Below are 71909 nucleotides of genomic sequence, written 5' to 3' on the forward strand. Positions count from 1 at the left end.
GACAGTGAATGTTTCCTACTTACGGAAGGAGTGGACTTCGTTTCTTCGGGGCTCTCCGACGTATCGCTGCTGCTGATTTCACCGTTTCTTTCCTTACTCGATTTGAGTTTCGAGAATATTTTCGACATGGCCAAACCTTTCATTCTACTCACCGCCACCCTTTCGATGTCGGTTTTAGCCGTGCCATTTCTGTTTGTTTCGCCGCTTAATCTTAGAGTTGTAAGCTCCCCTTTCAAAGCCTTGATGTCCTCGGCTGTTGGCACCGAATCCCAATCCTCTTCAGTGTTGGTTGTTGTGGACCTTGAGCTACCGTGAGACCCTCCTGGGAGAAGGGCTCTAATGGACCCCGGAAGATCGGGGGTGCTACTGCCGGAGGACGTTGTGGCTCTGGCTTGCTCGAAGAAAAGAACCTGCACGACGACACGTAATGGAAGCCTCTCGTTTTGCACAGCATGCATGCAGGCCTCAGCCGATAGCTTCTTGCAGTCCATTAATCTGCATATTCTCTTTCTCTCACTTTTGCTGATTCCCGGGTGTTCCTATAAAAACGAAAAAAAGAGATTAAAGACGGATTTCCCAGCAGTAAAAACCAAAGCCGAGATGCTTAGAAATTACCTTCAGATACATGTCTATGCCACGGTAAAGTCCGTCATGACAAGGTCTCGAGACGCTTGATACAATTTCAGCAAGGTTAACGAATTTTGAAACCGGTAAATTCGGATCTCGAGCAATTTCAGCTAGGTAGCCGTCAATTAGCTTCGCTACCAACACTTTAGAAGCATCCGGTCCAAACTTGGGACTTCTAGTACTCTCCAGGAATTCTTTCTTAACAGGGTCGGTTTGAGAAATGTGGGTCATAAACGAGGCGACTAAGTTATGAACTATATCGACATCGTATATTGTTGCTTCTTCAGCTGGAGCACGAATCAAAAGATCGGTCACGGTTGCCTCGGGAAGCTGCTGACTGATTCTCCTCATCAACTCGTTTCTTTCTGTTTCTCCACAATCCAATAAAATGGCTGCTCTTAACAACCTAAGCAAGAAGCTACAAGAAACGGTTCCTTTCTCGGCTGGCAGCAGCCACACGATGGTCTCCACTAATGACCGATACTTTACTATATCATTATTTGGGATCATACCCTTGCTAAAACCCGGCAATCTTCTCATCGTGTATGCATTTAGTGCTTCTCCGATTACATCACCCGAAACTCTGCCTTTTGTTTTAATTGTCGTTATCACACGCTTGTATAAATCGATACGAAGCTCACAAAGATCTTCCACCCACCAATCCTTTGGAACGGTTTGTTGTTTTCTTACACCATTCCATTGCGGACTGTTTCCATTTTCAGACGGGAGCTTTTTCCTATTATAAGTGTATGACCATTCCACCATGGAAGTATCAATTGAAGCCTTGGAAGCTATAGAATCGAGGCTGCGGCTAACCACCTTTAATTCCTCGGACCATGGGAGTAGAGATTTTGTTGATTGAAGAACAGTGATGGAATCTTTCCAGCTCCGGAATATACTCGAATTGAGGAAAACGTCGATTTTATAGATAAGGTTTCCTTTCTCAACGGTTTCGTACATCTCAAGGTACTCCGCGGCACATCGAGCAGCAACGACATTGTACGCGTTGAGAGTGACCGTCATGCCGTAACAGAACTTAGCACATATTTCGAAAGCTCCAGGTCCGCCCGGTATGTCTTGAATGTGGAGTTCATCACCGTTCTCGTCATTCGACGTCGCGACCAGCTTTTGCAAACGTGCACTTTTAGATAACAACGGAAACTACAGAAACATTATAGATGTTAGCAATCAATACACAGAAATACAGACAAAATTAAACCGTCCCATCAGAACCACAACGTATTTGCCTACTTAACGAGTTTGGACCTTGAAATTACAAGAATGGAGTATATGATCCTTTGCGTAATGGTGGATTGATGATGGTTCATACCTTATGACAGTAGAATTTCACATCCCCAACATTAACAACTATGTCAGTTGCCAACTCGGTTGCAACATACCTGAACATTAATATTTGCAGACTTATGTCAGCATAAAATCGAAGCCCAAATATCAGCAGAATTAGGACAAAACTTCAGAAACATAACATTGTTTTGCCGCATCATAACAAACGAGGAACAACAATAAACAAGGGGTTCCACAAGGTAAAGGCAGTTAGGTCCCTATAATTATGAATAGAACCGAAGCATCCTAAAGCTATGTTACTCGGACTCAAGTGTGAGTGCCGGATTCTAAGTTATTCCATATGTTTGAAGGGATACGAGGGTTATAGTCCGAAACCATATACGGATATGCATTAGATACAAGTTTAACATATGCCTCAAAAGCACAAATGCTTGCCAAACATACTCAACCGATTTAACTTTTACCCGAAACCATTTCTGGCAAGTCCTAATGTCGGAGCTGAAAATTACAAAGGCAAGGCAAGCAACAGGAGTGCTAATCAAAGAGCATATGCATATACCATAAAAACTCACCTGATATGATCACCATCAGTCTGAAATGAATCAGGCTTGGATCCCAGTTTCATAAACTTCATCTTGATAAAGAAAAAATCGAAACTTTACTCTCTTTCGAGCACTCGAAAACTTCAGCTCTGCTTCTTCGATCTACAAATATATCCTATATGAACAAAGATACAATATCGCAAACCATGGAAAGCATATGGATCAAAAGAGAAAAATCATGTGCATTTCATAGTATGACCGAATCTTTTGACACAAAATAAGGGGTCAAAAGCTGAGAAAAGACCCCTCCAAAGAAATGGGGCTAATGTTACTTCCTCACAAAGGGGGCTAAAGAGACTTGGACAAACACATGGTTATAACATATATAAATTCTCAGAAAACCAGACACCCCCACTTGCTCAAAACTGACACCACCGCCCTCTTCCTTTTACTTGTTTATGTTTTTTTTTTTTTTTGTATTACCAAGAACATTTATGGTCCACAAAAATCCCTAAACCTCCCTCAAGAATCTAAGATTTTTAAACCCTTTCTTTTGCTCCCTAAACACAAGTGATCATCAATTCCAATAAAATTGTTCTAAAGTGATGAGAGACTGGTTAAACTTTATCAAAAACTGATAAAAAAATTGGCATCACATCAACAAAGATCATGTGTTTCATTGTGAACGATTTAAGAACAAAACAAAGCAAACCAAAGTGCTTGATTCACATTTATAAAAAAAGAAAACATGAACATGAACATGAACAAGAAGAAGATGCATACCTTGAGGGGTTCACTAGAAAAAAAAAACTTTAAAATGTCCCAAATCTTAACATTTCCCACTAATAAAAAAAACCCAAAATCTCAAACACTAATCCCTCTCATATAACAATGGCTTCCCTTTAAAAATCCAAACCTTTTTCCTTAAAAACCCAAACTTGAGAGCACTAGTTCCTTTTGGGGTTTTGCAGGAAAAATATATCAACTTTTTTTTTTTATAATTCACCTTTGTAAAGCAAGAAACTTTGAAAAAAAAAAGGAGACCCCACTAATGTGATGGATTTGAATCTTTGTTTTTTGGTATTTGGTTTCACTGTCTGCAATGTAAGAATGAAAATGCACGCCAAGTCTGACATGAATAACTTTGTTGCTCCCTTTATTGTTTACAAACTTCACTTTCACTTGGTTTTAGTGTGGTGTGAGATTAAAACAATCCACTGTTTATCAGATAACGACCCATCCATCCCCATCACGTACTTTGATAATAATGCTATCCACCTCATTTCTTTGCTCTTCCTTTTCTTTTTTACATGTATTTTTGGAGATAATTTAACATTTAATCCTTTAATTTGATGAATTTTTATTTTGGTCCTTGAATTTCTTTTATTCACATCCATCTTCGAACTTGACCACTTTTCTTAATTTAGTCCCTAAATTTGGATTCCTTTAAAGTGTGATGATGGGGTACTCTAGGATAAAGCAACCTTTAGACCCTGAACTTGGTAATTTTTTTTGGTCCATTCAATTTTGAAACTTAATAATCTTCTCAATTTGGTCCCTGAATTAGGATTACGCTAAAGTGTGATGACGTGAAACTCTAAGATTGCACCATGCCATTACTTTAATTTTTATTGTATTTCATTTTAGATTTCATATAATTTTTAAAAATTTTGAAGTCCAAGTTTAGGAAACAAATTGAAAAAAAAATCAAAGTTCGAGATTAATATGAAAAAAATTAAGGACCAAATTTAAAAAAATTATCAAATTTAAGGATTAAATGATACTTAAACTCTATATTTTTAAGTAAATTATAAAAAAACTATATAACTTATCAATATTTAATAATAAAATTAATATTTAACCATGGAAGTTAGGTGAGATAGCAATAGTCTCTCTTACCTTAACTAGTGGTCGAGGGTTCAATCCTCGCCCTAGATATGGAACAGTTTTAAAAACTCGTGACCAATATTTACCCCTTAATGCTCCTACAGAATGCAAATTAATTACTAAACCCGCTCCAATAAATACATGTAATTTTACAGGTTATTAATAAATAATGAAATATAAACCTTTATAATGAAACATGGTAGCTAACGTTTTCTCGTGAGATGTTATAAATTATCGTGATATTATGATATGGGCCTGGGCCCCGCTCTGGGTTTCACGTGGCTCTGTTATGGCCTTCTTCTTTTAAGTTTTGGACACCCTTCACTTTCATGCTTGCCTTTTTATGTCATTTTTTTCTTAATTAATCAAAACTTTTAGTACTCTATTTTTTTTAATTACGAATCCGGTCTAATTTTATTCTTTTTATAATTATTTTTAAAATTTAAAATTTAATTTCTCAATATTTAACATATTTTATAATATTATTATTAAATCTAATTTTATGATATTATTAATTGTTGCTATTAAAATAATAATATAAGCATTTGATTTTAATATATTTAATTGGATCGAATAATAATAAAATTTTACATCACCCATTTTAATGATAGTAATTAATTTGATTATATTAAAAACATTGTACAAATAAAAGATAATAAGCTAAATACAAATTTATAAGGAATAATTTATATTAATATTGTTCTAAAAATAAAATAGTGTCGGTCATTAAATTTTAAAGATAATAAAATATTTTTATACACACATTTATATTTACTGTATTCTTTAACTTAATTTAAATTTAATTAAATTACTTAAAAAATTAATTTTTAAATTATAAACAAATACCTTTTTCTTTTACAAATTTTAATCATTTTGTTTTTTTTTCATAAGTTATTTTTAGCAACAATTTTTAAAAAATTAGTAATTTTGGTGCAATTTTTTCCACGTCATTGGCACATAATTTTGATAATTTTTTTACCCAAAATTCGAACCCTGAATTTAGAGTTCGAGATTTAATGTTTAAGATTTAGGGTTTGAGGGTTTTAGGTTTTAAATCTAGGGTTTAGGATTGAAGATTCTAGGTTTGGGGTTCAGTGCGAAAAAGCTACTGAAATTATGTGTTAACGGCATAGAAAAAATTAATGAAATGTCATTAAATAATTGGAAAAGGACCATGAATGATATGGTGGGAAGGGTCCATAAAATAATTTTTCGGGAGTGAGTGTATAATAATAATTTCATGTTTTTAAATTTTGATGATGTGATAAAATTTTATCGGTGACTAAAACTTTAATTTTAGGATCATCCTCACGTAAATTATTCCTTAGTTAACAATTAAAATTCTCTTGCTAATATTTTATATAATTCTTTGTCCAATCACAATGATGAACAAACTAGGTGACCACAATATTTTTATTATTTATTTTATTTATTCCTTCACCTAACATGCATTGCTCCAATTATCTACTCAATCCAATGTCACAAATTATAAAATATAAAATATAATTGCTTAGATTTTATCATATTATTCTTTTGAACACATCCCCATAACTATGCTTAATTTTATTATTAATATTCTTACTGTTTTTGCATCAAGATTCTCATCACTTGCCCATAACTTCCTAATTTCTTTCATTCTTAATCCAATTTAATTTAATTGTGAATTTCATCCCACTAATTTACTAGAATTGACAAGTTAATTATTTTACTTTAGTTTATTACAATTTGATCCTTGCAATTTATAAAAATTGAGAAGCTAATTCAATTGTTAGTAAACACGTAAACTTCAATTATTGATTTTCGTTAATCAATAACATATAAATTGTTAAATTAAGAATTTCCAAGTAGACGATTTAATTGTAAGGTTTAACGGTGTTACCTAATTAGATTAACTTTTCAATTTTTATGAAGTATAAGGACCACATTTTATAAACTAAAATAAAAGGATTGGATTTCTAATTAGACTAGTCTTTTAATATACATGGGAGACAAATATTGTAATATATATATATATATATATATATGAAAATCTTTCGAAATATCATAACTAGTAACAAGAGTTGGCATGCATGCGATCAAGTTCGGATTTAGATATTTGTAAATATTTGATATTTTTTCGAATTTGGATAATATTTAAATTTAGATATTTTAATTATTATTCACAACGAGTTTAGATTAAATAAAGATATCAACTCGTGAACATTCATTAATCAATTTGCTCTACTTTATGATCTGTGAATAACGTATTGATTTAAATATTCAAATACCCGAATTTATTATTCATGTTTAATGATTTTAAAGATCTAATAGATAATTTAATTAATTCGAATTTAAATAGTAATTAATAATCTAGGGTATTGGAGAATATTATTATTGGCGAAAAAAAGCCATACAAGCACCACCAAATATTAGGTGATGTGCCAACTTAAAGGAGAAAGGCAAGATTGTGGGATGTCAATTGTTGTGTTTTAACCTATTTGAACCCATAGCATGTGGTATGTTCTAAATTGGAACAGTCTTTGCCCTACCATCATCTCTATATGGTACCTTTTGTGTTTCTTCTAAAAAAGACGTCTTAATTTCCAGCTCAATGGAAAATTCCAGGCTTCAAGGAGTGGACCAATTAATTCAAGGATAAATTTTCATTTTTGGTAAATGTAATGATGTAATATCTTGATATTGTGCCATGTTAGGTGATGATCACATGACAGAATATCATAGTATCATATCATCACATACACCAAAATTGGAGAAAGTTGCTAACTCAGAACACCCTTACGCTAAATTAAACAGGAAATTCTACTGTTTTTAAATTCGGGTTTTGTTTAACTGATTCATGCAACTATTCTTAATATGTGATGTATTTGCGATTAGACCTATCACTTTTTTGCTCAAATATGAAAGCCTTACTTGATAAATATAAACTCAAGCCCTAACTTAATGTAGATTTGATTATGAAAAGTTAACAACCCAAAACTCATTCAAAGTTAACGAAAATTGACCCAAATCTAAAAGAGCAACAAGCTCGAAACCAAAACGATTCGAACTTGAAATGATTATAATCTAAAATGAACTAAACCCAAACTTGATTCAAACTAAAACGACTTTAAAACTTTTCAGAACTCGAATTAATCTAATTCAAATTGACTCAATCCAACCGGTTAAATTTCAATATCTTTGTTTAAGAAATTAATGTATATATTATAGGAAATGATGGCAAGGCACATGGCCACGGATTCTCATGCTCGTTGTTAAATGCATTGGGAAGTTTATTGTTTTATTTAGCCTTAAAATTAAACTTTAGGGACAGAAGGTCGTGAACCCTAATCATGAACGTCATATGCTCTAATATTCCTTACACATTTCTTTGTAAAAGATAAGTTCGATGGGGAGGGGGTTGCTTTCTAGAATTTCACAGTTCCAATGGAAATAAAAATAAATAAATAAAACTTTGGTATTGGTGGTTCAATGAACTTGTTGATAGTGCTCTCACTTCATGCCATTGGATTCCTTTTATTATGTTTATTATAATTTCATCCTTTATGAAGATTCTATATCATATGCAAATTCAGCTTTTAGGGTTTGATTTTTTTTATGAATATCATGGTCAAGACTCCAAAATCAATTTGGAATCTTTTCCAACTTCTAAACTATGATCATAATTAGATTCATTCAACTACTTGGACTAAAGAAAAAGTTTTTCGATTTTTCAAAGTTTCAGTCCTCGCTCAAATAGTAACAATTAAATTCTGTCAGTTAAGTTTTACCATTAGGCTTGTATTATCCGTAAAGTTGCAAGCTTAATCAATGTTCTCTGATTTAATCCTTTTTAGTCTATATACTTTTCGAATTTTAAGATTTCAGTCTTAATGCTAGTAAATCCATTAATCAACTTTTTTTTATAAATCATACGTAAAAATAGCACACATTTGATAATATATTTGTCCTATAAAATTTTGTAAATAGCGAAAGTCAACTTCATGAACTTAACAACTACTATTTTGAGTTCAAATTTCGAGGAGTATGAAGATTAAATCTACGAACTTCCACATAGAATCAGAATTTAACCTATACGATCCCCCCACTAAATGATAATGTTGTTGACGTGATAATAGACCATCTATATATATCCTTTGAGCTAGGTTTTAATGGTGTGTGATCCTTGTGCAACAAGGCTATGAAAATCATCATCTATCTTTTGGTTCTTTTTTTTTTTCAACAACCAATAACATACCCACAACTCACATGAATCATGGTCTCACTAATGCATATACATATATGTATATGTGTATGTGTCTGTACGCGTGTATGCACGAGTAAGAAAAATACGTATGAGAGGATCTAGTGATGAAAGTAAGGACAAGGTGCATGAGATACAGTGACTTTGAGGTTTATTTACGATGATGATGATGAAGAAACATGAACATTGACAGATTATCAGTGTTCATGATGTTCATCACCATTTCATGACTTCGTCAGAGTTGCTGTTTTCTGGTTTTTGCAGCAGTCACGGGTGTCGTCTGCCAGTTTAAAAAGGAAGACTTTTTTGGATTAATATATTTCTTGGTACCTGAGTTTGATTTCACTGTTCAATTTAATACCCAAATATTGCTTAAATGGAGGGGAAAATGAATAATAACTTTTTAGGGGTCAAAGTATAAATTTACCATTATATTAATTTGTAATTACGTAAAGTAAAGTCAAACTCGAGTTGTAAAAACTTAGATACCCAAATATCAAATTGAACGTACTTTTTTTGTGTCTCAGTGTGCGAGATTTTTAATGTCTGTAGACCGAAACGACGTAGTCTGGAGCCAGACTGTATGGGCCAGCTGAAGCTTAAACGAGTTATGGGCCTTCATTAAAGACCTGGTTTATGGCTGTTGAAAACTTATGTTTGGGCTTTTAGAATAAAATTTTGCAACATTCGTACTACAAGTCAAATATCGTTGACCTTTGATTTTTTTTTTTTTTTTACCTTTGATGGGTGTTATTAGAGAATATCGTGTTGATAATGTAAAAGTATTATCATTTTTTATGTTATTAAAAAGCAACGCATTTTCGAAGTTTTGTTCCCAATTCTGAAGAGAGCTTAGGGACATCTCTTAAAAGCAAAATTATAAATTAAATTAAAAATTAAATATGTCAAATTAAAATTTTGTTGCAACATAACTAATTTCATATTTGAGCACATAAATTTGAAAACTTTTCAAAGCAAAATAATAATAAAATATAAGATATTTTAGCATGATAAACTTGAATCATTAACTAATTTATTTAGATCCTCAAAATTACTATTTTAGAAAAAATTTAAAATTCTAACTTTCTTTATATATATTTTAGATATTTTTAAATTTATTATATTTTTAAAATATAAATTTTGAAATTTTATAAATATTTTAAATTTTATAAATATTTTTATTTTATTTTATAATTTTGTTAAGAGATAGATCAATTTGGTCATTTTCAAAATTGACAGGACAAAAGGGATATTTACACCTATTTGTTATTCAAATTATTCGAGTTATTCAAATTGTAAAATTCAACTTAATTCCAACTCAAAACTCGAATTACTTATTTGAGTTGACTCCATTAACTCGATTCAATTAACTCAAAATTAAAAAAATTAATTTTTTGAATCGAATCTTCCATCAATTAATTTTGTCATTTTTAATAACCATCCTTTTTAAATGAAGTAGCTTTTAGGGTTGCTTTTCTAAGTAATGGTTTAAATTGTCTTATTTTAAATATAATATATAGGTAAAGGTATTATGGAGGTCCCTATATTAAGATTTAGATTGTATTTTGACTCATTTATTGAAAATAGGTAGATTAGTCCTTATATGTTAGATCAAAGAGCAAATTGGTCATTCTATTAAAAATTTCATCTATTTCTATCGTTAAAAATTGGTCCATATACGTCAGCATGAGGTACACATGACACGCCAAGTGTCAATGTCTGGTTATTCTATCAACTATACAAATTTTTAATGGTACAAAGGGATGGAATTTTTAATAGAAACGACCGATTTGCTATTTGATTTTATGTATAAGGACTAATTTATCTAATATTTAGATAGAGAAGACAAAATACAATATCACTTTAATACAACAGTCTCTATAGTACTTTTACTTTATAAATAAAACATTTAAAAGTTAAACATATCCTTAAAATGTTTGTTAAACTTAAAAAAAAAAAAATTCTCGTGAATTCAATAAATTTTTTTTATAATAATAGAGATATATTTGGTCTAAACTATTTTCTGATTAAATCGAGTTGAATTGTGTTTGAATTTAAATCAATTGAGTTGAATTGAGTGCGTGTCAAATTGAAAGAACAATAAAGTCCAATTTTTTCATGAGATTTATTTTGCCCACAACACGAAGACACTCTTTTATCATGAGTGAAATTACATTATTTAAGCCCAGAACAAGATGTTGTATTATGAAGGTTAAATTCTGCTATTAGTTTTTATATTTTTTGTGAATGTTTTCAATTTAGTCTTTATATTTTAATTTGATCATATTTAGTTTTGTATTTTTCAATTGGTCAATTTTAGTTTATGTATTTAAAAAAAATTGAAATTCTAGTTTTAACCCAAACAGTAACAGTTAAATTTATTTGGATCATTCTAAGTCCCTATACTTTTTTTATTTTTAAAATTTCAGTCTTGACGGAAATGATAGTCGTTAATCTATTCTTGAAATTTTTTAGTGAGTAATGTATGAAAATAACAAACTAACATGGATAATATATATATATATGAAAATATGTTTACCACATCAGAATTTAGAAATATCATAACTTAATTTAATAAAATTTAACAATTATAGTTTGGTAAGTACTGAAATTTTAAAATTTGAAAAGCATAGGGATTAAATCTTCAACTTTCGTAAAAGTACAGGGACAAATAGCAGAATTAAACCTATTATGAAATAAGAACCCGTCCCTTAGATAAAGGAACCGCGCGTTGCCGCCATACTCTGCGACTGCGAAAGGTAGGCGGACGGGAATTTGTGTTCTTGATCGTTTTTTGGCGAAAAAATAATTAATTGAAGTGTTTTTGAACCTTCAATTTCGTGTATGGATCCACGATACACCGCCGAAATATTCAAGTAAGTTTCAACCCTAATTTATTTATTTTTTTTCACGAAAATTAGGCTTACTTTTTTTCTTCAATTTATATTTTTTTAGGCATTTGGAGATGCAGAATGAGCTGCTTTTAGAATCTCATTCATCAGTTTCTCATCAATTGCATAAGCTTCAGGTTATTTTCTTTTCTTTTTCTATTTTTTCATGGTTTAATTTTGTCTTGCCAGTCCAAGTGATTATCAAAATAAGAATCGTTAAGTAGAGACACTAATAAAGCCAAGGTGTTCGATGAAATGCTTAACACAAATTATAATGAGATGGGGATGTCCGGGGTTAATGATGAAACCGAGATTATTGCTAATTTTGACGACGTGATCAATATTGAAGGAACCAAAGATTTGATTCCAATACCCAGCTCGACTTTCAAGTCTACAGGTAACAACAAGATAATGAGTATTTGGATCCAAAACATTGTTTGGTTCAGTTGAGGAGTCTAAGAGATTTGCAAGGGTATTAACTAAGGCTTTTGATAGTGAAGTATCTCCTAGCGTAGGCTGTGATAACCTTTTGTTGTTTGATCAGTACTGTCAAATGACTACCGTTAGGACAAAGGTTTCGCAGTTTGTGTGTGATTATAGTTGTAAGGGTCATTATGTTTTTACAAGAACGAGGGAGTTCGTGAGGCCATTTGTCAGTTCGATTTTACAGAATAGGTGGGAGTGTTTGTCAGTTTGATTTTACAGAATAGATTTAATGGTTCTACTATTCAGAGGTGGTCATTTATCTCCTGCTTTGATGACAATTCTGGTATTGTTGTTGTTTATGACATGGGTATAGAGAAGCAAATTACTGCAAGAGCAGTCTCTTCAATATTAGTAGTGAAGATGCGTGAAAGTGCTAATGCCCACCTAAGCTCTACAGTTGGGATTGCCTTGATCTTTCGTTTTGGTGATGAAACTTCTCGTGTCTCTCTTTCTACCATTAAAGAGGGTATATTCAAGGTAAAGATCGTTGCTGGACATATTAACCTTGGAGGTAAAGATTCCGATTATAAAATTTTGAAGCACTTGGTGGCTCTGGATTTTATCTATTCGGGAAATTCTATTGTTGATTATGGAGCTTTTATTGGATAATCAGTAGGTATTAGTGAACGATTTAACAACTGAAATGGTGCATCTACCCTCGGGCAAACAATTCACCAAGTTGTTTGAAGTAGTTAGGAGGGGGTATGAAGTTAGTAATGGGTTTAGACTTCTGGTAATGGGTAGGATGAATTGCAGTGTTGGTGTAAAGAGGACAATGCATATTAGGGATCTCATCGAAAATGTTGTTAAAATTTGTAGCAGATTCTCTGTGGTAGGGTTTTTATTTATTTATTTTGAGTCGGAAGTAGGGTTTTTCAAAAAAAAAATAATAATAATGTTAGTATTTTAACAAGAATAGTTAATGATTTAAAGTGTATTAAATGATATTATAAAAGTAGAGGAATTAAATTATGCCAAATTAAAGTATAATAATTAAATCCCGAATTTGAGTATAGTCTAGAGATCAAGACCATAATTCAACCAAAAAATACCCGGAATAACACCTTAGTTTCCTATTTGTAGGTAGAAGAAGAGATGTTGATGCGTAAATTTCATGAACTTATGAAGGCTCAAGCTGTAAACAAAAAGGTATGCCTTTCATTCTCCTTTTGGTACAATGGACTCGGAAAGCTTTTGTAGATGCTGGTATTCTTGTTCAATGTCGCCTTTTTAAGTGACTGTATGAACCAATTGATTAAACCGTGTGTTGTATGTTTTCGATATTTAGACCTTGTTAATAGAATTACATACCAAGGAGATGTTAAATGTATAATCTTTTATCTCATTGAATTTTGAAGTATATTTTGGTTATACTTATAACCAGAGTACTGGATATGATTTGTCTAATACTATTGTTTTTTTTTTAACTTGAACAGAATGAAAACAATGGTAACATTTCCACTGCTTTAGTTGATCCAGCCTGCATTGAAGGTGATGAAACAGGTAATTCCGCTCCTTCAGTTCTTGTAAAGAGCAAGGAACAATTGTGAAAAAAGCTTTGTTCAAGTTTAAATCTCAATCAAGAACTCTGGTAACTTTTTAATGTAGTGTTAAAAGTTTTCTCTCCATCCTTTGAATTTCAATGATTGCTGTATATTTTGGAAGCGATTTCAGTCTTTTCTTTTTCTTATTTTGTTGGTTCTTTAAGATCACTATAGGTCTTTTCCTATTGTAGACAACAACTTTGACGTTGAATGTGAATGTGGTTAACTTCGTGAATCAAGCTGGTTACTGCAGGAGGACGTTTCTCTGTATGCTAACACGATAATTTGTGAATGTACAAAGTATCAACAGAAATGATAGCTTAAAATTATAGTATACCATTGGTTCTTTAAGGTTGGTGGCTTTAGTGAATTGAGAATCTATCTATATATATATGCAGCTCAGTTCACAGGCAGGTAACTTGATAGCTGGAACCTTTGTCTTGCATATGCTCTGAATTTGGATGTTTTGAACTGTTGTTATAGGATGGTTTCCCTTAGGGTTAAATCACTTTTCGGGGTTTGAATTTGGCAATTATTCCAACATTGGGGTTTGAAACTTTTTTGGGTCCAAGTTAGGCCTTGAAATTGGTAATTATTCCCCATTGAGGTCTGAACTTTTTTGTCCAAGATTCTGAACTTGGCAATTTTTCCCACATTGAGGCTTGAATTTTTTTTGTCCAAGTTAGTCCCTGATATTTCCTTGAAAACCCTAAAATTCAGGCTCCAATGTGAGAACAATTGTCAAGTTTAGACCCCAAATAGTGATTTAACCCTTTCCCTTAGAATCATGAATTTCAATGTTGAATTTTGATTTTTTCAGTTTTATTGGCTGTGGGATTTTCGATTTAGGACACCATTGTTGGCTGAATTATGTCATTAATTGTCCAGTTATGAAATAATAACCAAAGAACTCTCCATAAAGGGTAAAAAGCAGCATTCACTAGGCTGCCCATTTAAGTGACCCTATTTGCAAGTTATTTCCCCAGTATAGACTTGATGTGCATGTTTATACCCATAAAAAATAACTTAGACATGACTTCAGTATTAATAGTTTGAAAAACTTTTAGATGAGTGAATAACTTGTCCTTGGAAGTACAAAAACCTCTTAATGAGCTCCATTCGTGTTATAGATTTGATCACATTGATGAAAAGACTGAAGAATTTCAAGAGTTATCTCTAGAATTATTTATTTGATGATGGCCAACAAAAATAATAAATTATTGAACTTCACTCAACTTTTTAGGCATATTGACCAGCGTGTTCATATTGAAGAAAACGAGTGAAATTCGTTAAATCAAATTTTGCTATTAGTCTTTTAATATGCATAAATTATGGATTTAGTCATGTTTTCTAATTTGATTATTTTTAGTTCTTATACTTTTCAAATTTTGAAATTTTGATTTTGATTCAAAAGGTAGTCGTTAAATCTATTAACTAAAATGGCATAATTTTGTCGAGTATTACGTGGAAATAGCAAGTTGACATAACATCACATATTTAATAATATGTTTATCACATAAGGTTTTGAAAATGGTAGAATTTAACTTAATGTACTTTTATTGCGTAAGTTTTTTCTTTTGGTTATGATTAATGTATGTTTCATTTTTGTTTTACGATCTATGAAGACTAGTCCTTTCAAGATTGATAGTTGTCTCTCTCTACACTGTCATCTCTAAGGCTTAAGTTTGGATGGATGGAGGTTTTTTAATTTTACAAACAATTTTCTTAATTTTTATTTTTAACGGTCAAGAGGAGTCTTCAAATTATTGTTTAGAAATTGGTTTTAAAATTTTAAAATATTTTAATTTAATCCTCAAAGTAGTAATATTGTATTAATTAGGTCCATTTGTCAATCTAGCTGTTAGTTTAACGTTAAATGTTAGATTGAATTTGATATTAAGTATATTTAGAACACCTTAACTGAAATTTTAACACATGTACTTATAACGTGAATAACTTGGATATGATGTGTTAAAAAAATAAATTTTAGCAATAATGTTTTTTTTAAGAAAAATATGCTAATCAAACTTTAAGCACGTATGTTTCAAACATAATTCACATCGTATCCAAGCAAGAATTTAATGCCTAAGATGACGACCAAGTTAACAAAAGGACTTGATTAATATGAGTCTAATAGTTTAATACTTCGAGGGCAAAATTAAAATATTTTGAGGTTTAAGGACTAATTTAAATTTTAGAACATTGTTTAAGGACATCTTTTGCAATTAATTTTTTTAAAAAATAAAACATAAGGATATGTATTATGTATACACTTTTTAACTTCACTTGCGGAATTAAAAAACAACACCATCAACATACATGTTAATTATTTATTGGAATGAATTATTATTTGGCAGCCAGTGCATGGTTTTTCGTATTATTAACATCCATTTCAGGGCTTATTTTCGGTATCTATGATTGTCCTTCCTAAAAATGTTATCTCTAATGTTTGAATATGCAGGTTTTTTTTAAAGTGTTATATGTCTTACTATTACAATCAACATTTACTAGCTATTGAAATTTTTTTGCTATTTATTTAAATTTTATTTTTAGAATTTACGTGGTTATAAATTAAAAAATTTAACTACCAATGCACGTGATAATTAGTCATTGAAATAAATTATTATTTATTGCCTTACCAGCAAAAATTGTTGAAGCAAGATAGGGACCAAAATTACTGTACCAAGATATTTGAAGCAAATTTCAAATAAATAAATAGATTATTTTATAAATGAACTGTATATGATATTTTCCTTTGGCATTATCTCACCTGCATAATTAGTCATAAGTTGTATGTAAGAAAAAGCCAAAAAAAAGTGCTTGATTACAAAAGTTGACATCTTTGATGAAAACTCTTGTGACATATAGCAATCTTTTTAGGTGTCCATTTGCCCCCACAATAATAATTGGTTTTGATTGGTTTGAAAGGGAATTTTTCATGCTTTTTTTTTTCAGGAATAATATAGAAAAATGGAACAATAAAGAAAAATTTTTTAATTACCCAAATAATATGGATTGTTTATGGAAACTTTAAATCGGCATGGCTGTTGACGATTTTAGATGACATCGAGGTAATAATTGTGTTAAAAAGAGACATGAAATCTTCATAATCTCAAATCGGTAGGCGATGTACTATTTGGGTTCTCGATGGTTTGTCATGTTAAAATTTTAGATTTTTTTATATTTTTAAAGTCATTTCCATTTTTTGAATTTTAAAGAACTTATTTTTTATTTACTTTTACTTTAAATAAATATCATTTTTTAAATTTTATTAAAAAATTATGTACTTTTAAAGGGTGAAGACCAAATTGACAAAATTGTGGTCTGTAGGCTAAAAAACTATTTTATATTTGCCATCATTAACTTTAATGGCAAAAAAATGAAGGGATCAAGATTTTAAATTAAAAAGCATAAGAACTTAGTGCCTCAAAATTAAAAATATAATAACTAAATTTTAAAAGAGTGTAAATTTTTTAACATATTTAAACTTATAAATTATACCAGTAGATGATGCATCAAATACAAATCTAAATAATAAAAGATCGTATCAAATAGCATAAAATAAATTAAAATGACATATAAATGCTTCAAAAATCGTAAAGATAAAAAAGCAAGTAGTGATTCTTCGAACAATTGGTATAGGGTTTAGTGAATAAAGATTAGAGGATATGAAATGGAAGTGCAACCATATCAAATGGCATTCAAGCTTTAAATTACTATTTGCACAATGTGAAAGTCTAAGCTCATTTAATTTTTTTCCATTTTAAATGGATATTATCTATACAATTTTGTCAACTTGGAATTTACCCTTTAAAATACATAATTTTTTAAATAAATTTTAAAAATTAATTTTTCATAATTTAAATAAAAATATAAAACTTTAAAATTATAATTTTTAATAAAAATTATAAAAATGAAATCTTTAAAATTCAAAAAATAAAAAATAATTTTTGGCAAAAATATCTCGTCTAAGATTTGACAATTTGCAAACTAGAAGAAACCAAGCTTATTAGGAAGGGAATGACTCATTGCTGTTTTGCATATCAAAAGGTATAAAAGTGGAAACTAAACCATTTAAGTAGCTGTGGTTTGGATTTCTTTTTTCTTTTCTAATTTCCTTATTCAAGCTTCACCCGAATGTGTCCCATAATCCATTTTACTATTAAAAACAAAAATATACTTTTTAAACATTAATATTTATATAACTTTTTATTTAATACATATTTTCGTAATTAATACATGTTTTTATTTTCATATTTAAGTATTACATATAATAGTTCAAGTTGAACGAATCCAAACTTAAAAAAAACTTAGTTTGGAGCCGATCTATACGTGACCCTTAAATAGATCTATAACTTTATTTTAATATGAAGAGATGGACTTGGAGGACAGAAAATACGGTTCACCTCCAATTCTCTTTGTGCTCAAGATTTTTTTAGCTAGTGCTTTCCATTTCATCTCATCCTTCTTGAATTGTTTCTTGATTTTATCCTTGAAATTCCTAAAAAAAATAAATTGAAAAAGTTAGGGTTCCAATAAGTCATTAGAATAAATAAGATTGGATAAATGAATGGCTTTGGTAAAAAGATGTCTCTAATCTCTTTTAATTTTGATATTTAATAAATTGATCCCTTTTAAAAGTTTAGAATAATTAATCATTTATTAATTTCAAAAGTGAATAACTAAGGACAATTAATCACAACGTTACTGTTTTTGTCAATGGTACATTTTTTTATTGGTATAATAACAAATTTAGCTCATAACATCTACATATTATGTCGTTTTGGTCTTTGATTTAATAATTTTAGCTTGCAACATTTACATAAAATATAAAAATTGAGGGCTAAATTTGTTATTATACCAATCAAAATTATGTACTATTAACGAAAACATCAACAACATGAGTCCTTAGTTGCTCACTTTTGAAATTAATACGGATTAAATTACTTCAAGTTTTTAAGAGGGATCAATTTGCTTAATATCGAAATTGAGAAGGACTGGAGAAGTGTTTTTACCTAACTTTTGCGGATTAGATTAGTTATTTTAGTGAACAAAATTGACATCAAGCATGTTGCTTGGTTTTTAATTACCTGCACAAAGGAACTCTGCATGAACCTGAATCCGCACAGAGACGGGAGTGTAACTCGAGGAGCTGCCACATTCTTTTGCAATGGATGCAGCCGCCGGGGACTCTCAACTTGCAACCGGCGAAATGGCGAACAAGCAATTCGATCCCTTTGCAGGCCTCGTAAGTGCAAGGTTTTTGGTCGTCTTTTAAATCCTTATCGCATGGACCAATTGTCCTGCATCCTTCTCTGCATATGTGAACAAGGGCCTCCATTGCTTCGTATAATTGAAGGTAAATCTTCCGCTCGTTCAATTTTCTGATTCTCTCCTTCTCCATCTAGGAAAATCACATTTACCAGTTTAAGATTAAAGTGATAATAACAATGGAAAACAGCCTTAAAGACATATCCTTACTTGTTCTTCATAGATCATGGATTCCAAAATTTCCTTTTCCAGTGCTGGATGGCTCCTCTTCATGGCAATCCATCCTTCGGTTGCGGAAACAGCCTTGATGTTCCTTAGGATCATACGGTGAGTAAGCAGCACGAGCCGAGGTGCGTCACAAAGTAAAGAGAGCTGGAAGACATCGACGACATTGTCTAGCGTAAGCAAGCTGTTCTCGAGTTGCTGTTCACAAATTCGCTTCAACTGAGGAACAACAAATGCATGTGACAATACCAACAATGGCAGGACAAGTTCCTTCATTTCTTCTTGCTCATAACTACAGATGAAAACCAATTACATTTAGCAAATTAGTAGCATGATGCAGCCAACAGGATATCAATGGCTCTAATTTCTACATTTAATGGCCTTAAAATTGAACAAGTAAAGACCAGTTTGGCAGTTTCCTAACTTGTCAATCTTTTGAACAAATGTTAACTGATTTCCAATTATTATATTGGTTTACGAACTATATTCGAAAAAATCTCTACCAGGGAAAGGGTAGTTACCAGGAAGAGTACAAGAACCGGATGAAAACCCGAACTGCGTCATGCTGAACACCGTGGATTGAAATCAATCTCTTATGGCCAACACCCTTTGCTTGTTTCAGCATGCCTCTTAAGACGGGAGAAGCCATGCCCTGTAGGAAAATATCCAGTCAATGGATTGAATCAATGATAAGAACGAAATCATGCAAATCAGCAATGTCACAACCCCACCGTTTCAATGCCTATAACTATTTACTTACACAGAGGATTGATCATTGTCTATGGTCTAAAACTTGCATATACTATCAAACTGTGTAAGAAACCAAAAAGAGCTTATCTAACTCATCAATGTTTGGACTTGAGAGTGTTTTAATTAGTTTAAATTAAGAAAGAATGAGCCAAACAAGAAAGAAAGAAAAAAAATCACAATTTGGGGTTAGTTCATGACATTAAACAGGCTTTTTACAATCATTAAAATCTGAGATGGAAATACAAGGAGGGGGCTTACAAGAACACCGGCATGTGCATAGATGATTCCACCATCATTAGTTCTAATTGTAACATCGGCCCTATAGCCCCTATCAAAGAGGTTATCCCACAAATCTCTCGTGGCTGTTGACGCACAGCTGTTTCCTTTTGTTGCCGATCCCTTCCGCCGACAGTTCATAGCTGGGCCTGGTAATGGAGGTGGCGTTGGACAAATATTATTGCAACCTTGAGGTGATTGCTTTGTAATAGTTTCCATCCGTTCAATTTACTTCCCTTTTGGAAGGATTTAATAATTTTTTTCTCCTTGGATCTGAAAATGATTGAAAAAAGCATAGATTTGATCAGCGATTTCACAAATTGCAATGCAAAATCAAACAGAAGATTAAGTTAAAAAAAGGAGCAAAAGCAATGAGCATGATTATCAAAAACGTATAAACTACTAATAGTCCCTTGAATATCCACATACGGATCCAAAAACTATCTAAAAATTCACGAAATTGAAACATTAAAAAAAATTAAAATTAAAACAAATCTTCACATTTTCTAATCAAATCAAATCAAAACTAAACGAAATACGGAAACGCAAAATTCAATAATACGGAAACGCAAAATTCAATAATGACTAAATTAACATGATTTACTCCAAAAAAAAATCTCAAAAAGATCAAAATCTCACAGAAAAACTGAAATTAATTGAGGTAAATGAATAACATACATTTTCTTTTTCCTTTTTTTGCTTCTCTTCTTAACGTAATTTGTTTAACAGCAAAAATAAAATAAGGAAACGGCGACGACCGATTGCTTCCTTTTCCGGCTGAAAAAAATCTTCAAAGTATAAATAAGAGTCAAATTAAAAGTTAAAACACCGCCGGAATCTGATATTCCTAGCACTCAAAATTGCCGACGCCTATCTCAAGCGCCACCGCTATTGCCTACAAGCTTTGGTGCAGAGGCTAAAGATAGATAAAATGAAAATGAACAAATAAACAAATAAACAAACTAGAAATTAGAAAATTTTAATTAAAAGGAAATTAAATAAATTTTGGGGAAAAAAAATCAGTTACTATTCAAATTCCACTCTGCTCTTCTACGTTTCTTTTCCAACTGTTTTTCACGTGCTTATTTCGGTCACGCGCTTCCACGTCCTCCAACTGTTTTTCACGTGCTTGATTTCCCCCGTTTTAATCTCCGCTATGCAAAAAATAAATAAAATAATTCTAACAGTTTGTTTTCAACTGTCTTTGACTTCCCAGTAAATTTTTACTAAATTATTGCAAAAAAGTCATGAATTACTCTCTTTTTTTCCATTTTTTATTGCAAAAAAGCTAATGCGAAATTTTTATTTAAATTTTAAAATATATATTAATTAAAAATTTATGTGGAAATGAAATAAAGTTTTTGTTGAAATTATAAATTTAAAGGTCTAAAATCATAATATAAGGGTATACTTACAAATAATTCGAGTTTAATTGAACTCGATTAAATGATTATCAAGCCGAGTTCAAATTTGAACTATCAATCGAGCTGAATTTGATATTAGCAACACTTAACTCAAGCACTCGTGAGCCTTATTCAGTTGAGCTCGAACTTGAAAACGTACGAGCTAAATTAAGCTTGATTTCGAGCTTGTGTACAAAAATTAATAAATGAACTTAATCAAGCTCAAGCTCAAGCTCAAGTAGTTCAATTATATTTCGGATTGAGAATGTTCGATCGAGTTTGAGCTTCGAATTTCGAGTTGAGCTCGAGCTTTCCAATATTCGAGCTCAACTTGACTTCAATATACCATATCATAAAAGTGTTTTTATTTTATTATTATTATTTTATATAAAATTAATAAAAACTCAACCATGATAAAACATAATTTATTTTTTATAAATTTTTTTAACCATTTCAACTACTTCAGTATATGATTAATTAGTGATATTAACTCATAAAAATATTCTCGAAATATAATAGTTTACTCGTCACATCAATTTAATTAAGATTTTTAGTATATTGTAATTATAAATTAAAATTTGAAAAATAAATGCAGAATCTATTTTTGATGAAAAAATTATTTAATTGAAATAATTTTAGCTGTGTTTGTCTACAGCTAATTGTTTGCTGTATAGAGGCAGCCGACGGTCGGGCAGAGCCAATTTTGTTTTGGTTCGGTTAATGAGCTGGACCGGTACGGTGTAGCAGTCAAAGATGCTTCTCCCATTATTCTTTTTTGCACATGTGCGTTATTCTTTTTAGTATATATTTTTTATATTTTATTAATTTTTTTTGAAAGATATATTATTTTATCATACTTTTATATTATAATATTAAAATTAAAAAATTAATAAAAACTCGATAAGGTAATCTAGAGGAAGGTTGATGATGATCCACCCTATACTATCAAATTATTAGGGGTTTGGTGCATGAAATGTTTAATATGATCGAATTTTAATATTATTAATTATATGATATTATAGATTTAAAAATAATGTTCCGTGCAATCAATTCACATACTCCTGCATTAATAATAATGTTCATGTCAGTCGAATTAAGACTCAATCGACAAATTAATTTTATTACCAATATTACTATATTTATATAATTTTTGGATTATTCTAGAATATTTTTTTATTTTTTAATATAAAATTATGCATCAATAATTGAATCAAGTGTGTGAACGCTTTCATTAGTTTTTAAAGCATGTAACCCTATCGACATGTTGACATACTTTTATTAGTTTTGGGGTTATTGATACTTGCTAAATTATAAATAGAAAACACAACTACTACTTTTCCATAAGATCACAGCTCAATAAGGAAAATTCGAGTTGGATTTTGATTCCTAATGAGTTATAGTATGGAATTAAACTTAATCTTTTGAGAAGAGATTCAATGTATTGTTGCTTGAGAGATAAGTAAATCAAAGGTTCTAAAAGCAACAAAATTTAGTTTATGAAGTCTTACTATTGTTGGTAGATATTGAAGCTTTGGGTTTTTAAGTACTTATTTAGGGGGTTTAGTTTTTTAAAAGAAGATTTCGAAGGTTGTTTGTCGGACAACTGGTTGAACTACCAGGTATTGTTCTTTGAAGAGAGTTTTGTCCTGAGCCTTTACGAAAAACCAATATATCATGAGAATCTAGTTCAAGAAGAGAGGCGTCTCAGTTGATAATATTTATAAAACTCGAGAAATGTGTCCGTATAAAGTGTGAATAATAATAGAGGTATCCAAGCATAAGGCGACTCAAACCATCAAATTGAAACTTATAAAACCCTTACGTGCGACCCTTTAATAATACCTAAATTCGAATCCCACCCTCCACCATATTTAATTGTTATGAATAAAAATTGCGTGGTTGTTTTTCGATTTTTCATCTGAATTGATTGTGATATAAACAATTACTACTAGAATGAAGACCCAATGTGACAAAAAGGCTTGCTTGAAAACCCCCGTAGTGACTGAAGCTGTAATTGTGAACATGCCGTATGGACTTGAACCATATCATAGCAGCCTGGCCCAAATAAGTGGCTCGTGGAGAAACCCCAAAAAGAAGGAAAATAAACTAAAACATTGGCGTCGCCCGGACTCGAACGGGAGACCTTCAGTGTGTTAGACTGACGTGATAACCAACTACACCACGACACCATTGTTGAAATCTTCACATTGCAGATGTTTACTTATCAATTCTGAGTATTAGTATTCAACGTCGCTATTCAAGTGCTTTCATTTAAGTCATTATGCTGTTAAAATCATTGTTGTATGGGCTTCTCTATTTATACCACCTTCATCAATCAAAAGCTCTTCTTCCCCTTCTCTTCTACAAATTTTTTTTTTCTTCATGAAATAACTTTGAACATCACGACTCTACGAACCAAAATCCAAACCGCTTTCTTCTTTGATCTACAACACTAACCATTCGATCAACTTGGATCTAAAGTATGTTCTTCTACTCGTTGATGGGTACTGATCCACTGTATTGATTATTTAATTGTCGCTTGAAACTTGCTAGTTGAACACTTTTTTGAAATAAAAAAAATTAACAATTCAATGACTTAAATGAAAGCTTTCAAATAGTTCCTTGGCTTAAATGAAAACTTTTGAATAATTCAGTTATCATTTTATAACTTTTTGAAGTTGCTTACTAATATTTTAGTGACATTAGGGTCTGTTTGATTGCCAGTAAAATATTTTCCGTAAAATGTTTTACTTTTCTGGAAAATGATTTACTGGAAAATATTTTCTGGTGTTTGATTGAATCTGTGTAAAATATTTTCTGCATTGTTTGCGATTTTTTGAAAATATTTTTGAAAAAGTTGTTTTACATATATTAATATATATTAATAAATTTTTATATTTTAAATTATTTTTACATATATTGCAATGATTTATTTATAATAATACTCAATTATTAAGCTACAATATTAATCGTTATAAATTGAAAAAACTAATATCAAATAAATTATTTGTAATTGTGTTAAAAATAAGTATTGAATAATTAAAAAACAAGTTCTTGGAAAATCGATAAACATAAGCGCTTTTCTACGGAAATGAAGGAAGGAATGAAGGAGGCGATAGAGAGGAGAGCACGAAAAATGTCTTACGGAAATTGAAAGGCTAAGACATTTTCCCTAAAATGTAACCCATTTTCCCTTGTTTTGGAGTTTATTTTCCAAATGAAAAATGTTTTCCGCCAATCAAACGCTGGAAAAGTTAGAAATAATTTTCCGGAAAATCAATTCCGTCAATCAAACAGACCCTAAATATAATATTTAGAGCTTTTCGCTTGATTTTATTATCATTAATTTAATTAAAAACCATTCCAATAAGATGAAAAATAAGGGATATTTAATTTCTTTTTTAATTTTTATTTTAGAAAAAAAATCAATGTTATATACTTAACAAACAAGGATTCAATTAAAAGACATCAAAATTGATTTAACTAGCTTTGTATAAATTATTGATTCATAGGTAATTATTAAGGATTCTCGATTCAGTCAAAAAAAATTTTGAAGTGTCGTCAACCCAACTCTATCATAACGAAGTCCACAAAATGTAATCTACATCCAAAATAAAACACAAAATCGAAACACAAAACTTCTTTGTAAACAATATTTTCACGTTATCGACGTCAAAATTACCATAAAAGCCATTGTAGTAGGAGTTAGATTGCAATTTACACATTCTACTAAAACATGACAAATTACTCCTTGTACAATAGAGTAAAGAGCAAACTGATCATTTTGTTAAAAAATTCATCTATTTTTATTGTTAAAAACTGGTCTTTTTACGTCAACTTAAGGTACACATGGCACACCACATATAACTGTCTGGTTATTTCGTTAGTCATACTAATATTTTATAATAGAACTAGATGAAAATATTAATTTACTTAGTTTTATAATAAACGATACAAAATACAATCTAACTTGTAATGCAGAAACCTTCGTAATATTTTACGTATTCACACAACTCTCTGTCATATATCTCAAGTAACAATCCATATATATATATATATATAAACATATTGAACTTTTTGTTGTTGTCTTATAGTGTGACCATAATAATTAGCAGTAAGATATAGAAGAATTAAACAAGTGTCTAAATGTCTTGAAAAATGTTGAAACTAACTCGCAATTTAATGAGTGAAAGCAACTGAAAACAGGACAATATGGCATTGGAACCATGATTTTCCCTCCCAACACACACTCACTTGAGAAATGAAATATTATATCAATTGTTGGTCAGTAACTAAATCCGACATTAAAAAAATAACATTTACAGATCATCAGTCAAAGGTTGTTGTTTGACCATCTTGGACTTTCCCTTCCCCCAAGGTTTCAGTCAAAGGTAATTTAGTCCCAAGCACCAAAACCTAAGCAAAAACAACCCACCCCCCCCCCCTTCCAAATCCAATGTAGCACCACCACTCCAACTAATTACATAAAACTATTTTTATGATAAAATTAGTCATATATGTTAAAAATAATTATTAATTAATTAAATAAGTTGTTTTCTTTTTAATTTAGAGAAATATGTCGTTTTTAAAGAGAGTGTGTAAAAGCATGTAGAAAGCGCACTGTCACACACTCTTTCCAAAAACAGTTTATTTTCCTTAACTTTCAAAATATCGGCCTATACGGCTAATTAACAAACTATTTTGGCATATATAGCTAATTCAGCTGAGGTCCTTATACTATAAGTTAAATTGTATTTTGTCTTATTGTGTGTCTGTACGGTAGGTTAAAGAGCAAATTAGTCATTATATGTTAGAATAAAGTACACATGGCACTCCACGTGTAACTATCTGATTATTCTGTTAGTCATATGGGTTTTTAATAGTAAAAATGGATGAAATTTTCAACAAAAAGTTCCAGTTTACTCTTTAATTTAATATACATGGACTAATTTGTCTATTTTTGAAGTAAAGAGGGTAAAATGTAATTTGACTCATAGTACGAGACCTTTATAGTACTTTTACCTCTTTTTTATATGTATTAGATTATGAGACGTTAATGATGTGAATGAAAAATGAATATTTATAAAAAATTTACGAAAATAAATAAGATTTTAATCGAAATGATGAAGTTGAAATTGTAGAAATCAAGATATCTTAAATTCAAGTTTTACCATTTGTGGATACGTTCGAGTTTTAGATAAGATTTTGATCCTAAAATTGAAAATTTTTGTTTTAGACCTTCTAAATTTTGTATAGCAAAATTATAAACTGACCTTCCAAAAATAATAAAATTTTAATTTAGTTCTAAAAGCTATAAAATATAAGTCAATCCAATGATAAAATAATATTTTAACTCTTATAAAATATATAACATAATCTCGACTTCCCTCCCCTAGAAAAAAATTCTGACTTTTCCCCATATTCGAACTTAATTTCTTTCCTTATAACTACAACACTAACATTATATATATGGATGTATATAGTGATTATAGCATTGGATGATAGTTTGAGTATAAAAACCAGAGTGGGGGGGAGTGGTCCAGCCTTTTGGCACGTGAAGACGCTCCTCCATCAGCTAACTTTCACTGCATCAGTCCCTGCATTTTTCAACTTTCAGTGCTGTTATCATATCTAACTATCAATGTTTTTCTTGGCATCTCTCCCTCTTTTCTTTAACCAACCCCTGCAACTGCTGGCACCTTATTTTTATAATATACACACTTCTGGTTTTGCATTAATTCATAAGGCTAGATTTCTCACTACGACCATTGTTTTTAGTCTTATTCTAAGTAAACAGACTGCCCATCCAAAACACTCTTAATCACCTTATTTAGTTGATTTTCTTTTATTGTTATTCGACTATTCAGTCAATGACATTTGAAAATTCAATGAATCATGTTTGATTAATAAAGAGTTTACACGTCAACCGAGTGCTTAACATTAGTTTAAAAAAGATTTCGCATCATTATTTTAAAGTCAATAATAAACGGTGTTATTAATTTGAATTTACTAATAATATCATAAAAGTAAATTATTAAATTATGTCAAATTAAAGTAAAATGATTAAATCTCAAGTTTTAATAAGTAGAGGAGCAAAACTATAATTGAACCCTTTAGAAAATAATGTAGTCCCTCCTCATAAAAAAACAAGCATGGTAAAAGATTTGTAAACTATAGAGACAATTTTCCTTTTTATTTTTTATTTCTTTCATTTTTTTTTAGTTGAGATTTGAAAATATAAAATTGTTGTATATAAATACCTCGTCAAATAAATCATCAGAAAGAAAGAATACCATTGCAGGGTTATATTAAGGGTGGGTTTAGATGGACAGTGCATTTAGATGGATAGTGCGTTTATTTGCGATTAGTGTAAAAACAAAGGTGACGGTAAAATTAGATATTATAGTGTGGGATAAAAAGTAAACTAAATGCACTGCACCGCGCCGTCCATCCAAATCCATGTTAGAATTCCTTTAAAAATATCTTTTATCACATTTTAACATATCCACAATAAAATCCTTTATAACTTTGTAATCATTTTATCATAAAATGGTTAAGTAAATGGTTAAGTAATTTCCTAATAAAGTTCTCTACGACCCTTCCATTAACTCTAAGATATGGAATATCAATTGAGGGATACCCCTATTAATTTTCTGATCTAATAAACCTTACCCATCGCTAGAAATATTCCAGTGACGAATCCAGGGGCTGGCAGGTGCCCTGACCCCCTTAAAATAGAAAATTTTCTATTTAGGTTTCTTTATAATTTATAAAATTTTAAATTAGTAATGATAAAATTACACATTAACCCTCAAAATTGATAAAAATTTGATTTAATCTTTTAAAAATTATAAATATATAGACTATTAAAATAATAAAATTGCATTGTTACTATCGAAAAATATACAATTTAATTCCGACCTCTCAAAATTTTTTTTTTGCCTTCGCCCCTCAAATACTCCAAGATACTATTTACATGCTAACACTCAATCAAAATTCTCGTAGAACTATCTATTTTCTACTCTCTCTAATAAGGGTGTTCATTGTTCGATTAAAACCGAATTTACCGGCAGAACCGATCTAATTCGGTTAATCGGTTGGTGACTGAATTTAGTTCGGTTGGAAGTCGGTTAATGATTTTTTTGAAATTTTGGTTATCCATTAATTCGATTCGAAATCAGGTAATTAACTGAAATATATATAATATATTTTTTATATTAGCAATGTATTTATTGAACTATTATTTTTTATATTAATTAAAACAAATAATATATTATATATAATATTTTTTGAACTATAGAAAAAAAGAAGAAAATGAACATTACCAATGTAATTTTTTATATGTTTTGTACTTATTTTAATCAAAAGACAAAAACATATAAATCTGGGTTAATCGATCGAAGTTCTTACATTTCGGGTAATTCGATTAATAATCAAACCGACCATTTGAACACCCCTACTCTCTAGGATCACCACTAATATCTTTTAGTACGTCGTGTGAACTATTTTTAGTATCGATAAAAATGTTTTTTTAATATATTTTTTTTAAATGTTGATATATCCATCTTAAAAGTTTATAGAGTATGCTACTTGTGCTAGATATGGGCTTTTTTTTTTTGTCTAAAGAAATGAAGAATTATATAACATTAAATTATTTTTTCAAAGTTGAAAATTAATATTCATATTATTTTTCTTCAACCATTTCCACTTCAATTAGTTGTAATAGCTCTTTGCCTCCATATGATAGTTTATGTAAATGTATTTATACCCAATTTATGCAGTAAAATCTCAATTACATTTGTGGAGTTAAAATTTCTACTGTCATACACCAATTACGCTTATAGATGTATACTTTTTCTTATTCTACAAGTTACATTAAAATTGTCACGTATCTCTTTTTAAATATTATAAGACACTTGTCAACTCCTGATCTTATTTGCGGAGTCTAAAAACTCCACTGACAGTATATTAAATAAGTATATACACGTTAAAAATAAATAAAATAAAAATTGAGGATATTTTAACCAATTAGATTAATAATATTTGACAAAATATGCAGTTTTTGGATCTTGTGTATACCCTCTTACTTTGAATTTTTTATGTTCACATTTTTATTCCACTTCACTGATTTTGTTCAATAAAATAAAACTCAAAGGGCCAGAACCACCTGCTTCCCACTTTTAAGAATTCTCATTTAAAACGAATTAAAATTTAAATTTAAATTTAATCCCTGATTAATTATTTGATATTTAATCTCAAAATGTCACGTCATCATACTTTAACATAATCTAAATTTAAGGACTAAATTGAGAGCAGTTACCAAATTTCGAGACCAAATTTAATGATTGGTTGTTACTTTTTCTCTAAAATAAAAATAATTCAATTAAAACATAGATCAAACCAATTAATCTAACATCTAATAATCATTTCAAACCATCTTACACGGGGTTTGGTTCATGGAATATAGAAGTACTATTGTCAATCTTATATTTCGGAATTACATTTCTATATTCAATAGTGCCAAAATTTCGTAATATAAGAGGTAATCTCAATCTGTATTGCTTAAACATCTAAGCATCTATGTTCAAATCGGTTCTCGATTTCTTGATTTATTCTGCTCAACCCTAATTTTATTCCAACCTGGACCGAACTACGTTATTAATTAATAGTATAAATTGGATTATAAATTAATTTTATTTTAAATAATAAAACGTTCTAGGTTTATACCTTGGTTATTAGGGTAACTAATTTTAATTTATTTTATGCTACACTTATATGTATAATAATTATTATGAAATAATGCAAAATTTGAACATTAAAAATTTCTTCATAAGCCTATTCTATAAAGTTGATTGCATTATACCATTGCCTCCCTAAGTACCAGGAACCCTTTTTAAGTTAGTTCAGCCAAATTTAATGTTTGTTTTGTAATTACAGTGACACTATTAAGTCCTAATTCGATTGGTATCGACATTGTTATTAATATAGGAGGACGTGAGTTCGAATGCGTTGAAGTAAAAAATAACATTGTTATCAATGTTTGTAAAAGAATAAATTTTAATCATTTCGTAACTATTGTGTTGATGTTCAACCAACTCGTGACCAATAAAATAAAAAATTTCGTAAACTTGAATATCGCCGAGAATCCTTTATTATTTATTATTTTACTATAGTCTAAAGAAAAATGACATCATTCTACACGGTAAGATCTACTTGCGGAACAGATTGAAAACTAAAATATATTAAGACCTAAATCATAATAAATTTGGATAAAGTCTATATATAATTATACTTAAATTTAGAATAATGTAGAAGAAAACTGATACATGATATTTGTGCATAGGTGAACTCGAATCTGGGCAATCAAGGTCCTAAGGCCTCAACTTTGCCAACAAAGTCGATGCATTTTTTTTAAGTATTATTTATGTCTATTTCGATTGTACCTTCTAATAATGTCATCTCTAAAATTAGAATTTACGATGAGTAAACCATTGGTTATAAAACTTTTTTACTCTAATGACAATGGACAAGACCATATTTATATAAAAAATTATATAAAATACAAATGGTTTTAAGTAAAAATTTTAATTATGTCTAATTTGTGACCAAATTTTTATAACCGAATTGATGGTCAAATCAGTTAGACAAATGATTGTCGATCCAACCAATTCAATTAAACAAATTATTAAAAAACTTATTAAAATAAAAAAATATATTAAAAAATCTATTTAACCGCTCGGTTCAACAGGTTTTTTTTATTCTACTTCAATCAATCCTTACTCGTGACACCGATTCAATCATATAAATATATATATATATATATATATATATATATATATATATGATACATATATCGTAAGACTAAGGTACAAATCTTGATTCTAGTTACCTAAATAACGCCTCTATATCAGAGCCGCTACTTTTGGCGGCACCAAAACCGCAAACTCTCATCTCAATCACCATCTTCCCCCTCCTTTCACATCTCCTCGTTCAACTCTTACATACACATTCATACATACATATGCAATAAAACGACCAAACCCCCATGCTTTGTTTTCCCCCTGTTCTTCCATAATCCCAGTTCCTTTTTCCTTTCATTTCTGATCGATGAACAGAGACTTAAACACTTCGTTTTCCAGTTCTAATCTCTTATGCCAAGAAACCCAACAAGAGCAAGAAGCTTGTTTTTCTGAAACAGCAAAAGAATCCCATCATTACAAATCACCATGTTCAGACAATGAAGACGATGATGAATACATTGAGAACTTGGTTCAAAGAGAAACAACTACCGATGATCTATTCACCACTAAAACTTGGCTGAAATCTGCTCGTTTTGATGCTATTCAATGGATTTTCAATGTTCGTTTTCTCTTTCTTTTTTTTTTATAATCTCTATTTACATCTTTTTCATCTATTGTTTTTTTTTTCCAATAAATTTTTACTGTTTTTTTGTTTGTTTTGTTGTGGATTCAGACAAGAGAAACCTTCGGATTCCAAGTTCATACAGCGTATTTATCTGTTACTTACTTTGATCGGTTCATTGCAACAAGATCCATTGATGTAAGGGTTTTTTTTTTCTCTGAAATAAATTTACGGGACTAGAATTGAATTTTAAGTTTTTATAGGGGTTAAAAGAAAATTTACTATTATATGTTTATATTTTTATAATTTTTATGGGACCTTAAAAAGAAATTTGACCTTTTTTGGACTAAGCCCTGTGCGCGTTCACCACCTTTGGAGGTGAAGCTCAGCGAGGCAAAGAGCTCTTGGACCCTTAGTTAAATAAGAAAAATATCATTTTTAGTCTTCCGAAAATGAAAAATTTTATTTTTGGTCCCTCCTGTTGAGAATGCTCCTCCTAAAATATAATAATTCATTTAAGATTTTTTTAACACTAATTTTTTTTGCTTTGACACCAAATTTTATAATCCAAAATTTTTAGAAATTTTCATTAGCACCTTGAAATTTTTGAAAAAATTAATTAAATCCCCTAAAATTTTTGAAAATGCTAATTAAGCCTTTTCAAAAATTTTCAAAAATCCAATTAAACCCTCAAAACTTTTAAAAGTTTCAATTAAACCCCCAAGAACTTTTAATTAAACCCTTAAAACTTAATCCCAAAACGTTTGTTACAGGAAGGGAAGATGTGGGCTATTCCATTGTTGTCAATTGCATGTTTATCATTAGCAGCCAAAATGGAAGAACCCAAAGTACCATTTTTATCAGAGTTTCATACAAAAGATTATCAATTCGAAAACAAAGTGATTCAAAGGATGGAATTAATGGTGCTCACCACATTGGGATGGAAGATGAGTTCTGCAACACCTTTCTGCTATTTGCATTACTTCATCAGAAAATTTCATGGTGAATTTGAGACTAAAGGATTAATTTGCAAAGCTATTGAATTTATTATAGCTATCATCAAAGGTAATTAAAAATTTTCAAAAAAAATGATTTTTGAATGAAATTATGAACTGGAAATTTGGGTTTTTAATTCATAGGATTTAATGTTTTTTTTTTTTATGTAGAAATGAGTTTGGTGGATTGTAGACCGTCGATTATTGCTGCAGCTGCAGTGTTAGCTGCTTTGAACGGTGGTTTAACAAGGAAAGCAATGGAGGACAAGATTGGTTGCATTTCATTGTGGGGATCTTTACAAAGTGTGAGTTTTTTTCCGTTTAATTATAGTTTTAGTCCCTCTACTATGTTAAAAATTTATATTTAATTCATCTATTTTTCTTTAATACAATGCAATCTCAAACTTACACACGCACACATTACACTACCATACAGACGAACCTATAAATTGAACCCTAATCTCAATCAAAGGTGAACTCCCTTTTAGCCAATGGACCTACTTCTGGAGTTCAATTCATCTAGTTTAATTTGTCATAGCTTAGTCTTATATACTTTTATAACATTAGTCTTGGAATTTAGTCCCTAAACTTTTTTTAATCCACATCAGTCTCGTAGCTCAAGCAAATTTTCCCAATTTTATCATTGAACTTGGATTTGATGTTATGCCACATCATCATTTGAAAATTTTAAAAATATATAAAATCTAAAAAATACTAAAATACATTTAAAATATAAAGAAGTTATAAAATTTTATTTTCTCATAAAATTTTCAAGTAATAATTTGATACAATCTCAAAGAAACACGACATCATAAGTTAATGGAATCAAGTTCAAGGATCAAATTGAAAAAAAACTATCAAATTCCGGGATGAATGTGGACAACAAAAGGTTTAAAAATCAATATAAGAAAATTTATTAAATTTAAGAATTAAAATTTTTTATCCCATAATGTTATTAATAGTAACATATTCACGAAAATCCACTTCATCACTTTAAAGGCAACAATTAACTATTTTCAGAGTGTTAACATTATTAAATGTTAATACTTCAAACGTGACGATTAACATTATTATCAAATTAGACACGATAATAAAGTTATAAAAGTATGATTCAAAATATTTCAAATTAAAATCCTAAATTTCATCATAAGAGAGGGACTAAAATCACAATTAATCCTTTGTCTCAAAGGCTAACAAATCTTTGTGCAACTTTTAAGTATATATTTTTATATTGGATGGAACAGGAACATATATTTTCATGCTATAATATGGTGGTGGAAATAGAGATGAGAAAATGTAAGACCCCAAAGTTTGCAATTTCCCCAAAATATTGGTCAGTTGGTGATGTAATTGGTGAAGTTTTTTGTTCAGATGCCAGTGATGGAGGAGGTGGTGGTGACATTAAGAGGAAACTTACATTCAATCACTCCTCTGATCAAAATAGCCTGTCAAAGAAAATATGTCGGCCATAATGGAAATTGGGTAGTTTTATTTTTATTTTTAGTGATAAGATTTAGGGTTTGTACAATTCGATTGATTTGTTTCAATTAGATTTCCCATATCATGATTTGGTGTCCTTTTTAGTGTGTGTTTGGGAAATTACCAATTTCCAATTACAAAAAAAGTAAAATATAAATATATAGGATAGTTTTAGGAGGTTTTTTCTTTAAATAAGATTTTGAGTTGTGAATGGATAAAGCGGTGTTAGAAAAAATTTGTGTTTTATTTTGAACTCTAATCTGATTCAATTTCGGTATTTAATTGACTAGATGTCGAAAGACTGATTTGTTTGTACTTTATAATATCTACTGTTTTTAATAAGATGCTTAAAATTGTCCATAGTCCCTCCCTAGTCTTTAAATAAGAGGATAATGCGCTTTAGTGTACTCAAACTCACGTTCTCTTACACTGACAATAATGACAATACCAATCGAGTTAAGATTTAATCGACGTTTATATTTTCTTAATCACGTTGTTAAGAAAAAAATAAATGATTACATATATATTATATTATATTTCACTTGTAATATTTAACCCTACTTTAAAAAAAACATTATAAAGTTTAAATGGGGATTGGATTTGCTTGGAAAACTGCAAATGCAGGGGTGAATTTGAATAGACGGGAATTAATTCGTATAATTAATTTATAGTTAAAATGTAAATTCATTGTTTTAATAATTTATATTTTTATTATATTTGGGAGTTAAAATATAATTTTACCATTTAATAATTTAAAATTTCATAAATTTTAAAGGATCAAAACTTAAAATTTCAATTTTGGGGAGATCGAGCAAAGGGGTTATAAATATGGGATTCGAATTAAGATCTATTAAATGTCATTTTTCGCCACAGTGCTAAATTAGGACACAAAAATAAAAAAATAAACTTTATTTTCTTGAAGTTGCAAAGAAGGTGAGGTCTTATTATAACGGGATATTGTGGGATTCTTTTTAAATCAATGACTATAGTTAAAATATAGAAATCAGAATACTGCAACCATTTGATCAAGCCATATCAAAAATTAAGAAATTGTGTCGGTGACTTGAAACTCATTAAATCAATTAGTAGAATACATCGTTTTTCTCCGAAAAATCAATTTCTTTCCTTCATTTAATGTCTAATGTTGAAACGGATTGAATTGATTAAAAAAATAAATTCACGTTTTTCGATACAAATATTATGCGACATAATCCACAATGGATTAATATTTTTTAAAAAAAGATCCCTATATATTTAGATGTTTAAATAGCTTAATTTTGAAGCAATCTTTAGAAATGATAAATGTATTTGAGAGGTCCTTCTATTATAGGATTTGATCAAATTAGCCCTTTACTATTAAATGGATCGACTTAAATAAAATTAACATCTACTGTATAAAAAATATCATTTACTATTTAATAGAGCTAATATTGTTTGAAATTTTTACAGTTATGTAAATAATATCTGTTCTTTGAAATTTAATTACAATTGAAAAAAACTCGAATCATTTTTTATAGATAAATATTAATTTTATGCGGATTTTTGATTTTTTTAATAATATAAAAACTAAATTTAACCCAATTAAACGCAGAGGAATCATAGGGCATTACCCTTTAGAAACATTCGTTTATGGGGATTGAAATTTGGGGGTGTCAGAGGCTCCACACTTGAACAGTGCTCCACATGCATTCATGGGGTTCTTAGGATTTATTCAGTCTGGCATTATTAAGTATTTGTATTTTAGTTTCCATTAATTACTATGTAATATGGCCTCTGAACATATACCTGCAGGCTGCAATTTAAAGTGAGATCATATTTGCCTGCCATTGCCACTGAATTATTTAACTTTAGGACTGTACATGTTTTTTTATTTTTGTTCCTAATGTCTCTCTCTCATCCCAACAATTGCCATGCTGTCTAAGGTCTAGTTTAAGAAGGTATTTTAAAAGTATTTTTTTGGGAAAAAAACATTTTTTAGGAGAAATTAAAATTTTTAGTTTTTGAAAAAAAAAAGGTAATTTTGAGTCAATTTTTAACTTGAGAGAAGCATTTTTTCTCTCAAAAAAACAGTTTGTTAAGGAGTGTTTTTGTCCCAAAAGTGTTTTTTAGAAGCAATGCTAAACAGACCCTAAATAAAATCAATGGTCTTCTCAAAAAGAAGGAAAAGTTGTTTGTTTAAATTATAAATTTAAGAGTTTTGTTGATACAATGTTGAGATTACGTGGTTTATAGTGATCTATTCAATCGTTGGAAAGTCATAAATCGTTACGAGTGATTGAAGTTTGTAAAATTTTAATCGAAATTTTTGTAAGAAGAGTTTAGATTATATTTTGCCTCATCTATTTAAAAAATGAGTAAAGTAGTCTTTGTATAGTGTATCAAAGAGCAAATTGATTCGTTCTATTAAATTTTTCACCCATTTGTACGGTTAAAAACTGGTGTAGCTGATAGAATAAGATGACAGTGACACGTGGCGTGCCACATGTACCTTATGTTGATGTATAATGACAAGTTTTTAACAGTAGAAATGGATGAAATTTTTAACAGAATGATTAATTTACTTTTTGATCTAAGGTATAGGAACTAATTTACCTATTTTATGAGTAGAAGGGGGCAAAATTCAATTCGGTTCCTAATATAATAGCCTACATGGTATTTTTACCTTTGAAGTTTAGATTCTTAGGAGAGTTGACGGAGGAAGAAAAAATTTGTTGTGCAAAGAGAGAGAGAGAGAGAGAGTCCTTGTTTTTTTGCTATTTGTCGGTTTTAAAATGGGTGCCTTTGTTCATGCCCCTAACATAATATGTCTACTTGATATTAGTCCTCTACTCCCTAGAATCCAATTGACCTATTGATGTCATGTCCTCGTAGGTATGTATTGTCATGTTAAGACAATAGATAAATGTGATGTTCTTCGATACAGAAATTCTAGCAGCAAGTAGTCTGCTCCACTGCACTGAATTAAATCTAGTGGAGTAGAAGACTTCTTTTCACAACTTTTTACTCTATACTTTAAAGGCATAATTGCAAAAAAAAAAAAAACAACCCTCAACGGTTGGGGGCTTTTGGTTTTGTGCCATTGGCCTTTTTTTTTATTGACATCCTCAACATTATGATTTTTCCATAAATTAACTCAATTTTAACAGTAAACATGAGTTGACAATTAGTCGAACGCCGGTCAACGAAATAAGCCTATGTGACGTTATAGATGACATCATCTTTTTCTTTTTCATTTTGTTTCCATCTTCTTTCTTCTTCTCCCTTCCTCTCTTTCCCTGCTATTACAGTAAAAAAATAAAATTTGTAGTTCCCTTTCAATTTCAACTCAACCATTTAACACCTCACTCTTCCACAAGCTTCACTTACACCGGGATTCAACACCACTTTGTGTAACACCCCTAACTCATATCCATCGCCAGAATAGGGTTATAGGGCATTACCAGAGTTTACAAATTAATTTACAAACATTTCATTATTTCATCAAACATTCATATTTATAACCAATCAAAATCAAAACATTAATGAGCTAACGTTGGCCAATTTAACTTATTCATGCCATTATAACCAGAATCAAATCATCCAAAATTACTGATAAAACCAATGGATAGTGTGATATATCTCCAATAAGCTTCTAATCCAATCGAGCTTCCGATAATCATTTCAATGCATCTAATAATTATACATATTACCAATAATAATTCAATTCCAATAATAAAATACATATTTATATAATATTCATCACCAAATAACATTCACTTTAATTAAAATTATACAAAATATAGTTCATACGAACTTACAAAGCTAAATTGCGAAATACCAAAATTTAGGGACATTTTGGTAATTTTCAATTTTCATCAAATTTTCACCCAATCTTGATCTAAATTAATATTTCATTCAATTTATTAATTTAAATAATAAAACAATTCATTTCATGAAATTTGGTCACTTTTGACATTTTTGCAAATTTACCCTTAAAGTTTCACATTTGTTCAATTCAGTCCTAAACTTAAAACATGTAAATTAGCTATTTTAAAATAATCTCATATTAGCTGAATATTCACATATATTTTTCTCCTCCTCTCCATTCCACATCCTTGGTATATACATAATACCACTATTTACTTATTTACTCATAACAAGCTATTCACTTAAGTCATGGTGACTAAATTAATCATATCTTAATCTACAGAACTCTAAATTGAGATCCACTAATTTTATCTGCAACTAGACTCACATATATTCTTACCACAAAATTTTCAGAATTTTTGGTTCAGCCAATAAATACAGTTTATTTTTTAAAGTCATCCCTGTTCTGCTGTCTTACAGTTTTGACTCTTCTTCACTAAAAATTAATTATCTTCTCATACGTAATTCAGATGATGTTACCATTTAATTATATTGAAAATAGACTCATTAAGGGTTTAAACATTTAAATTTAAGCCCCTAATTTGTTTTCTCCAATTTTTTATGATTTTCCAAAGTCAGAATAGGGAACCGGAATTCATTCTGACCTTGTCTCACAAAATTTATTATATCTCATAATTTACAATTCCATTGATTACACTGTTTCTTCTATGAGAAACTAGACTCAATAAGATTTAATTTCATATGTTTTTCATCCTCTAATTCAATTTCCATGATTTATGGTGATTTTTCAAAGTTAACCTACTATTTATGTCCAAAACTGTTTTAGTGCAAAATGTTGATTACTAAATTTATAACACCCTTATTCCCTTTCTCTATAGTATTTCCCATCACTTTCTCTTATTTTTCTTCACTAACATATCAAGAATATAGAACCTTATACAATAAAACCCTACATTAATATCAATTTCATACTTTTTCAATAATATCAAACTCAAAAATATATTGAAATCTTGATGTTCTTACCTTGCTCTATTGATTTCAATCTTTAACTTGATTTTCTCTCTCCTCCAGCCTCTATTTCTCGAATCTAACTTGATATTCTAGCTCCCCTTAGTCTCCTTATCAATTTTCTCTCTTGGTGGCTATGGAAATTTCTTTGAATTCTAAGTGAAAATGGTGAATTTTTGGTGTGATGATCAAATTGTAAAGAAAGAAAAACTTTCTTTCTTTCTCTCTTCTTCTCACGTTGATGCATGGAAAAATAGTGGGATGATGGCTTTTTTCTTTCTTTCTTTCTACATATATATACTAAATAAAATAATAAAATATCATTAAAAAAATCAAATAAAATATTATAAACTAATATTTATTTATTTATCTAAAATATCTCCAACATCATCATTGCCTTCTAGATTTCTCTCTCCTTCTAATTGACCATTTTTCCCTTCATGATCTTTTAAAATTCCATCCTTCAGTCATCACTCAATTTGGTAAAATTATGATTTAGTCCCTCATAATTCTTCACTTATTCAATTTGGTCCTAATTCATCCATTTTCCTTAATTTCTAGATCATTTCACCCTTAAAATATTTGCACAATTAATCCTTCAACTTTTTCATATTTAACCCCTCAAATTTTAAATATTTACTCTTGGGCAACAAAAATTTTCTCACTTTTGCGAATTAGTCCTTTCTTGCATTAATATGTCATAATATACTTCCCAATGTTAACATAAATCAAAATTTTGCTTTTTGTCACTTTATTTCCTTATTTTACTATATCAAGTATACCTACTTTCTTACTGTAGTAATTTTCAGGATACTACATTTTTCTCCCCCTTAAAATAAATTTCGTCTTCGAAATTTCCTTGTTCTGTTTTGATCATGAACTTCATCATTTCTATATTCTTTCAGTTATAATTTTCTATCCATTCTTATCACTAACATATCAATATAATGTTTTCTTCATGCTGAGGATACAGCTCAAACACACAATCTTTCAACATTCTTTTAGCATGTAAACCAAAAATCCTTTAAACCGTATTAGTTCAAGGAAACAAATATTCTGATTGAACTCATTAAATTTAATCAAATTTACCTGAGGAAAAATTCCATCATATAAATTTTAAGTTCATGCTCTCATTATTTTTTACTTTTGCTTATGACAATTCCTTACACGAAAATCAGAAAAGTCCAGATACCAAAATCACCACATTTCAGCTCTGAAATTTCATCGTAGCAAAACAATACACTTTTTAAATATGCATGCAAAACAGAATAATAACTGGTCATAAACCAACCAAACCAACAGGGTTTTCGTCTAACATCATAATTAGCTAACATTCTCATAACATAAGAACTCCATTAAAAACTGAACAATTATACACATATCTCTGAGGATAAAAGAATATATAGAATATCCAGAAAAGATCATCGTGTTCATTTTGATTGTAATCGTCACACACAGACATCTTTACCACTTAATTATCATTTCTCTGACTAATTTTGTTATCACGAACCTCACATTATTCCATTCACTGAAAAAATCAATTCAGAAGAACTTCCAGTAAATACATACGTTCTTTAGGTATCATACCTAAATATTTTGTCTCATCAAATTTAACTTCTTATTTAATCGTGACATTACATAATCCATAAAATCTTTAAAATAATCTAATATTTCTTTTAAAACTGAGCTCATTTGTTACACTATACTTAACTCTGTTTGCATTACTAATTATTTGACCACTGAACTCTTTTTAGTTCACATTTATGAGCTTATTCAACATGATTCTCGTAAAAATTTTGTCAAAAAGTAATACTGATAAGGGGGTGATGGTGAGGTCGTAAAGCCTCTAACTTACTCTCACAAATACCTATATATATGACTTAGCATTCATCATCAATGTAATACCATCATAATCACATAGTTCATTCCAAGCAAATTAACACATCTATTTATTATGAGTGTCTTCTGTCACCCACAATTTCACACAATGGATTTACTTACTCGAGCTCTATATTAATATCTAATTAAATTCCAATACTTTGCTTCCATTTTACTTACCAACATTTGTCAAATTAGAAAACGTCTTACGGTATTTTCTCGATGCCATAGTCCAACTTTGGTCTTACACGGAATCACATATCACACCAATATCATATCCCAGATATGGTCTTACACAGTAGCACATATCACATCGATGTCATATCCCAGATATGGTCTTACACGGAAATCACATATCACATATTGCCATGGTCCAACCATCGTCTTTTCCGTCAATTTGTCTTTTATCACTGAACGAAAGTACTCAACCCTTCGTTCTACTCAATTTGATCTTCCAATTCAATTTTCATGTTATTATAATGTTTATATTTCAATAATAAAGACATAAAACAAAACATCATATTATTTCTAATTTAACAGTTAAACATAAGATTCTACCATATAAATATACTGATTACACTTATTCAAGCAAGTGTACATAAACTGTACTTATTGGCTAACCAAAAATTTTGAAAATTTTGTGGTAAGAAGATATGTGAGTCTAGTTTCAGATAAAATTAACGGATCTCAGTTCGGAGTTCTGTAGCTTAAGATATAATTAATTTAGTGACCATGACTCAAGTGAAAAGCTTGTTATGAGTAAATAAGTAAATAGTGGTATTATGTATATACCAAGGATGTGGAATGGAGAGGAGGAGGAAAAATATATGTGAATATTCAGCTAATATGAGATTATTTTAAAAATAGCTAATTTACATGTTTTAAGTTTAGGGACTAAATTGAATAAATGTGAAACTTTAAGGGTAAATTTATAAAATGTCAAAAGTGACCAAATTTCATGAAATGAATTGTTTTATTATTTAAATTAATAAATTGAATAAAATATTAATTTAGATCAAGATTGGGTGAAAATTTGAGGAAAATAGAAAATTACCAAAATGTCCCTAAATTTTGGTATTTCTGCAATTTAGCCTGGTAAGTTTGTATGAACTATATTTTGTATAATTTTAATTAAAGTGAATGTTGTTTGGTGATGAATATTATATAAATATGTATTTTATTATTGGAATTGAATTATTATTGGTAATATGTATAATTATTAGATGCATTGAAATGATTATCGGAAGCTCGATTGGATTGGAAGCTTGTCGGAAATATATCACACTATCCATTGGTTTTATCAGTAATTTTGGATGATTTGATTCTAGTTATAATGGCATGAATAAGTTAAATTGGCCAACGTTAGCTCATTAATGTTTTGATTTTGATTGGTTATAAATATGAATGCTTGATGAAATAATGAAATGTTTGTAAATTAATTTGTAAACTCTGGTAATGCCCTATAACCCTATTCTGGCGATGGATATGAGTTAGGGGTGTTACACTTTGATCTTTATATTATAGGGCATTCAAACAAAACATGCAGATCAGGATAGAACTCATACTAATATCATAATCAAATCAAAGGTTTACTTAGTAGCTAAAACAACTCCATCAATCAATAAACAATAAAAAAATGAGTTTTGGTTTCTCAAATGCTCAAGGCACACACACACACATATAGCAAAAGGGTCACTAACCAATTCATCATTGCAGTAAACCTTGAAAGCACCGGAGCTTTGCAGAAAAGACTGCATTACATTCCTAAGAAGCCAAGTAGTTACAATGGACCCAAACCTGTTTGCAGCAAAGAATAATACCACAGCGATGGTGTCATATGGATTATGACATAATAATCTCTATAACTCCAATTTAGAAAACTGGAACCACTTTTGAAAGCAAACGTTTCGACAACAATGGTGGATAGTTATCAAGGATTACATCAATTCCAGGATACTAGGCTTCTAACATCTTCTTCATTGTCACAACGACTCCCCTGCAAATTTTCATCAATTACGTGCTCAATTGTCACTTGAAGAAAAATATCAACTATAATATCCAAAGAAAAGGAAAGCATCAAAAGAAAAAAAAAATCAAATAGAACCTGTAAGAGCATGAAGCGCAGAAATAGATATTTACCGTGCAGCCATAGCCGATTCCTCCAATAACGCTAGGTTTTTTCAAAGGAAAAAAAGAAGAGGAGATAAATTGAATAAGAAATTCAGTTAAAATAATATAAGAATGATTAAAGTTACCTATAAAGAAATATCTAGGTTTCAGGATTTAGCGGAGGTTTTGGTAGGTGGGGATGATGATGGTGATGGTGTAAATGAAGCTTTTGGAAAAGTGAGGTGCTAAATGGTGGAGTTGAAACTGAAAGGGAACTGCAATTTTTTTTCATACATTTACAGTTAAAATTAGGTTGATTTCTGAAAAAATTATAATGTTGGAGGTGTCAATAAAAAAAAAAGGTTAATAACCAAAAACCTCCAAATATTAAGTTTTTTCTTTTTATTTGCAAGTATGCCTACTTTAAATTTTCCATTCTTCATTACTTTAAATTTTCCATTCTTCATAAGAGACATATAATATAGATGATAAAATGGAACAAAATTCATATAAAATCTATACTACTATATATAAAAGGAAGGCCCTAAGGGCTTTCCTTATTTGACACGTGTTTTTTACATTATTAATAATAATGGCTAAATTGTATAAAATGTTCAATTTTAATTTTGGTCCTTATGTTATGCTCAAATTTGTGATTTAATATTTATACTTTAATTTTTATATAATTTGGTACCTCAACATTTATAATACCATTAGTTACTTTAAATATTTTATTTTAATTAAAATGTTGACATAAACTTAAAAATTGTTAGCATCATTAAAATTTTATCAAATTCAAGTCTATAACAATATCATTTTTTCACATGATTATCGAGTAAGTACCTTTTAAAATTTTTAATGTCACACCAACAAAGTTAACGAAGAATTTTAACAATGTTAACAATCGCCCGTATGCACTTTTTTTTTCAAAAGGGTTAAATTTTAGTTTTGATCTCTTTAATATGTCTAAATTTAAGATTTAATCTCCACAATTTAATTTTAGCATCAACTGGTTCCTATATTTTTATAATGTTATTAATTAGTCCAAATAGTTAATATCGTTAACTTTTCGGTTAAAACATTACATGGTTATATATAATTTGAATACCCTAAGAGTCCTAGAGACTAACACGTGGTTTCTTTTAGGTTTGCACCAGTCTTACCCCTTTTTTTTTAGTTTTAGAAAAAAATTATTAAATTTTAAATTTGGTCCGTCTATTATGCCTAAATTTGAGATTTAACTGCTACGCTTTAATTTTTAATATAATTTGGCTCCTGTATTTTTATAATATTATTAATTAGTCCAAATAGTTAATATCATTAATTTTTCGATTAAAATATTACGTAGTTATATATAATTTGAATCCCTAAAGGACTTAAAGATAGATAAGTAGCTTTTTATTTCTTTTAGGTTTGCCTTGCTCTTCTTCTTCTTCTTCTTTGACATTATAAGATAATAATCAAACTTCACTTTTTAATGGATAAATTAGCCCCTGTCCATTAAATCAAAGAGCAAATTGGTTCACCTATTAAAAGTTCCATCTATTTTTAATATTAAAAATTGGTCCATGTAAGCATGAGGGATACGTGGCACACCATGTATCACTATTTGGTTATTCCATCAACCACACCAATTTTTAACAGTACAAATGAATGAAATTTTAATAGAAAAGAACGATTTATATTTTGACATGACATATAAAGAGTGATTTACCTATTTTTTAAGTGGAGGAAGCAAAATACAATTTGACTAATTGTACATTTAACCATTTCTATATTCATTCTTTCACGTTATTTTCATTTCCATATATATATATTTGCATGTTCATATCTATATCTATATATCGAGTCTCTTGATACAGTGACAAGAAATAGAATGGCATATATTCATGTCAATGAAGACAAAACTTAGAGATAGGCTAAAATTTGCAAAGCCAAAACAGGGTGCATAAATTTCGATTACTAGAAAGCGTGAAAACAAAATACTTACATGCCTTGCATGTCAATTAGAAAATGAAATTAACTAGAGTTTAACAACCTAGAGCTTCACCTATAAACAAAAGAATTTCAATCCACAAAATGTTTCAAAATGTTTGTTTTTATGGTGATCCTTAGTCCCGAAATCTCTATTTATGATCCGATAGCAATCACTCGTCGTAAATAAAGCAGAGAAAACTTTCTTGCTATTCACTCGGAAGACAGCATCGTGAGTATAGTGGCTCATACAGGTATCGTCTTCAAGGCAGCAGCGACCGGCATGCCTAAGAATCCTATGAACACGCTTACGAACCATTGCAAGCAAGTGAGAGGAGTTGTACTAGCAAAAGTGCCCAAGAATTCGATGATGATGACTTGGAACACGGCGGTGCAACCAAGGACGGCGACAAAGACGTAGTTATTCAATATGCCTTTGAAAACGTTGATTTCCTCCATGTTACGTGAGCTGATCTCGTTGAAAACCTGCGGAAAATTACGGAGCATTGTTTTGTAAGGTAATTTCATGGAAATGACAATGTATGCCTTTCCAGCAGTATCAAGATGCTCGTAATAAAAGGTTACCTGACAGAAGACGAATGAGTTGAAAATAATTGTGTTCAATGTCAGGTCGGAATCGGGACCCTCGAGACTGAACATTCCTTTTCCTTTCACCTGAAGGTACCATATAACCATAAACTGATAAAAGGATTGTCCTAATATATTCCTCCACATCACGTTACTGATAAAGTTTCCTTTCTTTCCAACCGGTGCACGCTTCATTAGTTCATCAGTTGGAGGCTCAGTTGCAAGCGCAAGTGCTCCCAGTGTATCCATAATCATATTGACCCACAATAGCTGAACGGCGGTGAGAGGAGCAGTCCCTGCAGAACGATTTGGTGCAAAAGGCATAAGCAAATATGACCAACATTATATCCATTTGCAAAAAAAGCTAGAACATAAGTTTAAAATAGATGTAAACGAAATTTATCGCTTTCATACCTGTCAAACATGCTGAGGAGAAGTTAACGATCAATGCGACAATGTTGACTGTCAGTTGAAACTGTACAAATTTTTGAATGTTTATGTATACCGAACGACCCCATTTGGCTACTGTCACAATTGTTGAGAAATTGTCATCCAGAATTATGACATCGGCACTCTCCTTGGCCACCTGAAATCGAGAAATCTCGATACAGTTAATTTCAGGCATTTGTTCGTATACTCAGGTAAAATATTTTACTAGCATGTAGAAAGGACTATCATTACTACAACACTCTAGTATCAGGTGCATGAAAGGTGGTAGTATTCTTTCATGATTAAGCGGCATATATTGTATCAAAACTCGAGCTAAAATATCATTTATAGTAATAAAATTAATGCAAACATGCATAAGCATAACTATCTGACTCATTCCCATGCCATTGATCAGTGCAAGATGCATGCACAATACGAAGATATTGATTGCATCAAATACCTCGGTTCCAGAAATGCCCATTGCTAGTCCAATATCTGCTTCATGCAGGGCAGGAGCATCGTTTGTTCCATCACCGGTCACAGCAACGACTTCATCGATACTTCGCAATTGCCTTACAAGAGTATGCTTGTCCATAGGAGAAGAACGAGCCATCACCTGCAAAAGAGATGAAAATCGAGGTATGAGTTAGATGAATTATCCTTGTTTAAAAGTAACTAACTGGGTGAATTTCGAATCAAAGAATAAAAATGTGGTGAGTACCTGAATCTTAGGAATTAAAGCAAGCATTTCCTCCTGACTCTTCTCTCTGAAATCCGGACCTTCAATGGCTATGCCATCATCTGTAAGAATTCCACATTCCCTGGCTATAGCCTTTGCAGTGTTTATGTTGTCTCCTGTAACCATTCGTACAGTAATCCCAGCAGAACGACAAATTGCAACAGATTCTTTGACACCAGGGCGAACAGGATCTTTAATACCCACAATTCCTATACAAGTATAGCCAGAAAGTGGAATGGCATTGTCAGGGGAGAAATCATTTTCCAACTCCATATATGCAAGACACAAGGTTCGAAGAGCCTCGTTAGCGAACTGATTAATTGTAGCGTTGAGGTGGTTAATGGATTCTACATCCAGGGGAACAACTTCCCCATTGGAATTAATCACCTTATCACATCCAGCCAAAACTATCTCTGAAGCACCTTTAGTGTGTGCACGTAGCCCTCCTTCAGGAAGTTCCAGGATGACTCCCATTCGTTTCTTTGTCGAGTTGAATGGCTCAACCTTAACAAGTTTTGACGCCAGCCGTTCTGCTCGGGAATCTCCACCTAGAGACAAGCCAAACTCTAACAAAGCAGTTTCTGTTGGTGTTCCCAATATCTCACGTTTTCCATCTTTGTTAATAACAATTTCACCCCCAGTGTTGGTAAAAATCGATTGTAGCAGAAGTTTCACAGCAGATTCTGGGATCTCAGAGCAGAGAGAAGCTTTATTGTTGTTACCTACTTCCCTGACATCCATGCAAATGCATGATTTCACGACTGTCATGTGATTAGTGGTTAATGTCCCGGTTTTATCGCTACAAATATTTGTTGCTGACCCCATAGTCTCACAAGCTGCAAGGTGTCGAACTAGTGCTTTATCATTCATCATCTTCTTCATGGCAAAAGCAAGGCTCAGAGTTACCGCCAATGGTAGACCCTCAGGGACTGCAACAACAACAATTGTAACAGCGACAGCAAAGAACTCCAGCAGTTTCAACGCCTCATCGCCGGACCAACTCCAAATCGTCCCTTCTTGCAGTTTACTCATAAACAGTCCTTGTACCATTACAGCAAACGTCACTACAGCGAAAAACAGGCCTACCTTCCCAATAATGGTTGCTACTCCATTCAATTTCACCTGCAATGGGGTCTCATCATCTCCCCCTTCACTAAGTGTTGCCATTAATTTACCCCATTGTGTTCTCATCCCAACAGAAGTAACCATCATCTTACATGATCCATCTTGAAGCTTAGTACCGGATAGCATAAAAGGATTGTCAGCATTCACCATGACCGGCTCACTCTCCCCTGTTAAACTCGACCCATCGATTAGCACAGAAAACCCCGAGACAAAAAGACCGTCAGCAGGGACTTGGTCACCAATATTGAGATGTACAATATCACCAGGAAGCAAATCATATATAGACATTTTCTGCCTACATGCATTTCTTGTTACCTGAATGGTGATTTTCTTTTTCTCCTTGTCCAAATCCTTGAACTGTAATGATTGGCGATAATCACTAGTCGCCGTGACAAACACGACCAACAAGATACTTGCGACAATCCCAAGTCCATCATGAGCTCCCTTTGGCCATCCTTCCATTGCTATCCCAACTATCAATGACACCAAAGCGCACACACCAAGGATCATAAGAGTCATATCTTGAAGAGCTTCCCAAACAAATACCAAGAATCCCTTAGCTTCAGCCTCAGCAAACTTATTGATTCCATACACCTCTTGTCTTTTATTCAACAGAACGGAATCGGAACTTAGCCCATCGGTGGTCGAAGTGGAGAGCTTTTCAGCTATACCATCCACTCCACCATGAATCTTTAGTTTCTTTACATCCTGACCTTCCACAATGGATCCTAACTCCTCAGCACAAAGTTCAAAACCAGCAGCTTTGACTTCTTCAGGAACAACATAATCACTTTCACTTGGTTTTACACCTGAAAAAAGAAAAGAAATTCAATTAAGTTTAAAGGCAGCTTTCAATTAAATAAAATAGAATACAACAACAAACTTGATTTTACTGCAAAATTCTCACCTGAGATAAATTGAAGAGCAGCTTTAGAAACCAGTACTGCAATTCTCAACTTTTCCTGCAATGTTACAAATAAAAAATATTAACTCTACATTTCAATTTTTCAACCGCGTAACCAATTAATAAAGCTAAAAATTGTAAAAAAAATCAGATTAATTTTTTAGAAAATAGAATCATATTTCGACAGTACAAAAAGGAAAGTATTAGAGTTATAAGACCTACTATTTAATGATAGTAATTAAAATAAAATTATATATTAGAAGTTAGAACATGATATTTCAGCTAATTTTTTCTAAAGATCAAACATAATTAGCAATTTACTAATTTTAGAACATGATATTTACAGCAGTATGATCTTAAATCAGAAACTAGATTTAAAAATTTTAAAAAAAAATTCAACGCACATGATTGGATCGTCGCATAGCGGCGGCTTCGTAGCGTTTGGACAGGTTGGCGGTGAATCGGAACCGGCGTTTCGGATTCTTGACGAAACCGACAACTTTCCTCCATTTTTCCAACGCTTCCTCAGACGAGTGTTTCGGCTTCAGATCAAAGCTTTCATTCCAAAAAGTTTCCATCACTTTGCCTTTTTTTTTCAGTGCGTTTCAAATCGCTATCGTTCCTAAAACTTCTACATCTGCTCCATTGAGATATATAATGAGAAGAAACTACGAAGAACGAAGAAGTGTTCAACCGAGTAAAAGGAAATTCCGAGTCAAAAAAGGAATCCTGCATACACCAATAACGCGGAAGTTTCAGCTCCGGACACCATTTCCTAGCACTTAATTAATGTCTTTACAAATTAAGAATTTAGTCCCTGTATTTTTAACTTTCTATGAATTTAGTCTTTTTATTTTTCAGATTTTAAATTTTAAATCTAATACTTTTATTTTTAAAATTTTTGGTGTGATATTTTAAAATAAAAAACTTAAATTAAAAATAATTTTAACAGTGTTAAAAATATAGAGACTAAATTTTAAATTTATAAAGAGTACATAGACTTGTGACTAATCCTCCATTCAGTCCTTACACTTTTGAAATTTTGAAATCTACTCCTATTTTTTATTACAGGAAATTTATATCCTCTATTTGTCTGATTTAAAATTAAATTTCAATTTATATGAATTCCAATTAAATTTTAATATTTTAATAAATTAAAATTACTGATGCATTCCATGTTTATGTTTGGAATAAGTTAAATTCTAAAATTTTAAATAAAATATCAATTTATTTTAATTATTTAACTCATAAAAATTAATTTAATTATTTTTTAATTAAATTTTTTTTTAAAAATCTAATTTTTAATACGAGTACTTGATTTGAAAATTTAACTTTACTGCATGAAATTAATATGAAATTTGAATGAAAGTGGCTTTTTTTGTTTAATGCCCTGGAGAGTGGACCCCGCGGCTCTGGTCCTTTTTTACGCGGTAACTTCTGGGGTTAATTTCATCAAATGTCCCCAAACTATTTCTTAAGTTCTACATTGATTCTTAAACTTTAAAACGTTCTAATTTAATCTTCAAAGTATCAATATTATATTAATAGGATCTGTCAGCCTAGCTGTCTATTTAGAAGTTAAATAGCAATTTGGATTTGAAATGAAACATATTTAAAATAAATTTACGATTATCACGGTGACAACTTAAACAGGGGTACAATCAGAAACTTGCTTTAGAGAAATAAAAAATGAATCATAAACTTTGAAGGGTCAAAATACAAATTTATCATAATACGAACTTGTAATTTTTAAAATTTTGAAAAGACAATTACCATTTTGAGGGGAGGCAATGCTATTGCTGCCCTTGTTTAACTCGGACATGAAAATGATTTTCGAACTAAAAACGAAACAAACAAAAAGTGACTCGATCGAGAAAATCTAATTAACATACTTAAATGATTCAAACTTAAAATGACTCAAAATTTTAAAACTCATATTAACCTGATTTGGATTAATTTAATACAAAACCAATGATGTCCTTCCAATTAAATCAAACTAGAATGTTTTGCCCGCTTCTAATTAAAGTAGCGAGATCAATATTAAAATTTTATCGATATCTTATAGGACAAATGAAAAAAAAAAGGCACATCTTATGTAAACATTAAGGTACCAAATTATGTATATCGAACATATATCTAGCATGGAAATCACAATTAGCCCAAACTAGACAAAAATGATTATTTTTAACTTCTCGTATTTGGAAGCTACAAGGTTATTCAAAATTGAGTCAAGTCAAATTTCGTTTTGGGAGTTAAGTTTTCTCAACGCTATTTTTATTTATAATGCCTAAATCTAGAAGTTTATTTAAAAAAATCGAACTCCTCATTCCTCAACTCAATAGTTATAAGTGAAATGGTTAAATCATAATTTGGGGCATGTGCTTAACAACAATTCTCACATCGAGGTTTGAATTCTTTTGGGGTCCAAGTTAGGCCATGAACTTGGTAATTGTTCCCACATTGGGACTTGAATTTTTTTTATATCCAAATTAGTCATTGAACTTGGCTATTGTTCTCATATTAGGACTTGAACTTGACAATATTCTCATATCGAGACATGAACTTTAGGATTTTTATGGACTAATTTGAGCAAAAAAAGTTTAAACCCCAATGTGGGAACAATTTCAAGTTCAGGGCATAACTTGAATAGTAAAAAAAGCTCAAGTCTCAATATGAAAATAATTATCAAGTTCAAGGTAAAACTTGGAAAAAAATTTCAAATCCCAATATGAAGAGATATTTATTTCCTTTTTTGGTGAGGACATTTTGTCATTCGAGTATCTAATAGATTATTGTTTTCTTTAAGATAAAACAACATTTAATCATTGAAGTTGACGATTTTTTTAATTTAGTCTATGAATTAGTCTTCGATCCACATTAGTCTTTAAAATTTCTATCAAACATTATAAATTCCTTTAACCCTATCAAGAGGTGTTAATAATATAACATAATTTTAGAGTGACGTATCATCGCTTTTTAATGGTATAAAAAAGATCGAACTATTTGACAAAATCCAAATTATATGACTGATGTGGACAAAAAATATCAGGGACTAAATTAAAATTTTTGCTAAGTTTGGAGACTAAATGTTGCTTTATTCCATTTATTTATGTTGTGTTTTTTTGTCTCGGTTACCTGCCCTTTTTTGGGTAAACCAAACACATCAGCCCATTGGCCATTTTGCACTCCATGTTCTAACAGGAGCTCAGAAACTATATATTATATAATTACAATGGGTGGTTGTAAAAAGTTTACGTGATAACTCACAGGACAGTTCATGTATATTTTATTACGACATAATATTATTTATTTTATAAGTATCATTAAATAATTTAAAATTTATAAAAATATTTTAAAATTTTGAAAAAAAACACACAATATACGTGAATTGTTATGTAATATATCATATTTAAATTTTAATGTTTCAAACATTATTTTTACGAAATAATAATAATTTAACTCTTTTTCAAAAATTTAAAAGCCGAATTTAATTAAAAGGAAAAAAAGTAAAAGCCAAAATAATAAAAAAAACTAAACCCTTTGAGCCGTCCATAAAGAGACATTGCTTTGGAACCATTTCCTTTATATCGTTGAAACCGCCAAGAAATTTCAATGTCAATGCATGCGGGCCACAAACAAATGAAAGTAATTATACCATAACAACGTGGTGTACTATCAACTATGAGTATTCATAGTTGGATTAAAATTAAATTAATCGATCCAATCGATTTAATTTGATGATTAAATTTAGTTCGGTCAGAGATTAATTAATGATTTTTAAAAAAATTTATTATTAATTAATTCAGTTTGAAAACGGATAATTAACCGAATTAATTAATTAACCGAATATTTGTTATTTTCTAAATTTATGTGGTGTTTGATCGTTAACTTTCAAGATTTATTTAGTGATTCGATGTCTTATTTGTTATTTTCACATTCATTTAAAGTTTTATTAAATAAAAGAAAAGAACGTTAACAATGCATTTTTATACTTATTTTAACCAAAAGATAAAAACATATAAATTTTGGTTAACCGGTTGAATTAACCGAAACATTTCAATTCGGTTAACGTATTTAAAAAAAACATTGATTCGATTAATGGTTAAATTTTTTTACATTTCGGGTAATTCGATTAATAGTAATTCGGTTCAAATATTAACCGATCCGACCGTTTGAACGACCCTACCATCAACTTAATCACATTCTTCTTCTTAACCCCTTAAATACCAAAAGCTACTGTCAGTGCATGTGTATTTATACATTTTTATGAACTAAATTAATATCATTTTATTGCTTATATTATAAATTAAATTTATTGATTACATAAAGTCAAATATAAATTTAAGCTTCAACAATCATTTTTAAGATTGCAAACTTCCCATCTAATAATTATTCTTAAAGCATATTGGATTAAGTATTTTATAACTTATTTGTTATTGAAATAAAATATTTTAAAGAATATTCTTTTTGTTAGATTTTATTTTTTTTCAAATCATAAAAAATCAATATTAAGTGGTATTATGCTCACACTTCGTCGGTTCAGTACTTTACAAGTGAACACGTTTGATTAAGGAGAGACCTCGCGAGCTTAAATTGAGGGGATCACACACCTAACGCAAATAAAATAATTATCACACGTCATTCCTCAAACATGACAACTCATACTTAGTACTAATCCTTTAAAGGGTTTAGTAGTAGCAAAAAAGGGTACTCTTTTCTCTTTAATCATAACAAACCTCCATAAACTCTTTGCATTAATGAGAGACCAATTTTAATTAAATCAATCAAATTTGAGAATATATTTAATAAAATTTAATTGAATAGTAAATTTATCAAATTTCTCGAAATGTAATGGCAATAACCAAGTAAATGAGCAACCTTGGCGTTTTCGTGTTGGATTCCAATACAAAAAGACACACCGTCCTTGGACTCTGTTTCACCTCAATTTCTTAGATATTTCCCAGTATTTATTAGCAGAATTGAAGCCATAAGTAAAGGACCAACTTCGTATTTCCTTCTTTGCGTTCAACAAATGAAATCTCTTTAAAATCGTGTGGAGCATTTTAGAGTGTCTTAAATTATATATTTATATGATATAATTACTGTTTATGGATGTGACGTAAATAGATTCTCCTACATGCCTTAATCTGGGGTTAATACGTATTTTCTAGATGTGAGCTCGCCTACATAACAGTGCGAACCCACATCTGCTTGCACACCTTGTGGTCCCATAGAATGGTACAAACTCCTCACGTGCGAACCACTTGAAATGCAAGTCAAGACCCAGTCAAATAATCAGATTGCGGATCGGTAATAACGAATACCTTAATGAGTAGATTTTCAATTTTTCTTGAATACTTAATGTACATATAATCTAAGTAACAATTACCAACTTGCACGGGAGCTGGAGAAGTTCGAGTTGCATTCCAGACCCGTGAAAGTAATTGTTACTTAGATTTATATGCAAGTTTTAAACATTTTGTTGTTGTTGTTCTCATTACTCAAAGAACATTTCTCACAAGGTTATTTGAAACGGATCAAAATACTGGTTCGAAGGACATTAAATCAATTGACCCAAAAATTAAGACTGGTTGAACCAAAATTTTAATATTTTTTATAATTTTTTAATGATTTATTTAATCAAATCAATCGAGACCGATATCGACCATCACTTACATACCCTACAATCGGGTCACATCAATACTGACCTAAATAACAGCCCGTTAACCAAGGGAAGACATTTAGCCTACATGCGTGTCTAAAGTCAATGGAGAAAGGACACAACCACCATTCCAACTACTAGCTTCCTCTCCTGGCAAAACCAACCTCCTCCATACCCCGTCTCTCTCTTGACCGACCACATAAACTGCCTCTTCGACGTCCTCCACCTTATCACCAAGGCATGCATTTGTATGATATTCATATTATGTGAGCATATCTCAACGACTCTTTCATTCACTGGGATTCTTCCATTCACATAAACTATAACAACATTCAAATTGCCTTTCTCCTACGCTGCAATGTTCTTTCACGATGATGGTTTTTAATATGTTTAAAAGTCCACTTCTGCTATTTGTTTTGCAGTTGGGAGATTCAATATTTCCAAGACCATGCAACGTTTACAACACAATTGGTTTCAAACCGGACACCAGGCATAGATGTCACAGTAACCATTGGCAAATTTACAAAAGTATGTTGGCTTCTATTTTTTTACCCTAAACCCTCCAAACCCCTTAACAATTATACTTGGCTGCTTAAGGACATTAAGTTCTTAAGTTGACTCGATCACGTAATCTTTAGGAGACTGCAACAACGTCAATGCCAACTAAACTAACACTCAATCAGCAACCTTAATTGATTCTAAAAATGGATGGAACTAAGAACTTTCTAATATGATCACAGAGACTGCGTCACAGCATCATATGTGCACCATCTAGACTGTGCAAAGAAGAGCACCGCAGCAAGACATTAACCATTGGAGGAGCTTATGATGATGATCATCTCGTGCTGATCAAAGCTAAGACCAACAATCATGGGAGGCTTAAGAGCATTGTTACAACATGAAGAGGTAACAAACTCCTTGCTTACAATCTCAAATCCTATTTAATTTTTAAGCTATTCAATGTTACTTTTAGGCTCATACCTTTATATTCTTTTTTGGGTAACCCTAAAAGTACGTCAATAACTAGTTCCATAGATGATTAATATTAATTACTCAAAAATCCACAATAAAAACCCACAATTAAAAAAAAACCCATAACAAGAATTGCAATATAGAGCATTTAAGTTTTAAAAAATCCCAGATTCATCCATGTCATAAAACTAAAGCTCAAAAGCAGCAAAATCCCTAATTGATAACATAACAAAAAACATTTAGATTAATATTATAAAAGGGGATAACCTTAATCGACACTCTGCATGATATCCTCAGCCGAAAACTTAGTACCCTTATCCTTATCAGCGGCAGCGCGTCCTTTAGCCTTACGATCCAGCAATGACTTCCGATCCTTGTCGAGTCTCAGCTTGGTGATGACAACCTTCGATGCGTTGATACCGACGTTGACGGTCGATCCGTTCACTTTCTCCCGCGTGATACGCTCAATGTGGATCACCCACTTGCGACGGTACACTTGCACGACTTTCCCTTCGCGGCCTTTGTAGGTACCGCGAACGACTTGGACCTCGTCGTCCTTGCGGACAGGCATGGACCGGACGTTGTATTTGGACCTCAGATCGGTCGAGAGTGGAGCGCTCATCAAAACACGGCGGACGGACGAAGGTGCCGTGAAATGGGCCTTGCGGCTCTTACGGCGAGAGGAGGAGACGCGTGGGTTGTACTTCATTTCTGCTGCCGGTGGTGGAGGGGGAGGGGGTTGGGTTTAGGGTTTCCTCTTCTACTCGGCGACGGCTAATGGAGAAAGTGGAGGATTAGGGTTTTGGGCGTATATATATGGTGTTAATAGTGGCCTAGAGAGCTAGGGTTAATTTCAGAATGTTGTCTATTGGGCTTTTTGGGCCTAAATAGTTTTTTGAAGTGGGCCTCAATATTTAGGCCCAACTTCATTTTGGGCTTCACCTCTTTTCCAATTTGATTTTTCCCTAATACACTAATAATTGAATCTATATCAATATTAAAATAATTTAGTCCTCAATTTTACATATTCTGTCAATTTAGTCTTTGACCCAACTTAAAACATCAATCCTAACTCTTTTCGACTTGGGACTAAGTTAACAGAATGTGTAAAGTTAAAGGCTAATTTTGGTAATTTTTTTAGACTTAGGACTAAATTGATAGAATTTATAAATATTGTAATATTAAATTTATTATTATGCCAATAAATAAGAGACCACGGTTAATGATTTAACGGAGAAATGATTAAAATATTAAATTTCAGATAATTTTTTTTTAAATTTAGGTAACCAAAATATAAGCAAGTGATTAGGTCACTGTTTTTATAATTTACCCAAACAATTATAAGAAATTAAGAATTTGGATTGGGATGAGTGGCCATTACAATGTTGAACACATGGTACTCCAAATTGACGACCATAAAATATAGATTCCTGTCGCTGTCAACAAAGACCGCCTGTATGTGTCATGTGTGTGTCGAGTGGCCTACACTGTACCCTCGTCATGCCAGCAATAGCTGCCGACTTTTTACTCTTTCTATTTGGCTTAAATACAAAAATTTTCAAATTATAACGTGGGTATTGTTACTAGTGTAAAAAGACGCGGGTTCGAATGTGTCAAAGCACATTAGCCTTCCATTTAAGGGTTGATGAAGGATTATAGTTAGTCCTAAGCATTTATCAAAAAGAGCAAATATGACAAGAACTTATAACGAGATTAATGTCAAAAAAATTATTATAATGAGATCTCGTAAGATTTTTTTTTTAAATTAATAAGTATGGTTTAAAAACAGAAATGAAAATATTGTAATTATTTGATTAAGCCACGTCAGTAAGTATGGAATTGGATACCAAATACTTGGCTTTTTCTTTGGGAATTAGTTTCTCCCTTTATTTAATGTTAAAAGTGATTGAATTAATTGAAAATAAATTCACGTTTCTTTATGCAAATCCTACGTGACATAATTAATGGTGAATTGATATTTCTTTTTATTCCTTTTTTATTTCAGCCTTTGTTTTAAAGGATCCCACGGGATTCTACTATGATTGGGCCTTTAAATAGATATTAAACATTTAAGTAGTGTTCGAAAAGTCATCTATTAATTGGATTTAAGTGCGATTGCTTATAATTACAGAGTGATGACATGTTTGGATGACTATTGTAATTGGTGGGTTCCGTCGAATTGAGTATAATTGGAGTATCCCAATTACACTTTCCAATTCTTAAGAGAATTGCGAAAATGGGAGTTGATTACACAGGTAATTTACACCAATATCTAATTTTAAAAATTTATTTTTATACAAGTTGTAAAATTATATTATAAGCATGACATGTATGAGCGTTTGGGATAGTCATGACAAAAAAATTTCTTATATTGTGAATCCTAAAAATATATATTATAAAATAATTTGTGTATTTGATAAAGTTATAACAAAAATATATATTTTAAATCTTAAAAGATTTCTAAATTTATGGTCGAAATTACATGTTATAAAAGTTTTATAATATATTTATTTATAAAATTTATGGTCAAGTATGAACATAACTTATTTATATGTTCATGCTATATATAATAATATACATATTTATAAAAAAATGTTATAAATTTTATCATGATTTATTTATAAAAATAACTCGCAACTCTTTAATTTGACGCATTCAATGTTTCAAAATATGGTTGAAAATACTCTTTTTTTATTTTAAAAAAATATTTATGATGTTAACAACATCACATTAATATATCATAAAAAATAGGTGGACCATACTAGCATGTTGCATGTTTTATAACATCAATCTTAGGTGGAATTGAGATGATTCATGTACTTCGAATATTACATGGAAGAAAGAGATGTTCATAATTTTAATGATGCAAATTCAAATTCAAATGACGATGAACTCGGCCAATGATTAATAAATGATATAAGAAGCATGTGTTAAATATTAAAGATAGAACAACCCGACAAATATGAACTAGAACAATTAAATAAAATTGCATACGATGTTTATTTTTCTTGCTATTTTTATTCTTAATCGTATTATCATATACTTTTTTAGACTAACATGATACATGTGATGATTTGGTTTTAATTTTTGTTGCTTGTTTAGAAATTATTTTTATCATACTAATAATTTTTATAGAAATTAATATTTTAATAATATAAATGGTGTAATTATGTAATTATAATTTATATTACCAAACATGACATAGGAAATTACGATGTAATTACACATTGTCAGCAACCAAATACGTCTAGAGAAATATAATTTTTTGTAACTGCAAGAAAATATAATTACTACCTTAATAATTACACTTTCATTCGATTACTCTATGTTGTCCAAATAGATCTTTAGCCTTTGTTTGATAGGGTGGAAAAAAAATTGGAAGGATGAAAATATAAAGGAGAAGAAAACCAAAGTTGTTTGAATTGGACCAGTTGAACCGGGAACCAACTGGGATACTTGTATGGAGAAAGGCATTTAATTGGTTGACCCAGGAATCAAAACGAACTAGTTGAACAAAGCAAATAAATTGATTGAATCGGGCAGTTTAACTAGTTGAACAAGATTTTTAATATATATATTTTTTATTTTTATGATTTATTTAATTGAACTAAGCGGATTGATAAAACCGGTTGGATTAACAAACCAATGGCATGATTAGTTTGATCATAGATCCGATTTTGAAAACTTTAAAGAAAACTAGAGAAATAGAAAACATAATTTTTTCACCGTTTAAAAATTACATTTATCCAACAGTCTAATCATATTCTGTATTTAATTTCAAGAAATATATCAAACATATGACTATATTCTGTATTTAATTTTTAAAATATACCAAATATATTTTACAAATTAAATTCAGTATTTAATTTTTTAGTTTATCAAACAGCACCATAATCTATAATGTTTCAAATTTTCTATAGCAAATTAGAGGTAATTTTATAATTTATCCTTTAAAGTAACATGGCTTCAAGTTTTCTTCCCTCTCTTCCATCCAAATTTATTTTCCATCGTACCAAACAGTAATTAGATTCATTTTTCTTGTCCCTCTTTCCTTCCTTCATGTTTTCTGCAGAATCGAGTACGCCTTAATGTTGTTTTTGGTAAAACATTTTACCTAAATTACTAATACCAACCAATAAAAACGTGACACGAGATAAGTTTTTATTAGATATCATATTTCTCGAGTAAAATAAGATGAAATTGATAGTTTAGGATTATGTACTCTTTCGACTAAGAGAAGCTTTAGGCACCTAAGTGGGAATATTTAAAATTTAATCCCTTTGTCCTTTAATTTTAATTTCAAGAATTTTATCTCTTTATTTTTTTCAGTTTTAGTAATTTGGTCTCTCTATATTTAAAATTCACTAGTGTGACAATTTGAAATAAAAAAAATACACTTGATGACCATATTAAAAAAATGACATTAATGGACCTAAAATAACAAAAAGAATTTTAATAGTGTTAATAATTAAAACTTGTGCTGATTGAGTTTTAGCTCGATTGGCATGAGTATTGTTGCCAATACAGGAGGACTTGGGTTCAAGTCAAAAACTACACCCAATGTCATTAAATTATTATTAAGATTATATTTTGGTCACTTAGCTTCAGAAAATTACAAACTGGTCACTGAACTATTTTAATGTTTTCATTTAAGTCATTAAGCTGTTAAAGTTGTTGTATGACTTTCTCTGTTTGCACCAATCGTAGGCTATTTTTTTCTCTTCTAAAGTTCAATTTTTTTATTGACAAAAAAATGTTCAATTTTTTTTTTCATAAAACAATTTTGAACATTATAGATTTGCGAATCAAAATCCAAACAATTTTCTTCTCCAATCTCCGGCACTGACTGTCAGATCAGCATGAATCTAAGATACATTTTTCTACTCATTAATGGGGTACTTATTCATCATACCGGTCATCGAACCGTTGCTTAGAACTTGCTAACCAGACTTTAAAAAAAAAAACTTAGTAATCCAATAACTTAAATAAAAACTTTCGAATAATTTAATGACTTAAATGAGAACTTTTAAATAATTTACTGATCATTTTATAACTTTTTGAAATTAAATAATCAAAACAGAAATTTACTAATAATTTAATGATCTCCGACGTTAAAAGAATTTTTTTTAGCTGATAAATGAAATGAAATGTTTTGTTTTTCTTTTAAGAAAATAATGTTGAGTGGGGATAAAAAGGTCGGCATGCATGAAATGTCATAAGTGGCATGCGGAAGATAAAAAAGAAAAAGGCAGAAACGTTTGTAGCAGCATTGGGGTGAAATTAAAATGTGCATGGAATGGGACGATAAGGCAAACCTAACCACGCATTTCACCTACTCACAATTCACACTAGACCTGTCCATGGGCCGGGTAGCCCGGCCTGACCCGACGGCCCGTCCGAAATATGGGAGGATTCGGGTAAAAATATAGGCCCGAAATATGGGCTTGGGCAAAAAAATAAGGCCCGTTTAAAAAACGGGCCGGGCCTCGGGTACCACTTTTTTGGCCCGGGCCTGGCCCGAATATAATAAAAATATATTTTTATTTTTATTTTTTAATTTTAAAATAATTTTTTTATTTTTAAAATAATTTTTTAATGTTTATTTTAAAAATGGGCCGGGCTGGGCCAGGCTCGGGCTTATGATATTTTTCCGGGCCGGGCCTGGGCAAAATTTTAGGCCCATATTTTGGGCTGGGCCCGGGCCTAGGAGGCGAGCCGAAAATTTTTTCCGGCATGGACAGGTCTAGTTCACACCCACACACCCTATTTTCTTTTAGGTAAAAGCCCTCCAATGGCCACATGCCTATCTAAAATCGATGATTTAATCGGTTTAATTTATATCATAAAATTAGAGAATGATTAAAGTAATATAAAAATTGGATTTAAGCTAATTTAAATTTGTTGCTGATTGAGTCTTAGTTCAATTGGCATGAGTATTGTTGCTAATATAGGAAGACGTAGTTCAAGTGCGTTGAAGCGCATTATCTTCTTATTTATGGGTCGGAAATGGGCTATGGGTAGTTCTAGGCATTGTGTTAAAAAAAATATTATCAGAACTATAATGAGATTGTTCCAAATATATATATATAATTTTGTTGTTATAATTTATAATTTTAATGGTTGTTTGAAAAGGGTAAAATTGATTGATTGAATTTAAAATCAGTGAATGATTGAGTCGATGTAAGATTTATGATTGAGATTCAATCAATTGAAACGAAAAATGATAATCTAATCAATTTCACCATAAATTTATTTTATGATTCACATTAAAATTTGATTTATATATATTTTAAAATTAATTCATGTTTTTTTTCATTAATTTGGATCGATTCCGTTTTTAGTGTTCTACTCAATAATTGCATTTTTTATTATTTAGGCTTTGAATTTATTGAAACCTACCATTGCTTTTGCTTTATTATTTTATTTAATAAATAAATAAACAAAAATCGAGGGTGATCAGATCGAATCTCCAATTTATAGAAAAACATAAGTAGCACATTTTCACAAAATACTAAAATAAAGTGATAATGATTTTTTACCTCCAACTTTATAAGAAAAGTCATTTGAACCTCTATTTATTTATTTATTTTTTGTCTTTTTAGTCTTTAAAATTGTATTTTTATCAAACCATCCCAAAATGAAAGGAAAAATTAACATTTTTAACTTTGCTAACATTGTGTATACGTGGATGACATGTCAACATTTAATTAATTTTAAAATTTTAAAAATTCAAAAAATTATAAAATTATTTTAAAAATTAAACATCTTTAAAATTATAAAAAAAATATATATATTTTTTAAAATAATTAAATGTTGATGTACCATTTACGTGGCCATCCACATGTATGTCATGTCAGTAAAGTTAACAAATGTTAACTTCTCCGTCCATTTTGGGTGATTTGACAAAAATTGCAAGTTTAAGGGCTAAAAGAGGCGGAAAAATAAATGGAGGGTTAAAATAATTTTTTTATATAGTTAGAGGGCTGAAAAAGTCATTATGCCAAAAATAAAATAAAATGTAGGGTAAAGTGTCACGGGGCTAGATCTTTCGTCTCGCAATCCGTGCGGTCTTAGGCGATCCGTTCGTCTAAACTCGCCTAAGTCAACCTTAACTCAAGTGAGGATTCTTTTAGAACTCCTCCAAGGCACCAAATTGAAGAGCGGAAGAGATTTATGCCAAAAGAAGCTAACCAAAGAACAACAGAAAGAGCGCTCGCAAAGTGTTTGAGTAAATGCTCTCAGAATTCTATTACTCTTAAGAATTCATAATACAATGGAATGGAGTGAGTACAACTGAGGGGGAGGCTCTCTAACTATAGTTGAGCTCCCCCAAAAACCGACGGTCAAGATACAATTACATCGACGGACGAGATTAATCATATCCCTTTATTTTAGGGATTTACAAGATATGCCATATCAAATCTAATCTAATCTTTACAAGATATGATTCCCTCTATCTTCTAAGATTAGTTACCATATTAGCCTAAGTTGTCATTTCTTCCTTACAGCCCAACCAGGCTTCAATCTGACAGGCTTCTCCAATAACTCTTTGAATCGGGCCAGTTCTCGTAGGCCAGATGATCCCCATCTGAGCAATAGACCTCTATTGGATGCATTTGGTGCGATGGTCACGGGCTTTAAACTGCGGCTTGTGACAAAAGTACCTAGTCGGTCACTCAACTTTTAGGGCGCTTTCATTTTCGTCACCCAACCGTTAATCTCTAACTACAGTTAACTTGTACACGCCACATCATGTTTACACTTTCATTTTGGTCACCCAACTTCTAAGTTACTTCCATTTTGGTCATCCAAAATATACTATTTATTTTTTTAATATTGATCAGGGTAAAAACATTAAGGATTTAAGTGAAAAAGCTATAGAAACTAATATAATGCTTTAAAAATGGTCAAATTATACTTGTTTACCCCTTACCGAAAGTTCTAAATTTCTTTTTTTTTCTAATATTGAATTTTAATTTTAAAACATCCAAATCAATTAAATAAGTTATTGAAATTTTTTATCCTTTAATAGTGTCAATCGATTTGTTACTATAATATTAAAATTTTATTTTATATTTCCAAATTAAAATCACCTCAAGTAAATCATTTTAATAATTGTATCTGAAACTCAAAATTTCTTTTGATTATATGATCTCTAGTCTTTCCATGCTAAAAAAACTCATAAATTTTTCATCACTTCTTTACCCAAACGAAAAACAAACAATTAATTTAATTAACGCAATGATTTTTCTTTGCTTTTAGCATAGTATGAAAGATTCAAGATTATATAATCAAAATAATTTATGTTTGCCGACAATTATTAAATATGAGTTATCGAGTTGATTCATTAAGAATAATATGAAAACATAAAATAAAATTTTAAAATTTAGAAAGAGAGTAATTTAATTAATTTCAATATTACAATAACAAATTGTTAATTCATTTTTAAATATTGTTTCGATTTATTAAGATTTACAAGTACAATTGTTGATATAGTTTCTGGTTGGGTGAAATAAGGAGGATGAAGATGTTCTGGTGAACAGGAAGATGAAAAATAACCGTTGGAAAGAATGTAATTTTTGGAAACATTAAGATAGATTCTCAATTGGTAAAGACGGAGAGTTGAATCATAAAATTATAGTTTTATATTCTATTCCATGAGACATTTACAATGGTATATCATATCCTCAGAATTGTTGAGTAATGAATGAAAAATTAATACTCAGAGTAAGTCACTTGTGAATATTTGTTGAGAAAAAGAAAAGTTTAGATCCCACATTGATTAAATATAAAGTGTGAAATATGAATATATACGAGAACTTGCTTAAAATTATTGAATAAACTCCAGATTGAGTGAAGATATATTCTATCAAGCCTTGTTTCCTTATTATAAGGATCACTTAACAACAATTATTATTTTATCAAGCCTTGTTTTCATCGTTTTAATAAAATAAGTTATTATTATTTATTATTTATTTATTTTATAATTTCCTTTGAGGAATTTTATAAATTATTTATATTTGCGAATCTATCCGAAAGTGGGATTCCTTTTAAAAACATATATATTGGATTACAGGTGGAATCAAGTCAAAATTTTTTATTAAATTTCATAAATACAATAAAACATGAAATTACAAAATAAAATTAATATAGCTTCAAATAACACCAAACAACTTTGCTTAATAAAAAAAATTTAAGGTTTAAAAGTTTTATATTCTTTTAAAATTTAAAATTTAAAATGGATTTGGATAGACGACACGTTTAACTGCGGTTTGTGTTAAAAATAATAGTGGCGGTGAAATTAGATATTATAGCGATACTATAATGTAAGACAAAAAGTAAGATAAAAGTACTGCACGGCACCCAATTGCCCTTCCAAACCCATCCTTAATCAACTTTGTATTTGTTTTTTTTTTATATCTTGATCCTTTACTCTTCTTTTGCTAACTTCCCTCTATTTTTGACTATGCTCGTAGAAATTATAAAAAATGATAAAATAGTTTTTGTAACCCTTAACATTTACAATATTTATTAATTTAACCCTACTCTTTAAAAATATTTAAATATTCTTAAAAGATTAAAAAATAAAGAATGTTTTCATATTTTAATAAAAAATTCAAAATTACGATTTCTTTTAAAATTTCAAATTCAAAAATAGAATTTAAAATCTCATTTTAAAATTTAAATATAAATAAATAATTCTAAAATTTTGGAATTTTCTTATAACTTTGGAAGGAAATAACATATTTATTATAATAATTGAGGTGTAAAAATAAAATAAAAATCTAAAAATTTAAACTTTTACAAGTATAATCCTCACGTAAGCCATCTTAATGCAAGCCCTAAAGTTGTTAATAATAAAATTCAAGGACTTGAGTAGATAATTGATTATAGATTTTTTCCTCTTTTTATTTTATTTTTTTAAATATAAGTAAACATACCTTGAAAAATAAAATAAACATAAACCCAGCCAAACAACAATGGACATTGCTTATTAATATTGCGTCACATTTGTTTAGAGTTAATTGCATTACACTATGACCCTCGTACAATTAAACCCGAAAATAAACTTCACACCCCATTCAAACTCACCATTACATCTTCAAATTGACCCGAAAATTAACTCTAAAAATAAGATTGAAATTATGATATATTATTTTTAATATCTTATAAAAACACGTGTCAGTGTTTTTTTATAATTTTTTATTATAATAAAAAAATATAATTATTTTTTAATATCTAAAATTGTACTTATTTATTTGTTGTAATTAAGTCCCTTTGGCGTTTGCGTTCATGGATCTTGGTTTGTTATATAAATCAAGAAACAAAATCCAACCATTTTCGTAATTACTGCTTTTGCATTTCGAACTTCTTCTCTTTCAATAAATTTTTACAACGGAGATGGTCCCAATCAATACGGTCCGACCGTCGATTTCTTGTTCTTCTTCTTCCGGTTTCGATACCGGACCGTCGGCACCGGTTCCCAAAGTTGGATTCGTTAAGTTACCAAGGTCGAACGGCGGTAACCATGCCAGGTTGAGCTTAGTTCAGGCGACGGAGGAATCCACTGTTGCGACGACGAATGGTCGTGTTGCTGCAGTTTCCGGTACCTTCTTTATATAATATTCATGGTGATCAAGTGTTTAATTTTCAAATATTTTTTGGGTCAAGATTCTGGTTTGAGGTTCTATCTCTTTTTGTTTTTTTTTCTCACATCTCTGGAATCGGATTGAAATTTGACTATACTTTTTTTTCTTCAAAGAATATTGAAAATTCTTTTATTCTTTCACTAATTTTTGAAATTCTTTTATTCTTTCACTAACTTTTGTCTTTCTTTTTGAGTTTTGGTGTATAAGAGACGGCCTTTTAGGCACTGCCAAATGTGGTATCTTCAGCTGGCTTTTTTTTTTTGGGGGGGGGGGGGGCGGTTTAGGCAAGTTTATTCTCATAAAAAAAAAAGAAATCATGAAGGTGGCGGAAGGGCCAATTAGCTTGATTTTTTGACGTTAATTGCAAACTTAATTGGGTCCTCCACTTGAAAACTTAATTGGGTCCTCCACTTGAAAACTTAATTGGTTTGACTTTGTTCTTTTTATACAGTGGCTGCACCAGAAATCCCTTTTTTAAATGATGATTATCCATGAAAATTTGGCTTGATTGATAGGTTCCCCAACCTATATTTATGAAGGACTCTACATTGTAAATAGGCTCAATGAGGATTATTTGTGGTTAAATCTTAAGATGACTTATTGTGGAAAAACAGAGCAGCTAAACCCATATTTAGACCATCCATTAGCTTCTGTTTGTACCTTTCATGGTCTTAAGCAAGGTCATAATATGGCCTATTTTTATAACCAAGATTGTTGTTTGTTTAATGGACAAGTTGGGAATGATAAAGTTGAGCTTGGGGGCACTGTTAGAGTATGCCCTGCTTATATGAGCAAAATTTTCTTTTATGGTGGTGTTACTTAGAGAGTTCCATAGCCTTGAAGTCATCAACTTTCCACTCTGCATAAGATTGGCCTTTAAAAGCACAAATGTAATGAAATGGTTGGGTTGGGATTCAAAATCACATTTTTTCTAGATTGAGATGAAGGTTTAAAGACCAATCACAACATGTTGTTTGAAGGACTGAATCTATAAATATTAAAACAAAAAAAAGAAAGTTATTGGTAAAGCAAAGCTTTTGCTTTATACTGGCTTCTTTTTTATTTGTGATGATAGTACCTATAATTAATTTAACTGCTGAATTTTTAAGCATCAGCCTTTTTCATATTTGACTGTTTATTAGCTTTAGGTGCTGATCTTTTATTTTTGGTTAAATGGCTTTCTTAATTTGGGAGATTGTGTTCTTAACTTATGGAATAAGTTAGTGGAATTTTTTTCTCAAATATTTGTATTTGATACATATATTCATATATGAGTATGTTGATATGATTCTCTCAATGTATGGAGAAACTTAAAAAACTGAGCATGCTCTGTTGTACATATAGCCGAATCCAAGTAACATAGGTGTGAAGTCGTGATTTCTTTGGATATGGTTTCTTTCCGGTTGGATTTTCTTAGGGTTCTGATTCCAAACGTGTAACTAGGTGAAAATGCCCATCAGATGGCCACTAATGGAAAGGCAGGTAACATAGTATGGCACAAAAGTTCAGTTGATAAAGTTCATCGTCAAGAGTTACTTCAGCAAAAGGGTTGTGTCATATGGATTACGGGTCTCAGTGGTTCAGGTTTGATTAAGTAATTTATATTATTTTTTTCTCATTTATGCTAATCTTCTTTCTATTAACTTATTTCTTGTTTTTTGCTATCTATTGAGCGTATAAGATGGCTTTATGAGCTTATGATATGCTTTAGTAGTCTCTTTTATGTGCTAAAACAACAAAAGAAAAGTTTCCGAAAACTGAACCACTGGTCTTTTAGTTGTGGAGGGACTTGTAAATTCAAAACCAAGAACTTGGATCAACATAACTGACATTTCAGAGGGCCTTCTTTGTGACTATCATGCTTTTATGCCATTATGGTGCTACCTCTCTCTCACCGTGGTCTACGAATTCAGGGAAGAGCACATTGGCATGCGCGCTGTGCCATGCCTTGTATTCAAAGGGAAAGTTGACTTACATCCTTGATGGTGATAATGTTCGGCATGGCCTAAACCGTGACCTTACTTTTAAAGCTGAAGATCGTGCAGAGAACATTCGAAGGATTGGTAAATGATGATTGATTCCTCGTCAGTCATTTTATCAGTTTCATTCTCTTCTTCTGATGGTTTCAACTGGCAATGATTCCAAAACAGGAGAGGTGGCAAAGCTCTTTGTTGATGCTGGCGTCATCTGCATTGTCAGTGTGATATCTCCCTACCGAAGAGACAGGGATGCATGCCGCGCGCTGGTACTAGATGGAGATTTCATTGAGGTATGTGCTGCCTTTATTTGTGAGAGAGCTTTTATATCAAATATATGTTGTACATTGCTTTTAAGAAGAATTCACTGGCTAATGCAATGAACAGGTGTTCATGGATGTGCCAATCGAAATATGCGAGGCAAGGGACCCAAAGGGCCTGTACAAACTTGCAAGAGCTGGAAAAATTAAAGGTGTCTTTTCCTGAATTTTATTAATCTTGAAGATTGGTATAAGCTAACATTTAAAAGAATAGCTTATATAATATTTCTTCGTAGGTTTTACCGGTATTGATGACCCATATGAACCACCTCTGAATTGTGAGGTATGTGTATTATTGGAGTATCATTCTTATAAGCTCGTTCTTGTTCAAATATGCATCTAAATGTCATTTAGAAATGGTTCAATGGCTATGGCTATATGAATATGATATAAATTCAATCATGGTTCAAGCATCTCAACTAGAACACGTCAAAGCAGTGCTTGTTTTCAAAATGACAAAGCTTTCCATTTTACAGTTAGCATTACCACCAAAGGGAAACAGCTGTGCTTCCCCATGTGAAATGGCTGAAACTGTAATATCTTACCTGGAGGAGAAGGGGTACCTTCACGCATAAGAAAACCCGGTAACATAAGTCTTTTTGGAACCAATGAAATTCGTTTCTTTTCTAAATCAAGGAAAAAAACCTTATGGTTCCCTGTATCTGTATGATCCTGTTTCTGGCATGAAGGAAACTTAATTGTTTCCTGTATGTGTAGTTTTATGTTATTGTATTAGATAGTTAATCAATCGATTAATTAGAATCTGTTTCCTGTATTAGGCCTTATTAAAAGCCATTGTAATGGGGGGAGTATTTGGGAATGGATTAGGTGGCAAATAAATTGGTGATTTGGTGTATGAATTTGTATCATATGGCATTGTAATGAATTTGCTTATGAACAAACTCAGATTTTTCTCTTTTAAGTTGCCCTTTTGAAGTTTGTACAATTCTTCCCTGCTTTTTACTTTTAAGTGCACAGATTTTGTATGCATCAAGGATTTTTAGTTTTTCTTTTCCCTCTCTATTTACTGCATGTGGATAATCATACCAGTGGTTGAATCAATTAAATCACCAGTTTTCGATTTGTTCTTTGGTCCAACAATTATTAAATAAATAGTTAAACTTTTATAGGGGTTAAAAATATATTAAAAATAAAAAAAATTGGTTTAATCAGTTTAACTAACAAAATTTTTTTTATTTCGGTTTTTGATTTTGAATTAGTTTCAAGGGATTTGTTCAGAAGGTGGTTTAATCTTATGTTTGGATAGATGTTACCAGTCAATTTTTAGTTCAATTGATTCAACTAGTCGGTTGAATTCAAATAACACTGTAATCGATAAGGGTGTAATTTTTTTAGTGATATTTTTCGCCTGGAATTATGTTATTTATTTTCTTAATTATATTATTTATCATTGATTTAGGAAATGATTGGTGAAAAGGGAGTTAAAGTTTATTTTTGTCAAGTTTTTACAGTTTAGACTTTCAACATAGTGCAGTTTCAGTATTTTGGCTATAACTTGAGCTATTGGCATCTGTTTTGGACCTATAATATACTGAATCAAAGGAAATTGAAAGGTTTATCTAAACTTATTTCACAAATGAAGCCCAAAAATGTCAGAAAGACATTCAAAAATGGCTTGGAAGTTTGACGAGTCGAAAAACTTAAAAAAACTTTGCTTTATTGAATTGAGGGCACTTTTGTATTTTCTCCATTATATTATTTTTACCCTATAAATAGACGTGATTAGATTAAGATTAGAGAGACTTGAACTTAATCGTTCTTAATTTTATTTTATGGGTTTTTAAACCCTATTTTCTAATTGAAGTAATATTTTAAATTTGATTCCATAAGTTTGTGAGATCGAAATGCTTTTAATCCTTTTTTGCTCTTTAGTATTTGCATGTCTTTTGATTTAATTACAATTGATTAGATTTGTTAAATATTCGGTTGGTATTTGATTGCTTAGAATGACTGCTTTATCAATTAGATAATTAGTTGATCGATTGATTTCTAAGATTCGTGACGACTACATGATTGTTTGTGTAGTGTGTGCATGCGATATAACTTAAATAAACCTTGATAGTGTGTTTGTTGGTTAGAATTCGGTCTCTTTCATTCTTAAAGCTATTGATAAATTAAATTCCTAAGTGATTGTTATAGGGTTATTTGTCAATAAGGGAAGTAATTAATGACGATTGTCTTGATTATCGAGAATGTAAGAAAAAATTAAGTTACTAGGCAATTGTCGGTGACTATAACTAATTTATTAAATAACATTGAAATTCATTTTTTGCATCAATGACCAAACCCTTGAATTTAACGGAGAATTTACTTTGACTAGAGTTTTTCCTTATTGATTTTTTCATTTTATTTAGTTATTTCTTTTTACTTTGTTTTACTTTTAATTTGGGTTTTAATTTTAAATCTCCTTATTTGTTTTTATTTTACTTGTTTGCTAGAGAAATAAAATTATCATTGGTATCTGTGAATACGGCCTTGTCATTTTCTACTAATTCATTTTTTCAAGATTGTTTTATTTTTGTGGCTTCAACAATCCTACAAATTTATAGGAAGAAATAGAATAATCCTGGTTAAATAAATATAGCACAAATAATATTTATTTAAGTCACCCTTCACATGTAAAATGAGGGAATTGGACCTCTTATGCATTGAGTCTAATTATATGTGTTTTCTAGACTTTTGACCCAATATTTTATAATCTAATCCAACTAAATATTTATTTCCTATTCCCAAAATAAATATTAATTAATTAATTTAATTTAATTTATATGTTTATTAAATAATTTTTTCAACCCAATTCTGATTCCGTTAAAGTCATGACAAATTTACCGTAAAAGAATTTATGAGAAAATATATTTAATTTCGAAGCCTTAAATATTTCAAATTAAAGAGTTTGTGAGCTATCTATGGTGCTTGTGTCTGACACCATTCTCTAAAATGGTATCATATATCATGATATGGTGTAACAACTGGTTTTCAGTGAAATTATAACAGTGGTTTCGAGACCACAAATCTGAAGTCAAAAAATTTATTTTAATATCATTTTAATATCTACAGCATGATAATATGATAGTATAAAAATTTCGTTAAGAAATTTTACCGTTTGTATGCTCAATTTGTGAAAAAAGACTAAATCGCGTGAAGTGCGAAAGTGGTGTTCTATTAGCTAAAGGTGTTAAATAGCTATAGAACATTAAAGTGGGTGTCCTTATATGGTAATTGGACCATTAAAGGTGATAGTGGATGTGCATGGCTTGGCAATTATGAAAATTTTAAAGTTAGGTAAGGGTAATTTGGTCAATAGGCAATTAAAAGTTAAAATTAAATAAAACAAAAAGGGGTCATCTTTTTCATTCATGCATGAGCTGATTTTTCTAGCAAAGAAGAGCTTTTACAAAGCTTGAA

At 30.5% G+C, this 71909-nt stretch overlaps 7 protein-coding genes, 1 long non-coding RNA gene and 1 other non-coding gene across 12 annotated transcripts in view; 4 read left to right on the top strand and 5 right to left on the bottom strand.

Annotated features, from left to right (window-relative positions):
- Positions 1 to 3464, bottom strand: part of LOC105787669 (BTB/POZ domain-containing protein NPY4) — a 3640-nt gene extending 176 nt beyond the window's left edge. Inside the window, exons 1-5 of one of the 2 annotated variants that reach the window (XM_052624760.1) lie at positions 3258 to 3464; positions 2505 to 2636; positions 1958 to 2027; positions 616 to 1788; positions 1 to 539 (exon numbers count right to left, since the gene is read on the bottom strand). The exon at positions 1 to 539 is cut by the window's left edge and continues 176 nt beyond it. In XM_052624760.1, the coding sequence (XP_052480720.1) occupies positions 1 to 539; positions 616 to 1788; positions 1958 to 2027; positions 2505 to 2566 (1844 nt within the window). In that variant the 5' untranslated portion in view covers positions 2567 to 2636; positions 3258 to 3464. Of the gene's footprint in view, positions 540 to 615; positions 1789 to 1957; positions 2028 to 2504; positions 2650 to 3257 lie in introns of both variants that reach the window. The other variant, XM_012614165.2, reaches the window with a different exon arrangement.
- A 7845-nt stretch (positions 3465 to 11309) lies between these two features.
- LOC105787670 (hypothetical protein) lies at positions 11310 to 13757 on the top strand. 2 transcript variants are annotated; one of them, XM_012614170.2, is made up of 5 exons: positions 11310 to 11477; positions 11557 to 11629; positions 13062 to 13127; positions 13415 to 13481; positions 13714 to 13757. In XM_012614170.2, exons 1-5 carry the CDS (start codon positions 11446 to 11448, stop codon positions 13746 to 13748), a joined length of 273 nt encoding a protein of 90 aa, XP_012469624.1. In that variant the 5' UTR covers positions 11310 to 11445; the 3' UTR covers positions 13749 to 13757. The 2 variants fall into 2 exon arrangements, with proteins under 2 accessions (XP_012469624.1, XP_012469622.1); XM_012614168.2 differs by having other exon boundaries at positions 13415 to 13757.
- A 3942-nt stretch (positions 13758 to 17699) lies between these two features.
- On the bottom strand, positions 17700 to 21012 carry LOC105787671 (BTB/POZ and TAZ domain-containing protein 4). The gene is made up of 6 exons (XM_012614172.2): positions 20723 to 21012; positions 20027 to 20317; positions 19540 to 19670; positions 19004 to 19310; positions 18613 to 18926; positions 17700 to 18023 (listed from the first exon to the last, which is right to left on the bottom strand). The coding sequence occupies exons 2-6, from the start codon at positions 20261 to 20263 to the stop codon at positions 17885 to 17887; spliced, it is 1128 nt and encodes a 375-aa protein (XP_012469626.1). The 5' UTR covers positions 20264 to 20317; positions 20723 to 21012; the 3' UTR covers positions 17700 to 17884.
- Positions 21013 to 23562: 2550 nt separating this feature from the next.
- TRNAV-AAC (transfer RNA valine (anticodon AAC)) lies at positions 23563 to 23636 on the bottom strand. Its single transcript has one exon. It is a non-coding gene; the product is annotated as a tRNA-Val (tRNA).
- A 7696-nt stretch (positions 23637 to 31332) lies between these two features.
- Positions 31333 to 34600, top strand: LOC105787672 (cyclin-D5-1). Of its 2 annotated transcripts, XM_012614174.2 has the most exons (6): positions 31333 to 31806; positions 31921 to 32007; positions 32583 to 32874; positions 32976 to 33109; positions 34049 to 34100; positions 34176 to 34600. In XM_012614174.2, the coding sequence occupies exons 1-6, from the start codon at positions 31555 to 31557 to the stop codon at positions 34274 to 34276; spliced, it is 918 nt and encodes a 305-aa protein (XP_012469628.1). In that variant the 5' UTR covers positions 31333 to 31554; the 3' UTR covers positions 34277 to 34600. The 2 variants fall into 2 exon arrangements, with proteins under 2 accessions (XP_012469628.1, XP_012469627.1); XM_012614173.2 differs by having other exon boundaries at positions 34049 to 34599.
- Positions 34601 to 45070: 10470 nt separating this feature from the next.
- LOC105787673 (calcium-transporting ATPase 2, plasma membrane-type) lies at positions 45071 to 49656 on the bottom strand. The gene is made up of 7 exons (XM_012614175.2): positions 49309 to 49656; positions 48908 to 48962; positions 46858 to 48809; positions 46597 to 46752; positions 46122 to 46293; positions 45705 to 46003; positions 45071 to 45605 (listed from the first exon to the last, which is right to left on the bottom strand). Exons 1-7 carry the CDS (start codon positions 49480 to 49482, stop codon positions 45366 to 45368), a joined length of 3048 nt encoding a protein of 1015 aa, XP_012469629.1. The 5' UTR covers positions 49483 to 49656; the 3' UTR covers positions 45071 to 45365.
- Positions 49657 to 55646: 5990 nt separating this feature from the next.
- Positions 55647 to 56330, bottom strand: LOC105787674 (60S ribosomal protein L26-2). Its single transcript, XM_012614176.2, has one exon. The coding sequence runs from the start codon at positions 56245 to 56247 to the stop codon at positions 55807 to 55809; it is 441 nt and encodes a 146-aa protein (XP_012469630.1). The 5' UTR covers positions 56248 to 56330; the 3' UTR covers positions 55647 to 55806.
- A 9502-nt stretch (positions 56331 to 65832) lies between these two features.
- On the top strand, positions 65833 to 69405 carry LOC105787676 (adenylyl-sulfate kinase 3). Its single transcript, XM_012614177.2, has 7 exons — positions 65833 to 66144; positions 67631 to 67771; positions 68101 to 68250; positions 68338 to 68456; positions 68551 to 68635; positions 68720 to 68766; positions 68960 to 69405. Exons 1-7 carry the CDS (start codon positions 65940 to 65942, stop codon positions 69056 to 69058), a joined length of 846 nt encoding a protein of 281 aa, XP_012469631.1. The 5' UTR covers positions 65833 to 65939; the 3' UTR covers positions 69059 to 69405.
- A 2466-nt stretch (positions 69406 to 71871) lies between these two features.
- Positions 71872 to 71909, top strand: part of LOC105789774 (uncharacterized) — a 1554-nt gene continuing 1516 nt past the window's right edge. The window contains exon 1 of the long non-coding RNA XR_001132299.2: positions 71872 to 71909. This exon is cut by the window's right edge and continues 25 nt beyond it. This is a non-coding gene — a long non-coding RNA (uncharacterized LOC105789774).

The sequence above is a fragment of the Gossypium raimondii genome, chromosome 2 (genome assembly GCF_025698545.1).
Source record: "Gossypium raimondii isolate GPD5lz chromosome 2, ASM2569854v1, whole genome shotgun sequence".
Lineage (NCBI taxonomy): Eukaryota > Viridiplantae > Streptophyta > Magnoliopsida > Malvales > Malvaceae > Gossypium > Gossypium raimondii.

Coding starts and splice junctions, on each gene's coding strand:
- LOC105787670 (XM_012614168.2), top strand. CDS start 11,446: ATGGATCCACGATACACCGCCGAAATATTCAA. Junction 11,630..13,061: donor ATCAATTGCATAAGCTTCAG/GTTATTTTCTTT, acceptor TCCTATTTGTAG/GTAGAAGAAGAGATGTTGAT. Junction 13,128..13,414: donor CTCAAGCTGTAAACAAAAAG/GTATGCCTTTCA, acceptor TAACTTGAACAG/AATGAAAACAATGGTAACAT.
- LOC105787671 (XM_012614172.2), bottom strand. CDS start 20,263: ATGGAAACTATTACAAAGCAATCACCTCAAGGTTGCAATAATATTTGT. Junction 19,671..20,026: donor ATGCACATGCCGGTGTTCTT/GTAAGCCCCCTC, acceptor ATTTTCCTACAG/GGCATGGCTTCTCCCGTCTT. Junction 18,927..19,003: donor CCATGATCTATGAAGAACAA/GTAAGGATATGT, acceptor TGATTTTCCTAG/ATGGAGAAGGAGAGAATCAG.
- LOC105787672 (XM_012614173.2), top strand. CDS start 31,555: ATGAACAGAGACTTAAACACTTCGTTTTCCAGTTCTAATCTCTTATGC. Junction 32,008..32,582: donor TTGCAACAAGATCCATTGAT/GTAAGGGTTTTT, acceptor CGTTTGTTACAG/GAAGGGAAGATGTGGGCTAT. Junction 33,110..34,048: donor TGTGGGGATCTTTACAAAGT/GTGAGTTTTTTT, acceptor TGGATGGAACAG/GAACATATATTTTCATGCTA.
- LOC105787673 (XM_012614175.2), bottom strand. CDS start 49,482: ATGGAAACTTTTTGGAATGAAAGCTTTGATCTGAAGCCGAAACACTCG. Junction 46,004..46,121: donor CTCCTCAGCATGTTTGACAG/GTATGAAAGCGA, acceptor ATCGTTCTGCAG/GGACTGCTCCTCTCACCGCC. Junction 45,606..45,704: donor ACTCATTCGTCTTCTGTCAG/GTAACCTTTTAT, acceptor AATTTTCCGCAG/GTTTTCAACGAGATCAGCTC.
- LOC105787674 (XM_012614176.2), bottom strand. CDS start 56,247: ATGAAGTACAACCCACGCGTCTCCTCCTCTCGCCGTAAGAGCCGCAAG.
- LOC105787676 (XM_012614177.2), top strand. CDS start 65,940: ATGGTCCCAATCAATACGGTCCGACCGTCGATTTCTTGTTCTTCTTCT. Junction 67,772..68,100: donor TACGGGTCTCAGTGGTTCAG/GTTTGATTAAGT, acceptor CTACGAATTCAG/GGAAGAGCACATTGGCATGC. Junction 68,251..68,337: donor AGAGAACATTCGAAGGATTG/GTAAATGATGAT, acceptor ATTCCAAAACAG/GAGAGGTGGCAAAGCTCTTT.